The sequence below is a fragment of the Ochotona curzoniae genome, unplaced genomic scaffold, assembly GCF_017591425.1.
Source record: "Ochotona curzoniae isolate NIBS_2020 unplaced genomic scaffold, NIBS_Ocur_1.0 contig_1274, whole genome shotgun sequence".
NCBI lineage: Eukaryota > Metazoa > Chordata > Mammalia > Lagomorpha > Ochotonidae > Ochotona > Ochotona curzoniae.
In genome coordinates, this window is record NW_024465023.1 from 10,230,674 (window position 1) to 10,302,762 (window position 72,089).

Here is a 72,089-nt window from a genome sequence, read left to right on the forward strand (position 1 = left end):
ACCTCCAAACCACCTGGTCTCAGCCCCCTCATTTACCTCTAAGTGCGGCAGCCATGTTGGTGGAAGTCCTCCAGAAGTCACTCCTCACCTGTCACGTTCTCCCTCAGCGGTGCTCCCTCCCACACATCGGCAGACCCCCTTCCCTGAGCAATCCACAGCCCCCCATGCCCACGAGCATACAGATCCACAAGCGCAGTCCTCCAGCAGTGTGTCATGCTGACCTGGGGTCCTGCCTGCCGACCCAGTGTGTGGGCCTTCAGACCCTGTCACATGGCACGACAGAGTCTGCCCACCCCCCATCTTTAAAAAAAATAAAATAGGCAACTATGCTGGCACACTGGTAGAGTTAACATAAATTTGGCATTAATCAGGCCCAGGATGCCCACCTGCTTAGCTGCTCTTCTCCCAACAGTGTAACATTTGCTTAGGTGCAATGCAACCTAGACAGTTACCTACAGCTGGGGCTTTCCTTGAATTCTTTATGACCCCTTGTATTCATGTCTTCATGAATTAGAAAACTCGCTGAAACAAAAATATCAATTTTTCATAACCTAATTATGCCAAGTTCAACATCAGTGCTAAGATGTATTTTACAACTTGATAACCTTTGCCCAGAAGTTTATTTGGAAGAACAAAAGGCCAAAAAAAAAAAAAAAGAAAAGAAAATTTGGTAGTAGTTATTATAAAACTACTACCATAATATTGGCAGATAAGTAGAGCAATGGAGTGAAATTTAAAGGTCAGTAACCAAACTATACTATATTGTGAAATACAAAATCTTTAAGAAGTAAGTGAGTGGGGAAAGAATCAGTGGATGCTGTGAGTAGCATCCTTGGCCCTTTGATCTTCTACTTACATATATATTTTTGGAGTTATCATTCAGCTCTTTGAATTCAAATAGTAATTCCTTTCCTTCGGCTCTAGGCCATCTTATTCAATTGCTTATTAAAAACATTTTCCAGGACTTCAAACACATCAACTAAATAGATTATCTTGTCCCATATATCTGTTCTCATTCACATATTTCTTAACTCAGTTATGAAAATCACTTTTCACTTTTATTAAATATGCCAGAACTGCCTGGAAGTTGCCCTAGACCAATATTTCCCAAGGTAAATTCTTGGTAAACCCAACTGAACAGGATATTGATAATGTGTTTTACAAAAATAAAAGTTCTTCAATAAAATAAAGAGTGGTGAGATTGACAGCATTTCAGAACTATGGAAACCACCTGGAGCATACTCTACATCGGGGACCCTGGGATGACATCAGGTAGCTGTTCCCCATCCCTGGGTACTGAGGTTGTTTTGAGGCTGGGTGCAGCTTCTCCCCTTATCTTCCCACCCCTCCTCCCCCCACGTACAGGAGGAAGTAAAAGAAAATGTGGAAACAATGGTCTCTCACTCAATTTCCCCTAATCCTTGACCCTTCCCACCCTAATCAACTATGTAAACATCATCAAAAATAAAATTAAACAAAAAAGAGAAATAAAACAAAATATTAGAAAAGAGGAAGAAGAGGGAGATGATTATGGAACTATTCATGTGACTGTGGAGACTGAGATGTTCCATAAGATGCTGCCTGAAAGCTATAGAACCAAGGAAGCCAGTGGCACAAAATTAAATGTGAATGAGAAGGCCTGACAATCAAAGGAGTCAATGGTGTGACTCTTAGTCCAGACATGAAAGCTTGGGAAACTGAGTGCTCTTTGAACTTCTGGAGTCTAGATTTATTTAATTTTTATTGGAAAGAGATTTGTAGATAGGAGAGACACAGCGAAGGATCATCTATCCTCTGGTTCACTACTCAAGTGGTTGCTACGGCTGAAGCAGAACTGACCTGAAGCTAAGAGCCGGGAGACTCCTCAGGGTCTCCCACACGGGTGCAGGATCCCAAGACTTTGAGCCATCCTCTACTGCTTTCTCAGGACACAGGCAGGGAGCTGGATGGGAAGTAGAGCAGCCAGGACACAAACCAGTGCCCATATGAGGTGTTGGAGTTTGCAGAGCGAGGATTAGCAAGTTGGCCTGTTGTGCTGGTCCTAACTTCTGGAGTCTAAAGATCTGACAAACAGGAGTTCTGATATCTGAGGTGAGAAGAAGATGGATGCCCCAGTTTTAGAAGAGAAAGGGTACCTTATTCTAACTGTATGCTCCCTCTGGGCTCCCAACAGCTCCTCGGTAACATCTGTTCACATTGGTAAAGGCTGATTCTGTTTGCTCTGTCCACTGATTCAAATGATAACCTCTTTCAGAAACATTCTTGTAGAAACATTAAGGAAAAGTGTTTTAGCAATTATCTTGGTAGCTTTTATTAACTGAGTCAAACTGACACCTAAAATGAACTATCACACCTCCTCATTTCCAGAGAAAGAATGCATCCCTATTTCTGAAGACACAAGAGGACACAGCAAAGAAGCTAAAGCAACAGGTGTTACTCCATTTCTCTGAGTTTGTTACCGTTAGATCAGATTCTTTGGCCCTTTAATCATATTTCTCCTTGACTATCTACCCATTTATTTGTTAAACCTAGCATCAAAATGCACAAGTGTAACTGTTTCTTCATGTCTTCATTTCTTTTCTTTCCCTAATATTTGTTTCTTTTAATTGGAAAGTCAAATACACAGAAAGGAGGACAGAGAGGAAGATCTTCTGTCCACCGAGTCACTACCTAAGTGGCCGCAACCTAAGTGGTCAGAGCTGAGCCAATCCAAAGCCAGGAGCAAGGGGTTTCTTCCGGGTCTCCCACAAAGGTGTAAGGTCCCAAAATTTTGGGCTGTCCTCTACTGCTTTCTTAGCCCACAAACAGGGAACTGGATGGGAAGCAGGGCCAGAGGGGCACATACAGGATCCTGGAGAGTGCAAATGCAACAACTTTAGTCACTAGGCTATTGCTCCTGGCCCCATGTCTTCATGTGTTACTGAAATCTCCTGTGCCACATAAGTTGATATTAAATGTGTGCTTTTATCTGTCAATATGCCTTTTGTTATAGAAGCCTTGGCCATGAACCTAGGAGAGGCAGATAATGGAATATTTTCCTCCCGTCTGTAACTCACCAAGCACAATCCAACACTCCTTTTCTCCGCACCGTTCCTGGCCAATACTATTGTCTGTTCAAGAATGGTGGATTCAACTTGCAGTCCTGATTTTTAAATTGAACTTAAAAATCTGTAATAGTAATTTTGAAATAATTATGAAATAATGTAACATTGTTAACTTGATGGGTGGGTTTATTTCCAGGTCTTGGTGACTTGTTAACTCAGCTCTTCGCATCTGTGCGATAAAATCTGATAAGAGCTTTTCATAAGAAATTTGTGTTCTTTTCTGATTTAAAAAATGTGAACATTGTGTGGGCTTGTTTTTTTCTATGACTGGCTAGAAATCTGACTCATCCAGTCTTTGGCAAAATATCTATTTGTCTTATCTTTATGGGCTTTCCTTATTATAGTAGAGTCAAACTGACATCAAAAGTCCTGATAACTGTGATTACATTAAAATCAAAAATTTTGTACCTTGAAAGAAACCATTAACTGGGTATTAAGGCATGGCGCAGAGTGGTAAGAAACATTGGCAAAATACAGAAAGATGCAGAAAATAATGCATGCAAAAACTCAAAACTGAAAGGAAATATGGCAAATATTCACCAACAATAGAATATATAAAGAAATTGTGGAATATACTATTCATAATATGAAGTACTACATAGGAAATAAAATGAATATACAATGAGTCAGATTGATCTCACAAACATAATGCTGAGGAAAAAGGCAACATGCTAAAGAACGTAGCGAATTAAACTTACATATATTTTAAAGAATGACCAAAATAATGTTTAACATTTGGGGGAGTATGTGTGTTAAACTGTACATTATTGTTTATATACTGTTAAAATTTTTATTTTATTTCATGATAAAGAAGTTTCGAAATACTTAAACCTGGGCTGCTTATGTCTGCAGAAGAATTTCTGTGTTGGAGGTTGGGGTACATCTGTCTTTTTTAAAAAGATATATTTATTTGAAAGGCAAAGTCACAGAGACACAGAGAAAGAGAGATCTGACATCTTCTGGTTCACTCCACAAATGGCCCCAACAACTATGATTGGGGCAGGCCAAAACCAGGAGCCAGGAACTCCATTGTGATCTCCCATATGGGTGGCAGGGTCCCAACCACTTGGGTCATCATTTGCTGCCTTGTTAGGTGTGTTAGCAAGGAGATGGATTCTACCCTGAACTGCAATATGGGATGCTTGCATCATGAGTGGTTTAACTTTTTGTGCCACAGTGCTGGCCCTGACAGTCTTTTTAAAAAACCTCCCAAGTGACTCCAATAAATAGTCAAGATTGAAAACTGCTGCTTTGGGATGATTAAACTTTCTCAAATATTAGCTCTTCATGTTTTGACATCATCTCAACAGAAGACTCGGTTCTCTTGTGAGTATTCCATAGCTTTAGTGAAAATTCCTGTTATGCTTGCTTGTGGGTACTTTCCCATGTTTGTATTTAAATTCTTGATGCACACACCTTGACAGCAGAAAAACACACTACAATGCCCAACAAGGTGCTTTTTAGTGAACTTACATGATATTTGCCTAGTATGTCTTTGAAAGCTATATATCAAACCTATGCATTGATTTAAAGGCTGATCCCCATGGGGAATGTTAATGAAGTGACGAGAAAAAAGAGTGAGGTAGGAGAACCAACATTTCAGAAATTCCTTTCTTCTTTTTCTGAAGAGCCATTTGGCAAAGAGACTCTACCTCTGGGTGCATAGCCTCTGCCAGCTACTTGTGCTAGACGGGGCTTCATGCTCCTAGCTTTCTCCTTACCACTTCTGAGAGCCAATTTAAACAAAGACATGCCAGAGAAACAGGGAAACTCAAAAGGATTCATAGAGGCATAATTTCAGTAGAAAGACCCAGTCAAGTAGAATCCTATCCAAAACTTGTCATTGGAACCTTTGGGTGCAAAGCTGCCTGCCATCCAAGGGTCTGTGCATCGTGGATGCTTTGAGGGCCCCTTACCCCACATGCAGAAATACCCTGTGACAAAACAAAAAAAATTGGTCAGAATCCAAAGGGACATCTTCACTGGATGCTTCCTTTTGATGGAATTCCTACTGCTCTGAGGAAACTGACCACCTAACACGAACTGCTGTGTTAATGATCAATCAGCTCTATCATAGATTTTTCCAAGACAGATGCCATTGACTTTTGAACAGCTGCTTCCAATACTGTACATCCTGAGTGACAATTTGAGGTGGGAAGTCCATACACTAGTGTAGTTTGGTAAATGCATGAAATATTTTAGTGGGAAGGGGTTAGGACCCCTCAAATCGCAATAGGCAACTTTGAGTTCCTACAGACTAACTGTGATTTAAAAAGCAACATGGCAAATATCCAACTCTTTCTTTGGGAACCTGTGCATATGTTCTTTCTCTTGAAGTCTGTTGCAGTGTCAGTCAAAGCCTTTACTTCCTACGGTCATGGACCTTCACCAGCCTGGCTCATCATTTCTCTCTCACCCCTTGTTTTTGTCCCTGCCTAGAGCTGCTCAGCCCTCCTCTGTACCACGACCTTATCTAAATCTTTGTGTCAAGCCTAACTCCTACCCTCAGCTTTCAGAACATCTTACAGATGTTTATCACTTACTTTCTCTAAATTCCACATCTTCTGTTGTCTGACAATCTATTCTGTCCCCTAATTTTAAACATGTCTTACAAGGATTTATTTATTTGAAAGGCAGAGTTATAGAGAAAGAGTCAGAGACATAGAGATCTTCTACTTGCTAGTTCATGCCCCAAATGGCTGCAATGATCGATGCTGCACCAGGTCAAAGCTTGGAGCTCGGAGCTTCTTTCGAATCTCCCACACTGGTGGGGACCAAGCATTTGGGTCATTGTCTGTTGCTTTCTCAAGTGCATTAGTAGAGAGCAGGATTGGAAGTGGAGAGCCCTCTAGAGATTGTAGGGAAATAATTGTGCCTCAGTGGGAAAACATAGTAGAGAAAGGGATCAGCAAACTTTTCCTGTAGAAGGACAAGATAGTTTATATTTTAGGCTTTGAATACCAGAGTGTGTCCATTGCAGCTACTCAACATTGGCATTGTATTGTGAAAGCAGTCATATATAATATGTAAATGAATAGGCATGGTTGTGTTCAAATAAAACTTTGTTTATAAAAACAAGCACTGGTCTCCATTTGCCCTAAGAGCCTCCATTGCTGACTCTTTGGTCTCACAGGGAATCCTCCAGGTTATCTGATTACAGTTCTTTGGGGGCTATTTTACAACACTCTAAATTGTAGGTATCTGATAACAATGTAAAAAAAAAATACACATGCAAAACATCTCTCCTATATGGTAGGGGTAAAACTGACTTTACTATCCCACTATGGAACAAGCCAATTTAGTCACAATATGCACATTCATTTCAATATTTCTGAATATATATGTAATTACATGTCTGATCTTCATATTCTCCTTTGAATTGGTACCTGCCTCATCCGCTCATTATGAGTTAAATAAAACATTTTTGCATGGGTCAAATATACTGTATGGGTCAAATTTTTACCAGTTTTTTTTTTGGGGGGGGGGAATTTCAATTGGCCAGTTACATCAATGGACCATGGCAATAGAGGTGGGACTTGAGTGAGATAAGCTTAGTTTCTCTATTGCTGATTCTCTTTGAGCTCCAACAGAACACTTACTTCCTTAAGGGCTGAAACACTGTTTGCTTCAGTGAATGTTTGCTGGTTATCGTGTATTGGGTTCATTTCCTTCTACGGATTTTTTCCCCCTTTTTTCTCTAAACTAAATAGTTGCTATAATGCTAAGAAAAGGAGAAAGGGATTTCATTTTAGAATGCAGTTTACCAAAGCTAACCTGCATTTGGGAACTCAGTAAAATGGTTCCTCCACTCAAGGGCTTAGCATTAACTGGAACCGTGAACATTTTTGGCCTTGGAGGAAAGGAATATCACATTCTTGCCAGCTCAAATGTACAAAATTAAACCTTGTGGTTATATCAATTTTTTTAGGTCTTTCAGCAAGAACAAAAGGCCAAATAAACCTTCTTTTTATCTTTGCCAACAAAAAACTTTAAACTTATATGGTGTATTACTATTTCATTTGAGGTGTTTTAAACGGCTGGAAAATGTTTGACCTCATAACCATCTTGGGATATAAATGGGTATCACTTATCCCCATTTTGAAGACAAGGAAACTGAGGTGTGTAGATCACAAGATTTTCCCAGAGCAGCAAAGAAGACAAAGAAATGGCAGACAAATATCTTGAATTCCAGAGCAGTCCTCTAAACTTAAGCCAGGACATACTTTAGCATTCAACTTTCTTTACAGCCATTGGATTAAGCTAAGCTGTTGGTGCTGGACATAGAAAAGGCAGAACCTTAAATTTCTCATGAACTCCCAAATTTTCATAAAATCCTTGGGAATTTATATGCATTTTTATGGCAACTGGTGTTGTGATTATTAGCACTTCAGTGTAATTGCCATTTACTCTGAAAAATGTCACAGTCTCCCCCCCCCCAATCCATTAATAATGTAGTATTCAGGTTGAATATGTGGGTCTAAAGTGCTTTCTGTTAACTATAAATCATAATGTCTTTTACTGAGTTGTATATGTAAATTCTCATGCCAGCATGATTCATAACAGTTAAAATTTAGAAACAATCCAAATGTCCAGAAACTGATGAATAGACACACAAACTGGAGAATATGGATCCAATGCACACATGCAGTTGGATACTATATGGCCACAAAAAGGAATGAAGTACTGATATATGTAACAACGTGGATGAACACTGGAAGACACGCTAAGCCAAAGAAGATACAAGTGACTACATTTAAAAAAATAATTCCAAATGTTCAGAAACGGCAAATCTGTAAGAGAGAAAGTAGACTGTTGGTTACCTAGAGCTTGGTATGGGAGTAGGAAGTAATGGTTATTAACTGATGGAAATGTTCTAAAATTGGATTGTGCTGTGGTTGCGCAACTCTGTAAATATTGTAACAATCATTGAATTGTTCACTTAAAATGGATGGATTTTATGGTATGTGAACTATACCTCAATAAAGGGTTCAATAAATGAATAAATTGCTCCATAATTACGGCCCCACATAGACCTCTACCCTTGACTGACCCATAACACCACCAAAGAAACAAATCACCCCTGCAAAGACACCAGGAATCATTTCGTACTATTTTAAGTTTGACTTTGGGGACAATAATATAGGTGTCATGGAATTCAAAGCTTCAGTGCCGTGATCCAAGTGTAATTTCACCACAGGTGCGCAGCATAATAGGGTGTTAATTGGGAAGCCCGTGAACACCTCCTCCACAGGCAGCCCAGAAAGCTGTGCCAACATTCACCAGTGAATGGAATAATTCAAGCACCAAACCCATGATCAAAGCTGAGGAGAAATTTACCGTGTTTTTATTCTGCAGCCGTTACCACTCAAAATGACTTAAAGCCCATTTTAATTGGGACTGAAGGCTTCTTGACTTCACCACTAATCAGAAACATATCAGGTTTTGGAAATGTTTCTGTGCTATGAGAGGAAAACAAAAAGCCAAATGAAGGGCTGAGGTTTTATAACAGAAGTAACTTCTCCACATTTAGCAGGTTGTTCCATTCAGTAAGAATAAGAAAAGATCTTGCTAATTCCTTAGGAAATCAGATGGCCATAGTTGCTCCAGATAAAGCAGAGTCAGGCGGATGATGTTCACTCACTTCCCTGGTAATGTCTGTTCATGACTTCGGCCAAATACACAGGTGTAGTCATTGGGGTGGGAGCTCATGGCCTACTGTTTGGGAAGGTAGCTTAAAACTCTGTGGAATGGAGAAAACCCTTTTCAAGAAGTTAGCCTTTCTCTGTTGGGAACCATCGAGTTTCAAAGTTTTGCTTCTTTAAGTTGACCTCTGACTCTCCACCCCCTTCCAGGAAGACTGCAACAATCAAGCAATCCATTACTCTTGAGAGACAAAAGCCACTGGCCCAACAATGATTTTGAAAAAGCCCTGATTACTCTACCTAGGCAGAAGACTCTTCCACTTTTATAGAAAAATGATTTGAAATAAAAAGCTTCTGAGTGATTTCTTTTTATTAGCTAAAGATGGCTTTCTGAGAGCCCTGGTCTCATCCAAGAAGTAATGGATAGCAATCTTGTGTTTTTTTAAAACCCCTTTAATACATAAGTATATCATATGCCTAAGAAAAATAGAAAATTTCTTTCTTTTATCCAACAATATGAACAGGAAAAATAAAGTCTAAAACAAAACACAAATTTAAGAAAGCATGACTAAATTTCAAAACGTACCAGACATTCTCTATGGGAAAGGCAGTGTTTCCTACAAATATTTCCATTTGTGGATCCCAGCACAACATGGAACAAAATCACTGAATCTCAAATCCCTACAACCAATCAACCAGTCTCTGAAAGCACAGAAAAATTGCCCTGTACTTGGCCTAATGCCAGGTCCAACTTGACATATTGAAATGTACGAAAAAGTCTCAGGATTTGCTCTTACTTGAACCACATCATGTAATGAGCCACTCTCTCTCTCTCTCTCTGCTCTGTGCATATGACCTCCTGTTTAGAGATTGTCAGGATGTTCTAAATGTTCTTAAGAAACATTTCTGAAAGCATGAGAACCAAGAGCACAAAAAATGAAGCAAATTCAGTAGATATCACTCATTTTCATTTATTTCTGCAAATACAGCTTTGTCAACATAGTTTTATATCTCTGTCTAAATAATAGCTAGGGATGTTACATTACTATAATTTGAAAGATCTATAATTACTTTGAAATTTACTCTGTATGGGTGAAATGATCATTTTCCATTTGATCATAGCGCTTTCCCATATTTTCACTAAATTTTCTCTTTGCTTTTTATTTGTTGAACTCTTTATTTAGTACAATATTAAGCCCTCAACTTCAATGTGAATTTAAGATATGTTGTCTCAAAAGTGAACGAGAGAATTGAGGAAAAAGAAAGAAGAAGAGTGAGAGGGAGAGAAGAGGAAGGAGAAAGGGAATATTATCATATTCTTAGAACTCTATGAAGTATTTGGAACCTTGCTAAAAACTAAAAACTTAAGAATGAAATTTAGAAAGCATTTTTATTATGCCAATCCTTTATTGGCAGGATGCTTTGAGGGAACCATTATTATGACATTATTTTTACAAAGGTGATTTTTAAAATTTTTACTCCATTTAATAGTAAGGACTGGATTTCTGTGGGTTAGTTAGTTCAGTTTTTTAGACTGTTTTCTTTCAAACAGTAAGCCATTGATCCCTTAATTAATTTAGATTTTTAAAAAGAAAATTCAGGTATCACATCCTGTACTTTACATTAGCTTATATATTGAATGCCCTGTAGCACAGCAGGCATTTGATAGAACAGAGCTTTTTACAGATGGAAGAGTGGGAGAAGCCCCTATATATTGTATTCTTTGTTTTTTTTTTTTTAAAAAAAACAAGCCTTAAACATGGGTGGGATTTTAGAAGTATTTGTGGGGTTTTTTTGGATGCTGACTAACTTACTGTAGGTTGTCAACAAATGTTTTTGAAAGGGTTTGTTATTGCGTTACATAAGGGGTCACATGTTGTGTTACATAAAGGGTCGCAATTTCGAGCTAATTAAAAAGCCTAAGCATACATGCTGACAATGTACTGTGATGAGATAATCAGCTTTTTGTTAGCCCTGTTAGTTTAGAAAATTGGGTTTTTTAGAAATGCAGTTCCTAAATTAACAGTTTGTGCAGATGAGAGAACCAGAGAAATGAAAATCAGAAAGGTGAGTCAATCAGAGAGATGGTGTGAGCTATTCTAGAATCATAGCAGAAAAAAGGGCCAAGGAAAATGGACCCTAATGTAACGATCATTTTATATTCTCAGCTTCTGGGAGGCAGAGGATCATGTCCTGCTCATCTTGTACCCTTCAGAATACCTAGCACACAGCCAAACACCGATTGTCCTGTGATGGGTCTTTTTAAAATGCCAACTTTTTATAAATTAAGCAACCATTGGGAGCCACCAACTTTTGGCATGAGACAAGTTCTTGTAATAGAGTGGAAAGAGCTTATGTTTTGAAATGGGAAAGGCACATTTTCAGATCTCAACTGCACTGCTTAGTACTTGTGAACTTAGGTAAATCGTGCATTTTGGACACTAGTCTTTTTGTCTGGAAAATGAGGACACTGTTATTGTTGGAATTAGGTCAGATAACATCTGTAAGTAACTTTACATATCTCCTGGTTCAACAAATGTCAGCTGTTTCTTATTTTTATGCATAGGCAGGACAGCCATGTGACAGATGGGAGATAAGAAAAAGAAAATGGTTAATGTTTAGTGAGCATTTCTTAGCATTGTGCTAAGTGGTTCATGAGCCTCATTTCATCTATTTACTTTAAAAAAATAAATAAATAACAGCCCAGCACATTGGCCAACCTATCAGGTATTTACTCAGAATTCACTGATCAGGAAAATGAGGCTAATAGAAAGTGAGTAATTTACCCAAATTCACACGGTTGGTGAGTGGTAGCTATCCACATGGTTGCAACAAAAGATATTGAGCCCTAGTATATACATACAATGGAATATTATTCAGTTATAGAAAAAGAAGAAAATACTGCCACTTGTGGCAACATTGACTAACCTAGAGGACACTATGCTAAGTGAAATAAGTCAGTCATAAAAGGAGGAATATAGGATATTTCCATGTATGCAAGATGTAGTAGAGTCATAAAAGCAGATGATACACTAGTGGTGCTGGGACCTGAGGTCAGGGGCAAACGGGGAATCAGCCTTGTTGAATAAGACCTGAGATCTGCTGTACAACACAAGATCTGTAGTCAACAACACAACATTATGCACTTCCCAATATGTGCAGAATAGATCTCACATTGTGACAACTCTAACTAGGAAAACAGATGAACAAACAAAAAAGTAACAGATTAAAACCCTAAATCGTATGTAAGGAATCTTTGGGAGATCTTCAATACACTTATTTTGACTGTAGTGATGGTATCACAGGTGCTTGTACATGCCAAAATTTACCAGGTCGTGCAGATTAAATACATTCATTTCTTTGTATTATACTCACCCCCCCCCAAAAAAAACTATTTTAAGCAATGGGACAATGTGGAATGGGACACAGATTAGAATTTATGAGGACACAAAAAGGGGAAAAGGTAATGACAGAGTATGAATTTGACCTAGAGCTTACACTTCAGGTAGACAGCAAGACTGAAGGTCCTTGTGAAGGCATAAGTTTACTTTTCTTCATCCACTCATGCATGGGTTTGCTCATTGACTCATCCATCCACTCTGCTGTTATGTGTTAACCACTTACAATTTGTTCTCCTCTTCAAGATCTCAGGGATATAATGGTGAGCACAATACAGATAAAAGGCTCTTTCCTTAACTTCATACAGGTGAAGACACTTGGGGGCCCCTGGACCTCAGAGCCAGAAATACCAGAGCCCTGCTACCTTTATCTGCCTTCTTTGCCTTACTAGCTGCATCTTAAGCAATACTCTGCAACCACTTGTCAATGCCCTGTTCATTGAATGATGCTAGGGGCTCTCAGAGGCCTAGGAGAGCCAGATCCAATTTAGAAAAGGAAAAACTGATGATGAAGTAAAGAAGGAAGAGCTTTACAAAGCTGATATACATCAGCTAAGGATGTATATCCAACAGCATTCATCGCTCTGTTGTATTTGATGAGTTGTCTACATTGTAAAATTATGTTAACAATTAATGGCTTAATGAAACAAAATCAAATCACTTTGCTGGTTGTTGGCACTAGTTTTACAGTTCTCTAAGCATATTGATTCCATCTCAAACAGTTGCAGTCATCTTACCACTGAAAACTGCAATTTTCTGGCTACCACCAGAGATTTCATGACAATCCCTTAAGTTAATTTGCATTTACTATATAAGAAGTAGTCTCACACATAATATCTTTTCATTGCCAAGGCTTATTTCCTAATAGTAGCCTGTAAGATTTCTTTGGATGTTTCCTTTTAGAAATAGTAACTCAAGCCACACATTTGCCATGGCAGCTAGGATAATGTTTGGAAGGCTTGCATGCCATATAAGAATGCCTAGGTTTGAGCCCAGGCTCTGCTCCTGATTCCAGATTCCTGTGAATGCACATTCTGTGACAGCAGGTAATGACTTAAGTGATCCGGTCCCTGCCATCTAAATGGAAAATCTAGACTGAGTATCTCTCTCCTGGCTTAAGCCTGGCCTACTCCCAATGGTTGCAGGCATCTACAGAATGAACCAGTGTGTGGAAGATTTCTCTGTCTCTGCCTTTAAAATAAATAAGATACACCTTTCAATAGCAAATTTATAGTCTGTCATTAATATCATGAGAAAGGATTAAATATCTGCTTTTAAAACTTAACAGTAACTGCAGTTTTGTTGAGACCTTCAATATATATTCAGTATGGTAGTCATTAATTACATGTGGGTACTGAGCACTTGGTACCTGCCTAGTTCAAATTGACATGTGTAATAAGTATAAGATTCACAGCATATTTCAAAGGCTTAATAGAAAAAAGGAATATGGAAATCTTGTTAATATTTTATACTATGATAAAATGATAGTAATTGAAATCTATCAGGTTAAATAAGTCAATTATTGAAATGACATTTATTTATTTTTACTTTTAAATTTTTACTTATATGTTTTGGTGCAGCAAGTTAAACCACCACTTGCAATGCTGACATCCCATTCAGAGTACTGTTTGAGTCTTGGTTGGTCTACTTCTGATGCAGCTTTCTGTTAATGTGCCTGATAAAGCAGCAAAAGATGACCTAAGTGCTTGGGCTCCTGACAAAGATGGAAGACCAGATACAGTTGATGCCTTCTGGATTCATCTGGGCCCAGCTCTGACTTTCACAGTCTTTTGAAGAATGAACAAATTATAAACAATTTCTTTCTCTACCTCTCTGTCAACTCACATTGTCTCTCAAACAAATAAAAAAAATAAACTAAATCATTTTAAAAATAGTTAGCTATTAGAAAATTTTAATTAGCACTTACTTTACAAAAGAAGAAATCTTCTAGCCAACATAGCTGTAACAGTGAATTCTTAGACACCTTAGAAATGATGTTTCCCAGAATCTCTTCCCCCAAAATGAAAATGTGTTTAACACATTCTATGAGATCAGCATTAACCCAGTATCAAAAGCAGATACAAACATTACAAAAGAAGGAAAATTACAAACCAATACCTTTCATGAAGGCAAAGAGAACTATCCTCAACAACATACTAACAAATGAAATCTAATAATGTATGTAAAAAAATTACATACCATAATAAAGTTGAATTTATAACAGATACGCGAGATTGATTAAAAAAGCAAGTAGTGTATCTTATCAACAATGTAGAAAAGAAAATCATTTGCTCATACTAATTGAGGTAGAAAAAGCATTTGACAAAATCTAATACTAATCCAGTTATTAACACCAAAACCTGTCAGCAAATTTGAAATAGATGGAAATTGCTTCAATTAGATAAAGAGCATCTAAAAAATTCCTATTCCTGAGTCCATATTTATGGTGAGAAGCTGAGTGCTTTTGAAAACTGGGAATAAGGCAAATGCATCGTCTTTCATTACTCCTATCCAACACAGTTTTAACTAACGCATTTAGATGCGAAAATGAACCAACAGATATAATAAACTAGAATGAAAGAAATAAAACTCTCTGTTCATAGATGATATGATTATCTACAATTAAAAATTCAAAGAATCAACAAAAGTTCTGGAACTAGTGAATATAGAAAAGTTACAATAGGAAAAAGTTCATTACTCTCCTAAATTTGGAGGACTCATACCCTCCTTAAACTCCACTGCAAGTCTACAATAATCAAGATATTACCATATCAACAAAAGAAGAGGTACACAGATAAAAAAGAACAGAACAGAGTCCAGAAATAGACTCCCATAAATACAGTCAACTCATCTTTGACACAAGAACAAAGATAATTTGATGGAGAAAGTTAGATTTTTTTCCAACAAAAAGTGCTGAAAAATGGATATGCAAATGCAAAAACTGAGCCTTGGAACAAGCTCTACATGAAGTAGCTCAAAATGAATCACAAGCTTAATTGTTAAATACAAAGTCATACCTTCTTAAAGCAAAAAATAAGAGAAAGTCCATATTATTATGAACTTGTTGATGAGTTTTACATATGAGATAAAGAAATTTGAAATTAGATTTTAATTAAAATTCTATACTTCATATAGATTCAATTAAAATTTTATACTCCATAAATGACAAATAAAATAATGAAAAGACAGGCTAGAAGCTTTTACATATCTTAAAAAGTTCTGTGCACCACCCCTCCTAAAACTGTTCTGCGCCTCAACTGTTGACATATGCCTTGTTAGAGCTATAAGCCTGTTTGGACTATTCCAAAATCTGCCAAATTCAGAAAAAGTTATGCTTCAATACAATAAACTGCTAAATACAAAAATGAAAATAGACACGAGACAGCTGAATAGTATCCTATAGCCATTTTAAGGTGGATAGAAGCCGGTTGTACATAAACTAAAATTGAAATGTCAATGAAGCAGTCACAGATTATGGTTAAGAACTTGCATTTTCTGACATATTGGTCACTCAATACCATGTCAATTAACTCCATCATGTTGTAAATTGTTGTTGATTTTACGTTGTGGCTTTTAATTGGTCTGGACGATATTCTGGCAGCTCTGCTTTCAGAGCAGAGATGGTCTCCCCAAGAAACTGTTGAATTCATCTGGACAATAAGATGCTGGACTCTATGCATGGTACATGCTTGAAATGAAAGAATCTTGACTGGGTTTGAACTGTAATACTGCAATAAGGCGGAGGAATCCACCATGGGCGGAGGGTATGTGGAGGGGTTGGGGGAATCCCAGAGCCTATGAAACGATATCATAAAATGAAATGAAATTTAAAAAATAAAATAAAATAAATTTATTACTTAAAAAAAGCTCTGTGCATAAAATACATGAAGAACTTTCCAAAATCAATCATAAAAAACAACCCACTTAAAAATAGATAAACCATTTGAACAAAGAGTTCATCAGAGATCCTATAACTCTAGCAAAGAAGCATGTGAAAACAGATTCAACATTCTTCATCATTAGAAAATTGCAAAATAAAACAAGATACAGCTGCAAACCTGGTAGAAAGCCTTAAAATCCGAAAATCTAACAAGCCCTAGTGAAGTCCTGGATATAGAACAAGAAATCTCACTTACTGCTGGGAGAAATGCAAACTGATACAGCCTCTCTGGAAGACAGTTGGGCAATTTCTCACAAGAAAAAAAGCTTGATAACCTTATGTGCTCAGCAATCGCACTGCTAGGTATGTACTCAATTGATCTGAAATCACAAGTGATACAAATATGTGCACATGAACGCTTTAGAGCACATATATTTGTAACTGTCCCACAACTTGAAACAATCCAAATGTCTTTCTCTAGTTGAGTGGATTAAGTCTGTAATGAAATGTTCAGAGAGAAAACGAACAGTCAAGCCATCAAAAGATGTGGATACATTTGAAATACAAATTGCTAAGTGAAAGAAGCCACGGTAAAAGGGTTGCATACAGTGCGATTAGCATTCTGTGACATCCTAGAAAAGACAAAATTATATAAAAGATCATAAGCAGTGGGTAACCGACACTTGATGTACAGGTTAGGGTTGTATAGGGGAAACCCAGAGGGTTCTTTAATTCAGTGAAGCTACTCTTTGTCATAATGTAATGATGACTACAAGACATTAAAGTAGTTTTCAAACTCTACAGAATATAATAGTAAGGGTGAATTCTTCTCCAGTAAAAGGACCAAGTGTTCTTTGGAGAAATAGCGGATCTCAGGATTGGGGAGCAGAAACTGAGCAAGATGAGGCTGGAGCATCTTGTAGTTCCGGAAAACAAGAAAGTACTACTAAAATAAAAGCCACAATGATGAGTGTATGTAAAAGGGGTATGGGAACTACCTGAAAAATAAGTGTTAATGGCCAACGAAAAGGTAAGTTGAACAACAAAATAAGTTAAGCAGTATTGGATTGTAACACAAAATTAAGAATAAATAACCATAAACCCATTCTGATATAAATGATAGTGTAAGTAAATGGGGAGAATAGGCAAATGTTCCATATTGAAAAATTCCAAATTGAAGTGTACATGTTTCCCTGAAATAGATGAAAGTTTTTGAAACTCCTTTGAATACAGATTTATTTACTTCCCATAAGTACAGCATGGTGCCGCAAGAATAGACATGTAGCTCTACAGTGGAGAAACCTGACCAACATCACGTCAGCCACGTGTTGAAGATTAACACTGGGAAAGTCACATCAAATCTACAGCTTATTGACATGCGATAAGGATGCTTTATCTCTCTCTGGCTTTCATCTCCAAATCCTAAAAACCCAACTATAACCAAGAGAAAAAACACCCCAAAAAATCCCAAATGGTGGATTTCCTACAAAGAACCCGATCAGTAAGCCTCAGCATTGTCAAGGTCATCCAGATCAAGGCAAAGGCTTAGAAAAACAAAGCCATGGGGTGTCTAAGAGACCTAACGACTAAATATAGTGGTGGTGTCCTGGATGGACACTGGGCTAGGTAAAGGACATTAGGGAAAGGATAGAATGATCTGAATAAGGTGTGACAGTGGATTGTGGATTAAATTGACATTGTTTCTTTTTCTAGCAGCATGGTGTTCCTGATAAAGTTTACAGAATTTGTGCTGTTCTCATAGGAAGTAAAAGGAACACAGGGACAATGAAGTAGCTGGATCTTTTAGACATAAGTGTCCTGTGGAGGTAATGTGAGGAGGATGGTAGGGATTTGGAAAAAGTTGATAATTTACAGTTCAATGAGATGAAAAAAATCATTCATTTTTGGAAGTTCAGCGACTCCAGAAGAAAGAGGAATATTGACTGACTGATCTATGAAGGTCACCTGTCCCCTTTGTAAATATTTTGGAATTAGCCTATGAAGATATTTTGACACCTTGGACAGTGCTGTCTTGAGTGAGGGTGTAAAATATGATGAAAAAGAGGTTAAATTCATGTTTAGTTTGTTTGAAAAGTTATAAATGATGAGTAATGAGGCCCAGCACGGTGGCCTGGCAGCTGAGGTCCTTGCCTTGGACACTCCCGGATCCCATATGGGCACTGGTTCTGGTCCCAACGTCCCCGCTTCCCATCCAGCTCCCTGCTTGTGACCTGGGAGGGCAGTGGAGGATGGCCCCATGTCTTGGTACCCTGCACCCATGTGGGAGACCCAGAAGAGCTCCTGGCTCCTGGCTTCGGATCGGCTCAGCTCCAGCTGTTGCAGCTGCTTGGGGAGCGAACCATCAGATGGAAGATCTTCCGCTCTACATCTCCTCCTTTCTGTATATCTGACTTTGTAATAACAATAAGTAAATCTTTTAAAATAAATGGTTAAATAAGTAAATCTTAAAAATAAATGATGAGTAATGAAATCACAGGGAAATCTGAGTGAAAAAGTAAATATCTCAATAGATATAAATCAAAATAGGAAACTAGATCTTCAAATTCAGTCTGACTCCCTATCTTCTTTCACTTTCCATCTGTCTTTTCCCTTCTTAATATCCACCACCAAGACATTTAGCCTTATAACTAAGATGCACACATCCCATAGTGGATTGTTGGAGTTCACTACCTGCTTCTTTTTCCTGACTCCGGATTCCCACCAAAAGAGATACTGGGAGACAGAGGTGATGTCTCTATGCCCCGTTGCCCATTTGGGAGTGAAGCAGCGGATGAGAGTTTTCTCTTAGTGTCCTACCTCTCTACCCCTTAAATAGATAAATGAATTTAAAGAAGGGTAAAAATAAGGTGGGTTATGGTGCAGTGGACTAAACTGCCACTTGTGATGTCCATATCCCATGTCAGAGTGTCTGAGATGGAGCTCTGATTCCAGTTCCCATCCAGCTTCCTGCTAATGCGCCTGGAGGCAACAAATGATGGTTTGTGTATTTTAGTGTCTGCCGCCCATGTGGGAGGCATGCATGAGGTTCTGGGCTCCTGGTCTCTGATTAGCCCAGCCCTTAATATTGTAGGGACATATGAGGAATGAACCAGAAGATGGAAGATCTCTTTTTGTCTCTCCCCTTCTCTGTTGCTTTGCCTTTCAAATAAAATGAATTTTAAAATAATCCCTTTTTTAAGGAACTGTCACTGTCAGAGCATCTGTAAAGTTGGGTATCACTGAATCACAGTCAAGCTTCTGCAATCTTCAAAAAAATTTCCATCCAGAGAAAGCTAAAGGTTTTCAAGATATAAAAATTTGTGACTTAGTAACAATTACAGAGAATTTGTCATGGAGGAGAGGGTCCCCTTAACAATAACAATGATAGCATCAAAAATTAGATTTGCCAATAAGTATAAAATTTAAGCAAAGAATAACTTAAGACACTTTGCAGTACACCAATGATGCAATTAGAAATGCCTCTCCTATTGTTGAGTTAGAAGACTCAGTTTATGGCAGATGTAAATTCTCTCTTGGTTTGCATAAATTCAATGTGGTAGCAACACACATTGCCACAGACTCAATTGACTGAGCTTTTTCTCAGTTACGTAAATAAGATAAAACAAGATCATTCTAAAACCACATGCAAAAGCACAGGGAAACATAAACATTCATCAAAAAAAAAATTGAAAGAGTAACTTATTTTGAAATCTATGAATAATCTACCAATATCTGTTGTCCATGAACTTTTTGAGGTTCATTCATCCACCAACTAGAGTAATGGGGAAAAAAATTAATAAAGGAAATAAAGAAGGGAAGTTGTCTCTACCAATCATAAAACTACTTCATAGGATCTCAGTGATTAAATAATACAGTGTTACAACAAAAATATTGAGACAGATGAATGAGACAGAAAATAAACAAACATACCAAACTACATACAGAAATTTGGCATATGATGCGGGTAATCTCTCAGGTCAATGGTGAAAAATATGTATTCGCCAAACTGTCTTAAAAACACTTTATTTACTGTGTGGAAAATGATAGCCTTTGATCTACATCATACTCTCCACCAGCATCATAGATTTCAAATAGATCAAAGGTGGGAATGAAACTCTGTACATGCTGTAACAAAACAGAGAGAAGCTATTTCACAGCCCTGGAGTGGGTAGGCGTTTTAGATTTCAAAATCCAGAACGTACAGTATTAAATATTGATATGTTTGACTGCTGAAGAGGTAAATGTTTCCACCTGAAAAAAAATTAACTCCAAAGATACAGAAGAAACAAACAAAACATGCAGTTTCTATCAGCAACAATGGAGATTCTTCATTTGCACTATTCGCACAAATTTCTGATGCTGTGCTACTCCAGTATGATCACATATGTAAAGCCAATGTTGAAGCAGCATAACTAAGCTTTCTGGCCATTTTAGAAGGCAAAATAACATATGATTAGGCAATGATTTGGCAGACAAACCCAATCTTTCATCCAAATAAAGAAAGCATATTAACCAAACGAACAACTTTGAAGACCACTTAACAGAGACACAAAATAACCTCACTCTTTGTACAAACATTAAATATTTCAAGACTAAATAACTGTGTTCCTACTGTGGTTGCAGCTTTCCTTTATCTTGGCTCACTCAGCTAAAATTGTGGTGAACACGAAAGGCCTTATGGACGCGGTCAGCACTTGGCTAAAATTCTGGGCTGCAAATTACTCTTGTGGCCAAAGCTTGAAACTGACCTTACACCCCGAGTCCAAAGACTTAAGGCCCTTTTCGTACCTTGAGTTGTACTGGAAGTACAGGAGTAACCTATGTGGGCCCAGAGCTGGGTTTGGATTTATGTGCAAGGAGTAGTAGCTTTGGCCTCCCCAGGGGACATTTGGTCTTCACACTGCTGCATCCTTAAATTTCTTCAAATCATTTGGAAAATGGTCACTAGGCAAGAATGTTTAACTGGTCCCAAGTGGTAAAGAACCCCAGGTCTCTGGCTGTGCTCTGAAAAACCTAACCACAACAAGGATTACAAGTCTATCCAGCTGCCAATGGAGGAAAATTCCATTCAATTGTGTTGACCAGAATATATATGTATTATTTGAAACATGTAATCAGGCACTTTACCTTTCAGTACATTTAAATCCATTTACCAGAGGATGTATAGCTCTTGTCAAAATACATTTTGATTAAATTTATAGTTACATTGAAATTGAGTCAATGAATATTTAAAAAAATGTATTTTTGTGGTGTTTTCTGTATATGAAAGTAGCCTTTATTTGACAAGCAGAAGGAAAGAAAAGAAGGCAAGCAGGCAGGGAGGCAGGCAGACAAAAAGAAATAGAAGAAATGCGTATAATCAGGTGATGCATTTGGCATAAAGAGAAGATTTTTCCAAACAACTACCGCAGTAAATTTGCTTCTCCCTCTGGCAAAATCTATTGATCAAACCTTTGGTTCACTGTTGGTTTAGAAATCAAATGCAACTATGCCACTTGTAGCCGAAGGTGAAATGGAAGCAAACTTGCACTTGATAATATAACGAGCGACTGTTTTGACACAGTACCAGGAGCACTGTCCTTTGGAGAATCTGCCAAACATATTTACTTTTCCATGCAAAGGCATCTGAGAATTCATCCATGTTTACATCAATGAAGATTTTTGATGAAAGTGATTTGGAGAATACAAATGATGGGGACAAAGCCGAGTAGCCAGTGAAGAAGGCCGTGGTCCTTTCCGTGTTCCAGAATTGCTCCCCAACCCCCTTGGGGCCCTTTCTTGATCGCTGAAAGTTTCAAGAATTCTCATTGCACTTTCTCACTTTGAGTGAAATGTGCAAACCTCACTTGAGTTCAGGATTGTTTTATCTTTCCTACTCTCAAATGCTATGATGCTGTGATTTTTTTCAAACATGATATAAAAACTGTTTTTCAAATAATAATATAAAAATCTCTTCACATATGATATATGTATCAAATATGATGTAAAAACCTATGAGCAAAAGCATACTTTCAATTCATCCATATTCCTGTTCTGTTATTTCTCATGCCATACAACCCATTCTTTTTCAATTTATTTCCTTTTCATTTGAGATTTATATGATTCGTTTGAAAGGCAGAGTTACAGAGAGAAAGATTTTCCATCTACTGATTCATTCTCCAAACAGCTATGGAAACTAACAATATACTCCTAAATAATCAATAGCTCAAAGAAGTCTCAAAGAAACCTTGAAAATATATTGAACTGAATCAAAATAAAAATACATGTCAAGATACGTGATAAAGAAGCACACAGAGGAAAATTTATAGCAGCAGATAAATTAGAAAGAAAAAAATTTCTCAAATGTATAATCTAGACTCTTATATCAAAAACCTATTTAAAAAAACAGAAAAATTGGGCTTGGTGCAGTAGCTTAGTGGCTAAAGTCCTTGCCTTGCATCTGCCAGGATCCCATATGGGTGCCGATTCTAATCCTGGCGGCCCTGCTTCCCATCTAGCTCCCTGCTTGTGGCCTGGGAAAGCGGTCGAGGACGGCCCAAAGCCTTGGGACCCTGCACCCATGTGGGAGACCTGGAAGAAGCTCCTGGCTCCTGGCTTCTGACAGAAGATCTTCCTCTCTGTCTCTCCTTCTCTCTGTATATCTGACTTTCCATAAATATAAAGAAATCTATTTAAAAAAAAAAAACAGAAAAATAGTCCCAAGACAAGTGGAAAAAGGGAAATAATTGAAAACAGAAATGAGTAAAGTTGAAAACAGATTAATAGAGAAAAATCAACAGGAGCTTACGCTTCTAAAAAGCCAGTAATATTGATAAACGTGTAGCAAGACCCACAAAGGAAAAAAGAGAGAGAGATGATACCAATGAGCAACATCAGGAGCAAAATAGAAAGTGAATTTTACAACTCAGATGATTCAGACAAATTTTTTTAAAAAAAATCCAAAATATTACAACTAATACAATTGTAAAATGCATGGTGCAAATAGTCTTCTAACTGCTTAGGGACTTGGATCTGAACTTTAGAAACTTCCCCAAAGAGAAATCTACACGTTTTGATTCTTCTACTGAAGAATTCTACTAAACATTTAAAGAAGAATGCCACACCTATACAATCTCTTGTAGAAAATTGAAAATGAGGGCGTCTTCCAAATTCATTTTATAAAACTGGCATTATCATAAGGCAAAATTCAGATAAAGAGTATAAAATAAGGTAAACTACTGCACAATATCATTCCTGAATATGGACACACACAAAAAAGCAGCAACATTTTAGCAGACAGAGTTCAGCTTTACTGTATGAGAAACTGCGGTTTATTTCAGTAAGGCTAATTCAGTATTCAAATACCAAACTAGCCAGTATACTCATTCATATTAGCAGGTCAAAAAAAGGGAAAAATTGCATGATCCTATTCATTGATGTAGAAAAAAAAATTCACTACGCATTCATGATAAAAGTTCTCAGAAAAGCAGGAACACAGGGAACTGTTCTCAACCTGTTTCAAAAACATCAACAAAAGCCCTTTAGCAAACATTGTATTTGATGTTGAAAGACTGAATGCATTTTCCCGTAAGATCAAAAACAAGGTAAGGATGTCCACTTACACCGCTCTCATGCAATATAGAGCTGGAAATTCTGGATAATTCAATAAGGCAAAAGCAGGAAACAAAAGTCATATGAATCAGAAAGGAAAAAAGGAAATGGTCACATCATTGTCTACATAGATAACCCCGAGAAATCTACAAAAATTCTAAAACAATTGAGTTCAGCAAGATTGAAGGACACTACGTAAACAGTAGAAGTCATTTCGGGGACTTAGGGGACAGTGTGGTGGCATCTAAGCTAATCTTCCGCTCTGTGGTGCCAGTATCCCATATGGGTGCTGGTTCATTTCTTGGTTACTCCACTTTTAATTAAGCTCTCTGCTATGGCCTGTGAAAGCAACGGAAGATGGCACCAGTGCTTGGGCCCCTGGGAGACCTGGAAGAGGCTCCTGTTTCAGACTGTCCCAGCTTTGGCCACTGTAGCCATTTGGGAAGTGAGCCAGCAGATCAAAGATCTTCTCTCTCTATCTCCTCTTCTTTCTCTGTAAAATTTGCCTTTCAAATAAAAATAAGTAAATCTTTTTTTTTAAAGTATTTATACTCTTTAGTAACAATGAGCATTGAAATGAAAAATATACCATTAATCATTACTCAAAAGAAAGTTAAACAGTCATGTGACTCTAAATACATGGATACGACTTACAGAATGAAAAATTCAAAATGCTGGTGAAAGAAATCGAAGTAGACCTAAATAAATGGAGAGAGCCATCATGTTCATGGACTGCAAAACCTCGTGGAGATGTCGGTTCTCTTCAAACTGACATACACATTTAATTTAATCCCTGTCAAAGTCCCAGTAGCAAGTTTCTCTTTTAGGTAATACAGAACCATTGTAAATTCCCAAAATGTATTTGAGAGACAGGGAGAGAGAGAAAGGGAGAGAGAGAGAGAGATTTCATCTGCTGGTTCATTCCTCAAATACCTCTAACAGCTGGGGTTTGGCTGGGGCTGGAGACGGGATCTGGGGTTCTGCATGGGTGACAGTGACTAGTTCTCTTGAGCCACCCCTGCTGCTCCCCAAGAACTGCACTAGCAGAAAACTGGTGTCAGGAGCAGGAACAAGGAGATGAACTAGGATATTCAGATGTGGGATACAGGCATCTTAACTACCAAGATGAACGTTCACTTCTAAAACTTACAAGGGACAATAAAGGAACCAGAGCAGCTGAAGCAATTTAGAAATAAAAAAATAAATGAGAGCAAATGGTTTGTCTTTTAAGACTTCTACAACAATCAAGAATGTGCGATATTGGCAGGGGATCGGCATAGAACAAAACAAGAGGATAAAGGATCCAGGAATAGAGCTACACAAACAAGCCTAACTGACTTTTAACAAAGGTATAAAAATAATTCAATGGAGAAATGATAGTCATTTCAACAAATGGTGCTGAAGCATAAGTTTAAAAAAAACACCTTTAGCTAAATCTGAAATTTTATGAAAAATTTAACTCAAAACGTGGATGACAAAATTAAATGTAAAATGTTATATGTTGGAAAAAATAAATGAGGGGGAGGGCAACACGATGCCTCAGTGGCTAAATCCTCATCTTGCGTGTGCCAGGATTCCATATGGGCACTGGTGCATGTCCCAGCTACTCCACTTTCCATCCAGCTCCCTGCTTGTGACCTGGGAAACCAATAGAGGACAACCCAAAGCCTTGGGACCCTGCATCCATGTGGGAGCCTTGGAAGAAGCTCCTGGCTCCTGGGTTTGAATCAGCTCAGCTCCAGCCACTGTATCCATTTTTGGAGTGAACCAAAGGATGGAAGTATTTTTCTCTCCTTCTCTCCATAAATCTGATCTGCTTCTCCGATAAAAATAAATGAATCTTTAATAATATAAATAAATAAAGAGGAGAAAATTGTTGGGAGTTAGTGCCAGGCAAGAAAGTTTCTTGTTGTGGGTTGTGGCACAACAAATCATGGTGTGATTGTGATGCTGGTATCCCAGATCAGAACACTGGTTTGAGTTCCAGCTGCTCAGCTTCCCATCCAGCTCCCTGCTGATTTTTCTGGGAAAAGCAGTAGATGATGCTCCAAGCATTTGAGACCCTGTCACCCACATAGAAGATCCACATGGCATTCCAAACCCTTGGCATCGGTCTGGCCTAAATCTACCTGTTTCAGGCATTAGGAGAATGAGCCACCAGATGAAAGATCTCTTACTCTCTCTCCCTCTCTCCTTCTCAGTTTTCAAATAAATGAATAAATAAACCTTTTTTTTTAAAGAATATTTAGATTTGATGCCAAAAGAATGTTTAGGCTTGATATCAAAAGAATGATCCACAAAAGAAACTATAATCCAAAGAAAAATATGTGCTAACTACATTTTTAGGTCTATTACTTGTATTTCAAATAGATGGCTACTAAAATCCAACAGTTAAAAAATCAATTAAAAAAAAACTTGACACAAGACAGACATTTTATCAAAGGGGAAAAGCAAATGGCCAATACAAAGATATTCAATATCATTAGCCATTAGAAAAAATGTAGATAATTAATGCCATAATAAGGGGCTGGCTCCATGGCATAGTAAGTTAAGCCTCAGCATGTGGCACTGGCATCCCATTTGGGTACTAGTTCGAGTCCTGGGTGCTCCACTGATGATTTTGAAAATTATTTCTACCGTCCTATAAGCCTGTGTTCTTAGTTCCACATTTTCTAATGACAATTTCTCTACTGGGTAGAAGGCACAATTCACGTTGTCTTGACATTAAGTGGGTTCGTTTCAAAACAAGGTTGCCCGTGGACCTCCATTTCAGAAAGTTATTCTGATTTGAAATGCAAAAGATGAAATACGTGTATTAAGGAGGGGAGAGTGGCAGACCAGAGTTTGGAAAGTATGATCAATATTCTAGATGAAAGATAATGAGAAGCTGCTGTGTGTCAGAAAGTGGCTGTAAGAGGTGGACAGGAGAGAAGAGCCACAAGCCAGAACAGGAATCTGAGACTATCAGGAGATTGAGTGCAGAGTTAATCATAGAGGTCATAGTGCTGCTGAGAGTCAAACAGAGCCCAGTGAAGAATCAGCAATGGTAAGAAGCTCCAACCCATTAGGAGCTGAGTGGCAGGAGATTCACCCACATGTCCAAAGCCAGGATTGCATAGGGCAAGCTAGAAATACAGTAGTCTGGCAAGAGCAAAGCCACAGATGTAGCCACAGCTGGAAAAATCTGCCCACATTAGCAACAAAGGGTGATCATGCCCTAGTTTCTTTCTCCTTCTAGCTATCCAACCACCTATGAGTGCCAAGTCCAGTTTCAGGCTCGGGGAATGAGCTCTTAAGACTCAGCACCTGAGATACATTGCAGAGCTGGACAACTAAATCTGACAGCAAACAGACCAGGACTAACATAGTCAAATATTTTTAGCTATTTAACATCAATTCTTACCTCATATCCATATTTCACAAATTCATGCTTCAGCTAGACACATGATAACTACCCATGATACAACACACCAGCTCTCTCCAATAAAGTAGGAAGGGAGTCTGATTCATCATTTTTCTATCTCACGTCCAAGATCTCCAGGCATTATGAAATCCTTCCCATAAATACCAGATATGGCTCCTTATAGTCTGGAGACCTATAAATTGAATTGCCAGTGCCTGTTTCCAATGCTCAGAAAAAGTAAGGATGAGATTGCAAATAGTAGGGATGGATAATAGAGTATTCCTGGTTACTACAATTTTTCTTCTGTACTTGATTGTGTGCCTTAGTATTATTCCCTACTTAGATCATGTATTTTCTCATTGTTTTTTCAGTCTAAATATTGACTGGTTGTAGTTCAATACCCAATGGGGTAGTCCAGTCCTTCATTCCTACCACGTCTGAATCTTTGATGGCCCTGGGCTTATTGGGTTGATGCAGACTTTAACTGATTTTTTAAACCAGGAAACACAGAAGTACAAAAAATGCCCCTGTGAATCTATTGGGTTTCAGATATAGCCACTCTGTTCTCGTTGTGTAGCAACAAACCAATTTCCCATGATTAATCATAATAAATCATCTCGGGACATATAAAAATACCTCCTTTTGTTGGTTCAATTCTAAGTGGAGCACCAAAGGCTGGGTGACAGTATCAGCTTCTAGCTTATAATGACACTGGTTGAAAGCAATTTTTCCTTGGGCATGAAGATCATCAGACCCCAGAGCAGAAGTTTGAGGACAGAAACAAAGATTCAGTGAGTGTACTATTAAATACAGTGGTGAGCAAAACCATTCCTGCTCCTGTTGCATGGTCCCTAAACCCACATATTCTCTTCAGAGAGACATATACCACAGTTTGGTTGCTAGTTCAAAGCATATGCCATACCAGAAGGAGATGAAATCTCAGTTGCTGTCATAACTGAATCTTAACTTATTACACCATTTTGTAAAGCTGTAGTACCTGAGTAACAGGGTAACATCTGAGCAGATAGGGTGTTTTTTTTTAAGATTTATTTATTTTTATTGCAAAGTCGGATATACTGAGAGGAGGAGAGACAGAGAGGAAGATCTTCCATCTGCTGATTCACTCCCCAAGTGACTGCAACAGCTGGAGCTGAGCTGATCTGAAGCCAGGAGACAGCAGCTTCCTCCAGGTCTCCCACGCGGGTGCAGGAGCCCAAGGCACTGGGTTGTCCTCAGCTGCTTTCCCAGGCCACAAGCAGGGAAATAGATGGAAAGCAGAGCTGCTGGGCTTAGAAACGGTGCCCATATGGGATCCTGGCGCTTTCAAGGCAAGGACTTTAGTTGCTAGGCCACCGCGCTGGGCCCTAATCAGATAGATTTAATGGCATGATTTATTACTTACTTTCCTTGAGGGATATATTTGCCTTGGACAGAGTGCCTATGAATTAGGCATTTCATAAGCCTGTAGAAGAGAAGGCAAATTCACATAAATAATAATAAGGGCGTAGTGTAGTTCCTCCGTGATAAGAAGGGCTGGCTGGTTGGTCATTCCAGAGAAGCATGGTGAATTACGACCTCACTACTGGCCTCTGATTTAGTGGGCTGGGTACAGCAATGACAAAGGAAGAGCATCCTTACTGAGGGAAAGTTTATATTCTCAAGCTTTATAGTCTTTTTAAGAAGATTTATTTTGAAAGTCAGAGAGAGAGAGAGAGAGAGAGAGAGAGAGATTTTCTACCCACCAGTTTGCTCCCCAGAGCAAAACCTGGCACAATGGCCAGGACTGGATCAGATAGAAGCCAGAAGCTAAGTGCTTCATCTGGGCCTCTCAAGCAGGTGCAAGAACTTGGGCCATCTTCTGCTGCTTTTCATAGGCCATTAGTAGGATGCTGGATCACAAGTGGACAAACTGGGACTCAAATCAGCATCCATATGGGATGCTGGCATCTCAGGCAGCTGCTTTACCCACTGTGCCAAAATGCTGGTTCTGATTTTGTTCATCTTGAGAAACAGCATTTTCCTTTGGATCAACCTGAGCAGAACATGGGAGCATAAAACCTGGGAGAATGGGGCTCCGGAAGATCAATTCTCTGATTAAAGCAAATGAGTGGCAGGGAACAGTGCTAGTGGGAGATGGGCCTGGCTTACTGAATTGGAAAATAAAGAAGAGCAAGTGGTTTCCCAGCTTTTCTAGTTCAGTGAGCTGAGTGTGTAGGAGTACAGGAATTCACTGAGGTTAAGGAACCTGAAGTCTGTGAAAGATAGGTAATGGGAGTCAACAGAACATGCTAGCTCAGGCATCGTACAGTGGGCGGATTCTCTCCAGGTTGGTGGTGAGAAAAGAGGAACAGATACAAAAGTTAGCCATCCCCCACATGCAAGCTTTTAGCTGTGAAAAAGAAGGTTGTAAGGAAGAAGTCAAAGCGGTGTCTCAGACAGCAAGGGAGAAAGGATTCTTTAAAAAAAAACGATTTATTTATTTTTATTCCAAATCAGATATATAGAGAGGAGGAGAGACAGAAAGGAAGATCTTCCGTCTGATGGTTCACTCCCCAAGTGCCCACAATGACTGGAGCTGAGCCAATCCAAAGCCAGGAGCCAGGAGCTTCTTCCGGGGAGCCCAAGGCTTTTGGGTCGTCCTTGACTGCTTTCCCAGGCCACAAGCCGGGAGCGGGATAGGAAGCAGGGCTGCCAGGATTAGAACCAGGGCCCATATGGGATCCTGGCGCATTCAAGGCAAGGATTTTAACCATAATGCTATCGCACTGGGTCTGGGAGAAAGGATTCTAAAGATGAAAGGAATGATTTGAGAGGTCTAGTTAGATAACCCTGAAAATATTAAAGGGAATTGAGTGAGAGCAGGTTACTGATGACCGAGTTTTCCCGAACACTAACTGTGTGAGTGATCCTAGATCAGCCCAGCGCCTACCAACCTGCCAACAGCAGAGCTGACGCAGGAGAGAACTGCCTCACTAACTTATAATTCAAAATTGAAGTAATCAATTGTTTTAAGGAACTAAATTTTAGGAGGTTTTTGTTTGTTGCTTGTTTGCTTACACTGCAAAAAGCAACTAATGCATACATTTCTTTGGTTTGTAAATCATACTTCATGTCATGTTTTCCCAAAGCAGGAATCAAAGAAATATACTTTTTCTTGCCTTAAGTTTTGTGGGGTTTTTTTTCTCTTCATTTGGATATCTGCGCTTCAAAAGGCAATTTATAGAATAATTATTTTGGACACGCAAGTCTGTGCAGCTCTTTGCAGGCCATCTGCTTTGAAAAGAACCCCTGGTAGCATCCTTTATTTTTACCAGCAATCTCCTCTTGTCCTACACGCCTCTGAAAGCATTCAACAAAGACCTGTACATGCAGATCAAGGTGGTACTAAAGTGGAGAGGCTGAAGGCAGCTCTGCTGTGTGCTAGGACACAGAAGCGACGTTTTTGTCTTAGTTTGACTGCATCTGGCTGTTTTTTCAATAAACACTACAGAAGCAACTCCCCATGCCAAACCAATGTATTGAGGAGAAGGAGGCAGAATGTATAGATCCCTGATCAACAGCATCACAGATGAATAGGATGGCAACACCCGCTCCTGTCAAAGGTTCTGGGAACTTATCAATCACAGTTATTCATCTCCACTGACTCTTTAGCTTGATACAAATGTATTCTTAAAAGAAATGAACTTATGGAAAATATATCCGTGTTTGGTGGATAGTTAATAAGGTCACATGGTCTTCCAACATGCGGTGATCCCATCTTGTGATTGAGTCTGATATTTAGTTAAATGATATTGTATCCAAAACTGACTCTGGGCTCAGCAACATGGCAAAACATTGAGTAGCCTGGGGCCCGGTGCAGTAGTCTAGTGGCTAAAGTCCTCACCTTGAATGTGCCAGGATCCCATATGGACACCAGTTCTAGTCCCGGCTGCTCCACTTTCCCATCTATTTCCCTGCTTGTAGCCTGGGAAAGCAGTTGAGGATGGCCCAAAGCCTTGGGCTCCTGCACCTGTGCGGGAAACCCAGAAAAAGATTCTGGCTCCTGGCTTTGGATTGGCAGAGCTCCAGCTGTTGTGTCATTGGACGAAAGATCTTCCTTTCTGCCTCTCCTCCTCTATATATATCTGACTTTGGAGTAAAAATAAATAAATCTTTTTTAAAAAAAAACATTGAGTAGCCTGATATTTGACTATTGCCTTACTTGTCTTTAATTTCCCTCAGAAAGGGGATGTAGGCAGGAAATAATTATCTTTTACAGATTTGATTTCTATATTTACATCCTGGTTAGTTGAGATTTTATCTTTATTATTTAAGTGCATCTGAAAAATAAGTCAAAAGGCTTAGAAACACAAAATGTTGCAGTTATAGCTTCCACCTTTTTCTTGATTTCTGGATCCATTCATGTATTTTTTTTTTCTCCATCAAAAACCCCTAAGAAGAAAAGAAAATTGTAGGCATGTGAGCTGGGCAGATATGGGAATTATATTGATACAATCATTTTGTTATATATGCATGCAAGCAACATGTGGTACACTGTAAGCATATATATTTAGTGTAACATGTACCTTAATAAATTATGATCCAATGTTAATAAAACTCAAGAGAAAACCAAAAAGAATGACTCGCAGTACCTACATATAGAAGAGTAACAGCATTTAATGACACAGAATCTAATTAATCACAACAAATTAAAGAGCAATTTGTCATATTCAAACTCTTAGTAGAAATTCAAAATACAAAATGGAAGCTTAATAATCAACAAGTATTCATCTTTTAGCAATTATCATTATTCATCAGAAGTTTATTGAAAACTAATCATGGACCAGACCAAGCATAATGCAACATTCCATAGTAGAAGCTGTCATTCTGGCTGGTGACATGGAGGAACAAGATGAAAGCTGTGATACAGGGCAATGATTCTTAGGGACATGAGATCAGGGGCTGAGTCAGGAGAGGACACACATACTCAGCGAAGGCAGACCCTAGGTCCTCACAACTTCACTGAAGTTAGGGGCCTGGCTGTACTGCCTTTTCATGTTGTCTGAAGAGTTTCTTCTGAACAGAAACCAGGCTAAAGCCAATTCATGGGCCATCAAGAGTGAACAGTAAGCCTTTGCCTGACTAGCACTGGACAACGTCCCAAGTTTGTGGCACACATTTCACTCCACCCAAGTAGGAATGAATGAATTTTTAAATTATTGGTCCTTATGTATGTGTCATTATCACATTAGCATCTGAATGTTTGAGAACAATTACACAGGAGTGATAAATCTAATAAGCACTAGGGTAAGTTGTTACAACATAGTATAAAGGAGAAGAGAAGGGGACAAAAGACAGATTCCAGAAAATATCTATGTAAGAGGGACTAAGAAGAATTGAAGGAGACTGAGACATGAGAACCTAAATTGTAGGAGGAGGTGAGGGAGATAGTGTTCTTGTGGGCTCAATGGGGAGCAAATTTTGAAGCAGCTTTGCTGATCACAGAGAGGGACCAACAACACTAAATATTTTGCAACTCACAGAGTTGAGAGGGCTCAACAAAGCCAGTAGCAGCAATGGTGTGACTGTCTTTGAATTGAGACGTGCAAGGGAACAGTGTGTGCAATATTCTTTGCAGATTTTTGGCTGAAAATGGAGAAATGTAGGATGTTAGCTAAAAGGATAGACAAAGTCAAGTATATGTGAGTGTACGTGTGTGCAGTTCTGACAGGGAGTAAATTGATCATGTTAAAATCCTCACTGATCTGAAATCAGTAATAAAGGGAGTGTTCTAAATTGAGCAAAGAGCTGAAGTGGATAGAAGAGAGGAGATCCATATCATGCTGTAGAGAATAACTTCAGTTAGAAAGGAAACTTTTTTTTAGGGTAATGTGAAAGAAGAAAAAATAATTAGAAATGCAGTTTTTTAAAAAGTGTGATCCATTACTGACCAACACCATTGGAACTGGATAATAAATACATAAGGATTCACGGCATCATCCTCTCTAATTTTATTAATGTTTCAATTATTCTATAATGAAACAGTTGAAAAAATATTGACAGAAATGCTTGGGTAAGTAACCACTACATTATTCAGAAGATGACTGGGGAGTAGGAGGCAAAGTTGTGTGCTTAATGTGGACTGCAGTAAAGTGCAGTGCCAGTATACCATGTCTGTCCAGACTGGGTGCCACTTTCTATCCAGCTCTCTGCTAATGTTCCTGGCAAAGCAGCAAAAATGATTCAAGTGCTTGGTCTGACACTCATGGAGGAGACCCAGATGGAGTTTCAGGCTTATGGCTTTGGCCTGGCCCAATCACAGGTCATAGCCATTTCAGCCATTTATGGGCATGAACTACTAGATGGAAGATCTCTCTCTTTCATTGACTCTTCCTTTCCAATAAATCTCTTAAAAATGTTGTGAATTGAAGGCTTAGCAGGAGTGAAGCTTGAAATTGCTGCTGAATAAATGGAAGAGAGAGTTGAGGTCATAGGTTTAGCATTTCCAATGGTGAAATTTTTGTCTTGCAAGACTTTCATTAGGAGCTCTCAAAGGTGTAAGTGTAGTAGCTGTTGGGAAAATCTGTAACTGATTTTTTTAACAAACTGTCCAAATAAATATTAAGGAAAGTTTCAATGAGAACGATTCAGTATAGAGAATTGCTTCCCCTCAGTGAAAATACTATCATAATTTCTTTAAAACTTGAAAAATACTACAGTGGTTTTAGAATTTTACTCTAGATTCTGAAGAAAAAGGATTATTTTTGGAGTAAGATAATTTTTCCTTTTTTTTTAAAGTCCTCTTGGTGTATTGATATAACACGGATCATAAATATTTATAAGGAAATTGAATGATAGCATATAATAAAATAATCCAAATATATTTTTAGAAATATATTCGCATTTGAACTTACTTATTTTCTCTGTATTTAATAAGAGAGACTACATAAGAGAGATGTTGAATTAAATTTTTTAGAAGTTTCACAGGGCTGGCTAGATATGGACTGGAGGCTTGGTGCTAACAAAGATGAGCTAAGGGAGAGTAGAGGCTAGAGATTTTCCCCTAGAGAAGGGACTTCGAAAACTAAGCCTGTACTTTAGTATAATAGTATACTTGCAGATGTCCATAATTGTGACTGTTGCTCAACTTTTTTTTAGAAGTATTGTTAGTACAAGTTTATTTTGGTGCAAGAGTTTCTTGAAGTACATTCATAGTTTTTTTTTTTTTTCACAGAATGCATTTTTTTCCTGAGTTTTTTGAGGGCCTCCCCTTTTTAAAATTTTTTAAAGATTTATTTATTTATTTTAAGTTCTTTTTAAGTTATTATCATCATTCTATGATACAGTTCCATAGGCCCTGGGATTTCCCCTGCCTCTTGCTCAACTTTATCATCTCAATCACTGGACTTGGACTGAAGTGATTTCTCATTGCTAGCATCAATGTGCACTTGGTGGAATTAGATATAAATCCTCTTTGGAAGAAGATAGCATGAATTTGGATTTCAAATGACTTCTTGCAGCAACTTTGCAAAGACAATGTTGAGCGCACTGGAAGAAGCTGGCATGAAAATGGAATAACAGACCTGACATGACAAGCTGGCTCCATCTTAGGTGAGGCACAACCCCTCCCTCAACCCATGAAAACTACAACCTGACCAAGAAAACTGTATCATATTTGCAAGAATGCTTGACCCCCTGGCTGGGCTGTACAAGCATGAAGTAGGAAGAAAAATGAGTTTCACCTGGTTCAGCTACAAAAACCTGGGAACACCTCAGACAAAGTTTCTTTGGGGATCCTCCCAATCGAGCTTCCAGACTCAGAACACTAACCATCAAACTACAGAGGACAGAACGAGTCAACCAACAACCTCAGCTATATGTTGGCAATGAAAATACTGGGCAAACCGAGACGCTATGATGGACTATGTCAATCAGTGGAATCTCCAAAAAATGCATTGTGCTTTGAGTGGTGAGAGTGGCAGCAATTCAGAACTGTTGAACTATCAAAACCACTTGGGCAAGACTCTGGGAGCATGCCCCACATCAGGGACCTGGGGTGGGTGGGAGACTGGGTGGGGCTTCTCCCTTAAAATCTCCTTTTACTTCAGATATCCAAAGGAGACAATACGTAACTAATTGTCTTACCTGTCTTTCTGTAGTGCTTGAGCCTTTTTACCCTAATTATGTCAAGATTGTCAAAAATAATTAAAAAAAAAAGAGAGAGAGAGAGAGAAAGGCAATGCCTCCTAGGACTGAGAAAATGGCAGTTGACCAGGACTGGTCCAGTGTTTATCCAGTTGCAGCACCATTTAAACCCTCCGTGGTCCCTCTTCCTACTTGGATGGGTTACCCCACAAAGAAGGGCGTGCCCATGGCAAAGGAGGGAAATCTGGAACTGCTCAAGATCTCCAATCGTCTGCATTTGACTCCTGCAGCAATTAAAAAGCATTGTGAAGTTCTTAAAGAGTTCTGCACCGAGTGGCCAGCTGCACTTGACACTGATGAGACATGTGAGAGGCCTTTTTCAATCGAAGTTGACACAGCTACCCACGCCTCATGAGGACCATCCACGCACAGTAACCTTGAGGGTTAAACTTTCCAGTTTGAATTTAGACGACCATGCAAAGAAGAAATTGATCAAACTTATGGGAGAACGATACTGCCCGACCACCGACGTGCTCACCATCAGCACAGACAGGTATCCTTTAAAGAGACAGAATTTTGACTATGCGATGTATCTACTGACAGTTTTGTACCATGAGTATTGGAAAACTGAAGAATGGGAAAAACGGAAAACTCTTCCATGAGAGAGACATGGAAGAGTTATATATGGAAAATAGCTCCTCAGAAAAAAAAATATCCTGACGACGCTTCTTCAGATGAGAGCCGCCGAGGGCAGCGCGGGCGTCGGGGAGGAGGAGCTGCTGGCTGTTGAGGACATGCAGGCGCACGTGCGCTCCGTGGTCAGCCTGAAGAACGAGGGGGGCCAGCGAGCAGGCCCTTTCCCAGTACACAGAGTCCGTGAAGAGACTCTTACACGTGACGTGAATTTTGAAATGGAAGAATCTGCTTGACGTGTTCATTTTACAGCACATGTAATCAATCTATGTGATGTAACATTGAAAATATTAGAAGACTTGTTTAAGAAGATTAAACCAATGAACAACCCATTCCTAAAATGACAGGACCAAAGTATCACCCATACATATTAAACTCTGAATGTAAATGGCTTAAGCTCAATCAAACATCATAGATTAGTAGACTGGATTACAAAAACAAAACCCATCTGTTTATTGTCTGGAGGAGACACACTCCAACAAAGATCAGCAGAAACTATATCACATGGGTTTTGTAGTTTTCTGTTAGTTCTCATCTCTTCAAAACACTTTCTTCTGATTAAATCATTCAATGACTCTTAGATCATGCAGTGGCATCATTTTCTTCAAGAAGGTTCTTGATTTTCATTTCTTCAGCTACACGTTAGGCATTTAGTAGCATGTTATTTTACTTCATGGTGTTGTTAATTTCTTTTTTCTCCCTGATGTTGATTTTGTTTTGTGACTTTTCATTTAAGGGGATGTATAGTAGCTGTGTAATGGAGACTGTCATATCTAGTAACATGTCATTTAACTTCATGGCATTGTAAATTTCTATTTTTCTTTTTTTGTTGATTTTGTATCATGACTTTTCATTTGAGGGGATGTACAGTAGCTGTGAAATGGAGACTAACATCCAGATGTGAGGATGCAGTGTAGTATGCATTTCTGCTTCCAGACAAAGATGGACTTACAATGAAACTCTTTACTATATCTTGACAGTAGGATTCTGGATTCTCTGCCATTGTCCATGCCTGCAATGATGGACGTATGACTGAGTATGAAGAACTATATGTTAGTAATGATATAGAGGAACTAGGTGGGGGGAGGGAATTGGGGAGGGGATAAGGGAATATGGAACTGTATCATAAAATGCTAATAATAATAAAATGTAAAAAAAAAAAAAGAAGAAGATTGTTGTTTTTAAAAAAAGAGTTTTGGTTCAAGTCACTGCTATTCCACTTCTGAATTGGCTTGCTGCTAATGCTCCTGGGAAAGATGGGACAAGTGTTTGGATCCCTGCCACTCTCAGTGGAGGCCTGGATGGAGTTTCTGCCTCCCGGTTTCGGCCTAGCCAAGTTCAGGCCATTGTTACCATCTGGGGAGTGAACTAGCAGATGGATGACCCCTTCTCCCTCCACCTGCTCTCTATATCCCTGCCTTTGGAATAAAAAAAAAAAAAAAAAAAAAAAAAAAAAAAAAAAAAAAACAAAAAACAAAAAAACGGACGTTCTAAGACTGGCAAAACAAAACAAAATTAAGAAATTGATGAACAAGTTTAACTGCATATTGGAAAAGATGAAGGTGATTTAACGTACTTGAGTCACAACATACCCAGACTGAAACACTGAATTCTGGGAAAAAATGATAGAAATTATCCAAGGGAGACCACCATGGCTCAGGATTACATAAGGTCGCGTTCCCGGCTGTGATATACAACCCCTGCACAGGATGCCAAGCGACAGTGTGACAGCTGTCCTAGCAAACGGCGGAGTGGTGACCCACAATCCACTGGTGCGAGAAGTGGGGATTCACTTCAGCTTTGCAGCGGAGGGATCAGGCCTGGCTGACGCACGCTACGTCTCCAGCGTCCCCACGCACGACAGGGGGCGTCGCAGCCTCAGTGGTGCAGCCGCTTTACCTTACCGTCATTGTCGCGGCCGCCATTTTGCCCACTTCAAACCGCCACAGCCGCTTGAGAGCCAGGGTCCTTGCCGCTGCCGCTATGTCATCTCAGTTAGACCTGCGTGTAGCTGTGGTATGTTCAAACAACCAGAACCGGAGTATGGAGGCACACAGCATCCTCAGCAAACGGGGCTTCAGGGTCCAATCGTTTGGAACAGGGTCCCACGTGAAGCTTCCAGGACCCACATTCGACAAGCCAAACATCTACGATTTCAAAACCACTTATGAGGAGATGTACAACGATCTGGTGAAGAAAGACAAGACGCTCTACACCCAGAATGGAATTTTACATATGCTGGACCGAAACAGGCGGCTCAAGCCAAAGCCAGAGAAGTTCCAGCACTGTGAGGAGACATTCGATGTGATCCTCACTTGTGAGGAGAAAGTCTACGACCAAGTGGTGGAATACCTCAGCGTCAGAGAGCAGCAGACGTACCAGCCGGTGCATGTCATCAACGTGGACATCCAAGACAACTACGAAGAGGCCATCATCGGGGCGTTCCTCATCTGTGATCTCTGCCAGCGCCTTTCCCGCGCCAAAGACATGGAGAACGAGATGGAAGAACTGCTACAGGGATTGGAGGAAAAGAGCGGCCGGGACTTCCTGCACACCGTCTGCTTCTACTGAACTGAACTGTTTGTCCGGGTTGCGTCTCAAAAGACATTTTCTTAAGTTTCTTGTTACGAATATTTTTTCTTTCTTAATAATAGTTTTTACCTTTAGGTGTTCTACGTATGGACTATTGACGTTGGTTTTACCTACAGGAACTAACTGTGTATGAAATGAGAAGATAAGCATAACGCTACGTTAAAAACAAGGCTTGTTTTTTTTAAGCCTACTTCACTCAGGAGCATGACGTTGTGAAGTTTTTCTTTAACCAAACAATTAAATTAAGAAGCATTTATAGCACATTTTCTCCTAACATATGTGTGTCTTTATTTGTGCGTGCCTTTCCCTTTTCTTCTGTCCTGGCTGTCAGGTAAGTTACAGATACTTGTATGTAGCAGTAGTTTGCATGTTTAGAAAAGAATGTGAATTTTTTTTTATTAAAAAATTTCCGGGGCCCGGCGCGGTGGCGCAAGTGATTAAAGGTCCTCGCCTTGCACGCCCGGGATCCCATATGGGCACCGGTTCTATCCCAGCAGCCCCGCTTCCCTTCCAGCTCCCTGCCTGTGGCCCGGGAAAGCAGTCGAGGACCGCCCAAAGCTTTGGGAACCTGCACCCGCGTGGGAGACCTGGAAGAGGCTCCTGGCTTCGGACCGGCATAGTATCGGCCCGTTGCGCTCACTTGGGGAGTGAATCATCGGATGGAAGATCTTCCTCTCTGTCTCTCCTCTCTGTATATCTGCCTTTCCAATGAAAAAATAATAAAAATAAATCTTTAAAAAAAATTTAAAAATTCTGTTAGTTGTTAAAAATATTGTTTACTTTTTAGATTTTATTTTTGATATTGTTTACATATCTGAGAGAGATGCATGCCCATGAGAGCCTCCGATTAGAGTAGGGAGGGTCAGGTATGGAGGAAGGTGGGTGGCTCAAACGTTTCAGTTCCTCTTTTCTTTCTTTTTTCTCCTGTTTCCATAGTAGGGGAAGCGGAGGGGGCTGCTTCTTGCTGTCAAACTACATCAATAGCCAACTATGGGGATGGCGATTGTATGGCACCATAGAGACCCCATGGAGGAGGATGTTCCAAGGGTGTTACTTCAGTGGTTTTGATAGTTTTGGGACATTGCTTCATCGCACCAGGGTTGAGAAAACCTTTCCAAGGTCTTTTGGCTGACCAGGTCCACTTTAGTGCATCCACAGGCCCAGACACCTGCTGCAGTTTGGCCAGGAGAGTGGTCCAGCTTGGTCTGCTTTCCATCCTCTAATGACAAACTCAACATCTTCTGCGGCTTAGATGATCTGCTGTCATATCTCTTCCCCATGCCCCATGCATCTGGGCATGATGTCCACTGCACAGGCAACAGAGTAGGTCCAGTTCAGATACATGCACTCCAAGGTCATACCAAAAAACCTGTAATTTTCCCTGTGACTAGGGTCTGAACTCAGCAGTCTAGTTGGGGAGTTCTCCTGAGAAACTTACCAGGAATGACCCCAGACCTGACTCTTGCGTGGGCAAGCCTGTGCAGGGTCAGTTTTGGTCCATCACCTGCACTAGTCACTGCACTTACTAGTGCAAGCAGCTGCCTGGTTGGTTCCCTCCCCCAACCCCATCTCTCACGTGAACTGATGGGTGCTGTGACCTAGCCCAGCCCTGTCCAAGCAGGCCTGGTCTTCATGCACACCAACGGGTACTGTGGCCTAGTAGGAACAAACCCCAGTAACCTCACCAGGCATGACCCAGTCCCAGTTTTTGTGCAGGCCAGCTTGTACTGCAGCTTAGCCCAGCTTGGCTCACATCCCATCTAGCTCTTGTGCATGTTCATGGGTGCTTCAGCTTAGCTCAGCCTAACCCACCCCCAGATCTCACCCACACATATGCTGGAGTGTGCTGTTGCCTGGTCCAGCCTGGCCTGCCCCAGACCTGGCTCTCATGTTCACCAGCAGGGAGTAACAGCTTTGAACAGAAGCTGCTTAGTTCCTCAGCTCTAGCCAGTTGTCTTGCAAAAGAGGTTAAGAATAGACTGCAACTTCCTCTATGGTCTCTGTTTTCTCTCCTGTTGCTTTAATTTAGACAAAAAGAAGTCAATTTGGGCCCAGTATGATGGCTAAATTCTCACCTTGCATGAACCAGGATCCCATATGGAAGCTGGTTCGTGTGTGGCCTAGGTAAGCAATAGAGGATGGTCCAGCGCCTTGAGACCCTGTACCCACATGGGAGCCTCAGGAGAAGCTCCTGGCTCCTGGCTTCAGATCAGCTCAGCTCCAGCCATTGTGGCCATTTTGGGAGTAAACCAACAGATGGAAGATTTTTCCCTCTGTCTCTCCTTCACCTTGTAAATCTAATCTGCCTTTCTAATAAAAATAAATAACACTTTAAAAAAAAAACAAAGTCAGTTTATCTTAGGATTTCCTGAGGCTCTAATTCCCTGAAGGAGATGTGAACACTTCAATGGGTGGGAACCACGAGTGGGCAGTTTGCCATGGTTGTTGTGGTTCCTCCAACTACATCACTGAGAGAACCAGGTGGAGAGCATGAAGTGGTGACTAATGAGCAGCCGAGTGGGAAGAACACAGAAAGAAAATGTTCTCATTGTTCTAGATAGTCTCAAGAAAATCTTGCTTTCCCTGAGTGGACTGCCCCCCCCCAAAGTGTCACAGCCAAGATGATTCCTGATACCCTTATTTGCCTTACTTTTCATATTCACTGTTACCCTCAACATTGAACTTTGGATTTTCACCAAGCCAAGCCTCTCCATTTGCCATCATAATCAAATGTGACCCTCTCCTGTGCTTTGGACCCCCTGCTTCCTTAGTCAGCTTTGTCCCACAGAACCTGAGCTGATGTGCATGTTTGCTCTAGCAGTGTCCCAGAGAGAAGCAAACACATTGGCAGGTTCAAGAAGCTAAGAACCTCACAAGTGTCACTTTCCAGCAGTGAAGCCTGGACTCCTCTAGAAAAGGTGGCACCTTGAAAGAGCTGCAAGGATTTGAGCAAACACAGTACTTTGTCCCACTTGTTTACCTCGACGACAGTCTCACTCAGGGCTAATTCAGGCTGTTTGGAATTTTGCTTCCATGTATGGGCAGACTTGTGGGCTTATTTAGGAGAGGAACCATGCTCATCTGGCTCCTCATCATGCCCACCCACATATAACACCCCCCTCCCAACACCTGTGTCTGGCACAAAAAGTTCTGCAAGTGTTCCCCAGACTTAATGAGAGTAAGTGCACAATTGTGGATTTTTCTCACATTAAATCTGCAGATAGCAAGAAGTACTTTTCTGTTTAATAGCAGCCCTTTAAAAAAACAGTTTTAATATTTGTTGAGTGCTGTGTAATCATTCAATAACTAATTCTCATAGTATCTGGTAGAATTAGTTATTGTCAGGAAAGATCTGTGGATAAAGCAATTATATTGAAACTCTGATTCAAGAACATTGGAGATAACAAAATTTAGATTTGACCTTTAGATGGAAATTTCTGAAAGCTAGATGTAAGCCAGGTTATGCTTAAAGATGTTAATCAACAACAGTGATAGCAAAGCTTTTGGGGTGGCTATATTCTAATTGGAAGTCCTCAGCTATGCACTTACCACATTTGCCATTCCTAACAAGGCATATTTTGATAAAAGGAGAAAAAAGCTGTCTTTTTAAATTCCCTATTGAATTCTGCTCTCAAGTGTTCTTCCTCATTCCCTGTCCCAATTAAGGGCCCTAATCTTCCAAGTGCATCAAGGTTATAACTACCCTTTCTTGTTCATGCACACTGTCTCCATCAACAAGTGCAATCCAGCTTCTTATTTCTGTTGCAGTCTTTCACCGGTACCACTCCAGCACCAGCCCTTGCCCAGAAGAGGGAAACCAGACCCTTACATTTTCTCTCCATAGCTGTTCCTATTTCCTTACAATCTGTACTCCTTAGCTCGGTATCTTTAACGCTCTAGTTGTTTATAAACGCAAACTAGCTCATGTCATATAGCTGTCTATCAATGCATTTTAAATAAAATGGAAACTCTTTTCAAGGCTTCTGGGTTCCTCATGATTTACTTCCTCTTTGGCCTTGAATTCCTTCGCTTTTTCCTTTTTCCTTTTACTTGTTTTCTGTAACCTTGGCATTACAATCCAACCTTTGCAGCCAACTTAATATTCCTTAAATATGCATGCTAGACATATTTATGTCTGAATCTTCATATTTGCTGTGTGTGTTGATCCTTGTTCCATTGGTGCTAGCATCATTATTCAGACAACAGGTGCTTAATGAAATGACTAAAATCTATAGAGTACTAAAAGTTACTACTGCTCCTTTGTCAATCCATTTCTTCCACAGCCTTGAATGAAATCTTGGGCAGATCCCATAGCTTATTTGATTGTTTTCAAATAGGAAAAGCTCCAGTAAAATTGGAACTCGTGATTCTCAATAAGTGAGGCACCACTTAGCGGAGAGCATTGGAAATGTGTACAATACATTTGTGGTGATGGCAGGGTGTGATATTCAGTGGCATTGGCTAAAGGGCCACCCAAACCCCCAAACCAGGCTTTCTTCCAGGAAGTGATCACTTGTTCTATGCACTGTATGGTTTCCAGATTTCCTACTGAGCAATCACACACATGTAAAACATAAACACAAACTATCTTTTGCCTTCATTTACTGCATATTAGATTTTCCCAAATTATAAGCACTGCATAAGTCAAAGGACAATGCATTGTGCTGTTCAGAACACCCAGAGTTGGTCTTCTTTCAGAAAACTATTTTAGCAACAGAAGTAGTATCTCTGATACATGAAAAACCATTCTGACACTTTTATATCAGACATATTTAGCAGCAGTTTAGTATATATATTAGAATACACTTAGTCCTTATTTTAAGTGGTTAAATATAAAGATATTAACTAAAGGTAACTGAATATTGTTGCTTTCATTTGGACTGCTTGATTCTGTGTAGTTGCAAGCACTGATTTCATCATGTTATCTTGTGTAATCATGCCAAAGCATTTCTGTATTGAGATGTGTGTTCTTTTGGAGTTTTTCCCTTTTGTTTGTTTGTTTTGATTTGATTTGATTTCTCTCCCTTTTATTACAGTTAGACCACTGCATTTCTTTATTTTTGAAGTTTTGTGTCTAGGAAAGTTGTATGATCCAACAGTTACACTTTAGGATATTAAAGAGAAATGTTATAAAATGTGTATGATGAGGAGAAGGTGTTGAGTCTGATATAATTGAGAACTATATCCGATTCCAAGGAAATCTTATGGCCTAAGAGAGAGAGAGAAAGAGAGAGAATCTAAATCTGCTGACTCACTCCCCAAATGCCCCAATGACCAGAGCTGAGCTGATCTGAAGTCGGGAACCAAGAGCTTCCTCTGGGTCTCCCACATGGGTACAGGGGCTCAAGGAATTGGGCCATTCTCTACTGCTTTCACAGGCCATAAACAGGGAACTGAACCGGGACTCAAACCAGTGCCTATATGGGATGTCAGTGTTATAGGAAGATTAGCCTGCTGCACCCAGGTGTCAGCCCCAACACTCTCCCTTTCAAGTAGAGAGTATATGAAAATACATAAGTAAACTTTTAAAATTTTACACTCCTTTTCTGTATCTCACTAACTCAAAATTGGCCTGCAATCCTGGAGAAGAGTTTTCCTGGTAGAGTATGAGCATTTTCTGTTGGCTTTTTATTACACATTGAGACAAATTAAATTCTACAGGAAGCAATCCATCTACTTATCAGAGAACAGAGACCTTCGAGTACTTTCAGGAAGCCTGTGTTTCTCCCTGTTTTCTATTTAGTCCTGCCTCTAAGCCTTTAGTCACGTTGTTTCCCTCATCATAGAGACTTCAACATCAGTCTCAACGCCAAGAATTCTAGAAGGTCTGCTGTAGGCAAAATGGCAAGGGAGCAACATATCAGTGTGTATTAGCTGATGAAGTCGACCCTTCTTCAATTAAAATTTCACCTGCATAAACACCTGTGTCTTGTGGACAATTTCTACAAACAGTCTTCACTAGGAGGCAAATGCCTAGTTAGCTCTGTTGTTTCCATATCCAGTGATTTCACTAGGAACTATTCCTGGAAGGAACCCAATTAATGTTTGAATCTCTAATAAAGGAATGATTCAGTATGGTCATAATTGAGTTTAAGCATGCCTTGAACTATTATAGAATAAGAACATATTAGAATTTAGATACTGAGTTAGAAGAGCATGTATTCGTTCACATTATCACATCTTCCTCCTAATTACCTCCTGTACCCCACAGTACGCATACAGCACTGTGCAATGGGCTTGTTTTGCACAGAACTCCTTTATGCGTTACCATGGCAATACTGTCTACTTCATACTTGAAGTGTCTGGAGGGCTGTGACTGTGAATGTTAACTCACTGCAGGATAACTTGGTGACTTGCCTTGCATGCAGGGCAACCCTAAACATTTGGAATGTCTAATCATCATAGTCAGAACACCTCCTTTGTTTTGGCCAAGAAGTTAAGCAGCCTTTTACATTAAAAAAAAAATTATAGCAAAAATTCTAGATTGTCAAAGCTGAAGGCAATCTACCTCTGAAATCTGAAGCTAAGGGATCCAGGGGTGGTCCTCAGAGATTCAATTGACATCAAAACCTTGATATAGGCAATAGGAATTCTACTGTCATTTAACACAGAAAAAAAAATCATATAGAGGTGCTGAAAGTACAGAGCATGCAAATGCAGCGCCTCCCGCACCTTTTTTCTCTCACAGGTTCCAGCTCCTTCATGCAAGAAAGTGCATTTTCCTCCAGGGTTTGCATTTATTTTTCATGTGAAGATTTGGATGCTGCCGCAGTCTCGCCCACATGCCACTAATCTGATCAATTTTAGGCAAACTCTTCCTTTGCTGTTAATTGGAAATACACAGCACGCTCAAATACCAAGTAAGGCAAGCTGTTTCTTCATGCATGCGTGATCACACACACACACACACACACACACACACACACACACACACTTTCATATTCCTAAAAAATTATAAAAGATTTTGAAATGAAATTGCATTCTACTTCAGATCAGTTCAAGATTATGTTGCTGTGCAAACAATGTCAGAAATTTGTAGATATCTTATGTTGAAAGCTTAAATTTCAATTGCATTTCAACTAATTTCTTGAAAAAGATGTATTTATTTATTTATTTATTTAAACATAATAGGGAGAGAAGGAGAGAACTCTTCCATACACTGGCACATTTCCTAAATGGCAGCAACTTCTGGGGCTGGGGCAGGCCAAGGTCAGAAAACCAGGACACCATCCAGGACTCTCATACAGTTGCAGAATCCAAGATACTTGGGCCATGTATTTGCTACTTTCTCGGGCACATTGTCAGGGAGATGGCTTGAAAACAGAGCAACTGGGAATTAAACCCATGCTTGAATATAGCATGCCATTGTGGCAAGTAACAGCTTAACGGCTAGACCAAAATGCCAGCCCAATATGTTCCATAGTTTTCTTTAGGGGAAATGTACAAAATTTGAAAGTAACTTAAAACTCAGACCAAAAAATGTTTTATTCTAGCATGTTTCAGATGAACTTTTTAAAAATACATTTGAGAGGCAGAGCTACATAGAAAGAAATGGGCAGGCAGACAGACAAAACTTATAACTGTTGGTTCACTCCCAAAATGCCTTCCAGGGTTGGCCAAATTAAAGCCAGGAGCCAAAACCTCAGCCCAATCTTAGTTGCTATGTCAACTGCCTACCCTCAGATTACCTTTTAAAAATAATAAAGAAGTCCAAGGTTAAGGCAAGTTGACACAGCTATACATACAGGAGCTTCAAAGAAAGGTGAAATAGAATTTGATTCATTGCTGTATCAGTCTTAACTTTTTACTTGGTGTGACTTCTGTGTTGCAAGTTCAGCATTAGATAGGACCCAAATTCCCCTACGCAAACACATTTCACTTTTTTGCGTGTACTTGAAAATATGACATCTTTAAAATATCATGTATATTTATAAATTTTTTGTATCTCTGATTCTGGAAATGTTGAAACAGATCTTAAAACTTGATTTTTAAATTTTGTTGCTTTTTCAATGAGTTTCTAAAAGAATAAGACAAATTTGACTTTACAAATAAAGATTTTCATTGACTATACATTTTAGCCTGCAGCTGGGTGACCAAAACAAAAAGTGCAAACAGATCAGTTTTTTATTGCTAAAAAAGGATGAATTTTTTTTATTGCAAGATGAATTGGCCAAAAAAATTATGAAAAGGTGACTCAGTGAAAACCTTCGGCATTTTAATTGAAATTTTACTGCAGCTTTGCTCTTCCATAAAAGCAAAGAAAACATTGACCAAAAAAAAAAAAATCCTGTTTATTGTTTTCAGTATGCTGGAAACTAGACTTACAGCAGCATAAGAACATTTGGTCAAAATGAAAAAAAAAAAAAAAAAGTAGTGGGGGACCAGTGTTGTGGTGCTTTAGATAACAGTCCATACTGGAGTGTGGTTCAAGTTCAGGCTCCTCTGCTTCCAAGCCAGCCTCCTTTCTAATGCATTCTGGGAGGCAGCAGGTTTCAGCTCAAGCATTTTTTCCCCTTCATTTACTTTTAAGAAAGGAAGGATTAGAGAGAGAGATCTTCTATCCATTGGCTCATTCTCCCAAATGGTTGCAATGGCTGTAATCAGCAACTGGTACTGGGCCAGTCTGAAACCAAGAGCTTTTTCCAGGTGTCTCGCATGGGAGCAGGGGCCCAAGCAGTTGGGACATCTACTTTCTCAAACACATACTGGCATTGCAGGCCACAATTTAAACCCCTATTCCACAACGCCAGCCCTAATGGCTCAAGTACTTGGGTCCCCACCACACACATGGGAGACCTGGGTGATGCCTCTGGCCACTGGCTTCAATTTAGTCCAGCTCTGGCTATTGAGGGCATTTGGGGTGTGATGCAATGGGTGGAAGGTATGTGTATCTCTCTCACTGTGCCTGTTACTTAGATAGGTAGGTAGATAGATAGATAGGTAGATAGAAGATAAATCTTTTTCAAAAAGCCTGTCTCAGTGATAAGAGCAAGCTATGTGGCATTTGAACTGGTCCTAGCCTGTGCATCCTAGTTCTGCAAGCCTTGAAAAGCTGGTACTGGAGAAAGAAGAATAGGACTGAAAATCTTTCCAAACTTTATTCCTGGATAGGAGTCAGTGAATAGAAACTGGCACTGAAGAAATCGAGATAATGAACTTACTAGGAAGATTTCAAATCAGCTGTTTTGGGTGGTGTGGAAGAAACCATACCTAAAGGTCTAAAGGAAAATGTGAGACTGCTGTTTCACTAGAGAGCAGGAGTAAAGATATGGGAAAACATATCTAGAAAGAATCAAATAGAAATTCTGAAAGTTAGGGACTTATATCATGGCTTAGTAGGTTAAGCCTCTGCCTGCGTTACATCCCACACGGGTGCCCGTTCAAGTCCCAGTTGCTTCACTTTCAATCCTGATCCTTGCTAATGTGCCGGGGAAAGCAGCAGCAGAAGATCTAAGACCTTGGGCCCCTGTACCATGTGGGAGATCCAGAAAGAAGCGTCAGGCTCCTTACTTCGGAGTGGCCCAGCTATCACTATCGTGGCCATTGGGGAGTGAATTAGCAGGTGAAAGACTCTCTTTCCATCTGTTTCTCCTTCTCTCTCTATAAATCAGCCTTACTGATAACCTCCAGCATAATCACCAGCAATTACTCAAAAATATATAGTTTAAAAAAAACTTTAAAATGGATCAATATAGTACCTCTAGTTACCAAAAAAGAAAGCATTATTGGACAAACTGTGGAACACATACACAAAATATACGTATAGAGAAACAGAAACACATACACAAAAAAAGACATATATAAAAACAAATCAGGGCCCAGTGCAGTAGCCTAGTAGCTAAAGTCCTCACCTTGCATCTGCCAGGATCCCATATGGGCACATGTTCATGTGCCCGCTGCTCCACTTCCCATCCAGCTCCCTGCTTGTAGCCTGGGAAAGCAGTAGAGAACGGCCCAAAGCCTTGGGACCCTGCACCCGTGTGGGAGACCCGGAAGAAGCTTCTGGCTCCTGGCTCCTGGCTTCAGCCTGGCTCAGTCCCAGGCAGCTCCAGCCATTTGGGGAGTGAACCAGCAGATACCAGACCTTTCTGTCTGTCTCTCCTCTCTGTAAATCTGCCTTTCCAACAAAAATAAATACATCTTAAATAAATAAGAAATAAACCTTTAAAAAAGGAAAACAGATCAGAAACAGATAGCAAAATACATACGTAGTCCTATTTTATCAGTGATTAAATTAGAAGTAAATTAAATTCTTAAAATAAAAGGCAAATATCAACAATATTAATTTTATAAAAATGCTGCATTACAACACACAATTAGATTTAAAAATAGGCTGAAAGTAAAAGGACAGAGCAAGATATTCTACATAATCATTAGCAAAAGAGAATTGGAGTGGCTATACTCACGTAAAACAGACAAAAAATTATTACTAGAGAAAAGATGTCAACCCACCAGAAAGATGCAATTATAAATCCGTATTCACCAAACAAGAGATCCCTCAAACTATATGGAGTGAAAACAGACAAATTTGAGAGAGAAACACCACAGCAAAATGTAGTCCTCAGGTTGGAAGAATCAACCCCACGTCAAAATGTATTACACGTGCAAATTAGGGAGTCCCTTCCTAAACCTGCTGAATCAGAACCTGTGAGAGGGGAATTGACGAGAGCAGCCACCTATGTTTTAACAAGACCACCAGATGATTCTGACGAATGCTAAAGGGCAAGAATGAGTGGTATAAGTGGAGTGAGATGACTAGCTCGGGGAAATTCTACTCTCTTTTACTTGACCTGTACCTCCCAGTACCTGTTTCCAAAGATCACTGTAACAGCCGGGGCTTCTCAATGCTGGTTACCAGCAGAATCATGTGGACAGCTCTCCAAGGATTCTGATTTAATTGTTCCAGAGACTAGCCCTTCTTCACTGGCATTTTAACAAGGATTTTCTTTTTATGGATGAATCTATCTCTGTGATGTCAGGTGATTCTATCCTGATTGGCTGGAAGCCCATAAAATTCATTGAGTGGAAGAGGGAAATGATAGTGATTGTTCCTGGGTGGTCAAAGGTTGGATGAGAATTCATGAAAAAAAGAGAACAGACTCAGAAAAATGGCTCCCTTAACTCAAAGAGAAATCAATCGAGGGAAATACTACTATCATGTCCCTATTTTCAAATACTGCCAAGAAAAAGTCTACATCTGCTTCCTCTTCTCAGTTTTAAAATTTGATTCTGAAATTCAGATGCTCAGTGTAATAGCCAAGATATGAGTCTCCAATGCTTGTAGCTCAGGATTTACGATGACCAAACACTACCTTAGAAATTGAAAATGAACGGTGGTTTATTTTTATGGATACCATTTTATTTTGACTCAACTTCTTTTCATTTTAGACTTAAAACATAAAACTGAAGTGAGTAAAATAAACAGCATGCATTTGTTGGTGAGAAATTGAGAAAGAGTTATACCCAATTTCAAACATCTGGTAGTAACTTAAAACATGTAAAATATACTAGGCTTCATTGGTGATGCAGTATTGTAATTACCCATGAAAAGGTATGCTAGTGTTTTACTGTGTGAATTAATTACCAATCCCATCAGACAACACCTGCAAGTCCTTATTTTATGCTTTTATACTCCCATTAACATATTGGTGCAGATACAGCTTTTGAGGAATAAGTTTTTTTTTTTTTTTATTATTGTTCCAGTGATCATGATTTTCTGCTTTTTTTTCTTCAAGGAGAGACATCGACATACTACATCTATTGATTGCCCTGTGGTATTGCAGCTGCCAAATCAATAGTGAAAAGCAAGACTTTGAATTAGATGATCCTCCAAGATATCTACAATTTAATGGCATTCTTGCCATTGGTCTAGTCTGGTAAGAAACAAAGGGAAGGCATTGTGCTGTGTATGGTGATATATAGATGTGCAGGCACTAAAATAATGCGGGGAAGAAAACTGTATTTTAGTCTCTTCAAGTTCCCTTAGGAGGATGCCTTTTTTAAACATGAACTAGTAGTACCAGCTCTACTGAATACTTGGTCCAATCCAAAGGCCTCTGATTGATGCCAGCAGATGAAAGAATGCTTGGCTACCCATCACACCCGTCCAAATGAAAAGCATTTCCCCACTACCTTTTTCTCTTCTTTGTGAAAAAAATATGAGAAATTTCCAAAAAGTTCATGCAAATTTCATCTTATGAAAAACTACCATGCACTTTAAAATGTATCTCTGAATTACATTTTTCCACTGATTTTTAAAACTATTCTTACAGCTATGTGGACAAACTTGATGGTAATATATGACCAAGAATTTGCTGATGGAATTCTCTAGAATTGGAAACCTGGCAATGTATTTCTAACTGAGCAATTTACTAATATTTCCCCCCAAGCTGCCACCATTTTGGGCAGAAACAAGAATCATGTTCTATGCAAAAGGCTGCTGAGGTCCTATACAACTCTGCCTTTGCCAACCAGGACAGACAGATCCGGTCACTCTTCTGCTATAGCCCTAGTGCTTCACACATTAAATGACTTTGGATCTGTTTTCTACCATTGAAAAGCATCCATACTTTTAGCAGGAATGCAAAGACCATACTAGACATCAATCAATTTTAATATAAAGGAAGTTTAGAGTCCAGTGCATACTTATGTGAGTTTGAGGTTAATTCTGTTAGGCAAAAATAGCTGTACCTAGAGCCAATCATTACCAAACATTTGTCAATAGCTCACTTGGTGTCAGGGGCAACCCCAAAGGATACAACAGACAGTAAATCAGACCAAGTTCTTCTCCTCTAGACTTGATATCCTAATTAGAGATGAAAGGCAAAAATGAAAGAATAAGAACATAGATTTTGACATATGGACATACAACCAGGTAGCAGTGAGTAGTACAGTACAAAGCAGAAAGAGTAAAGGGCCTGGCAAAATAGCCTAGTGGCTAAATCCTCATCTTGCAACTGCCTGGATCCCATATGGGCACTGGTTGACATCCTGGCTGCTCTGCTTCCCATCCAGCTCCCTGCTTGTGCCAGTAGAAGACAACCCAAAGCCTTGGGACCCTGCACCCATGTGGGAGACCTGAAAGAAGCTCCTGACTTCAGATTGGGTCAGCTCCAGCCATTGCAGCCACTTGGGGTGTGAACCAGCAGATAAGCTCTTTCTCTTTATATCTTCTTCTCTCTGTAGATCTGACTTTCCAGTAAAAATAAGATACACTTAAAAAAAAAAAACAGTAAAGCATGAGAAGGAGATAGAGGATGAAGAAAGTGCAGAGCTGGAAGTTTTGCTTTTAAAAAGCATGATTCCCTTTGTTGTCAGAAAGAAGGGGCTTCTTTAATAATGTAGGCTTTGAAGGGCTGGCATTGTAGCACAGTTGGTAAAGCTGTCACTACAATGCCAACATCTCATATAGGTGCCAGTTCGAGTTCCAGCTGCTCCACCTCTAATCCAACTCTCTGCTTACTGGAGAGCAGCAAATGATGGCCCAAGTGTTTGAGCCCTATGCCCACCTGGGAGTCCCAGCAGAAGCTTCTGGCTCCTAGCTTTGGCTTGGCCCAGCCTTGGTCATTGTACTAATCTGGGGAGTAAAACAGAATGTGGAAGATCTCTCTCATTCTCCTTTCTCTATTTATGTGACTCTTTGTAATAAATAAATAAATCTTAAAAAAAAAAAAACTCAAGTAGACTTGGAGCAAGCATCTAAATGAAATGACCGATGATACTCATAAGCATCTGAAAGAAGAGTTGTCCTGACAAAGGAAATGCACGTGCAAAGGCACCGAGGAAGGGGTGTGTGCTGAGCTCAAGGAAAGGCTATAAGGCCAATGAGCCTGGAATGAAGAATTTGAGACAGTGGTAGGCCATGTGGTCAGAATTATCGAGGGATTAGACCATACACAACCTTGAGGATCATAACAAAAACTTTGGGCTTTTCTTCATGTTTTGTTTATTTGTTTGTTTTTCTGAGTGAGAAGGGAAACAACCAGAGGGCTTGGAGCAGAAGAATAACATTGTCAAGTCATGTGGCTTTTGTGTGAAGAGAGTGGGAGGAAAAAATAGAACCAGGAGACTTACTTAAGTGACTATGGAAACTCAGGTGAAGGGGGTGCTGGGAGAACTCAAGTGATGAGAAAGATGAAATGTCACTGGGTTCTGAATTGAATGTTAGGGGAAAGCAGTTATTGAAAAGAAAGTTAAGAATGGTCCATCGTTTGTGCCTACTCTATGGTCATCCAATCCCTGATAGATATTTTCAAATTTGCCTAAATTGCAAGGCACATGAGATGATTACACACATTGAAGTAAGTGAGCAGCTATGCCTGGCAGTGCCTTTCAAGGCAAGCAGAGTACTAGCCTCTTGCCTGCAAGAGTAATGTCCCACATTTGATAACATGATATTGGAAAGCCAAAGTCTCAGAAAATTGCCTTCGATCAATAATGTCAAAGGATCTCCTGCTGGCTTAATCTTGAAACAAATTCTGTTGTGCAGTTGAAGAAAGAAAAAGGTGAAGGGGCAGCCAGCACTGCTCTGTAAAAGAAATGTGACATTTTGAGATTTTTCTTTTTCATATTTTTTTAAATACCATAACTCAGTCAGAATAGAGTAACAAACTCACATTTCTTACCAGATTAGAAGGACAACTCTAAGAGGGACACCTTCACCAAGAGGCTCCAATTAGCACACATTTCCAATCTACCCAGTGCACACCAGGTACCAATGAGCATAAAATAAGAAGCAATGGTAGGTCACAGAGTTTCCTAAAACTTCTTTCCATGCGGGCCTGTTTTGGGGTCAAGAAGGTAACTTACATATCCTTCATACTCAATATTATTTAAATAAGTTAAAAGATCTCTTTAAGGCCCAAGAACAAAAATGCAAACTATCCGACTTTAAGAACAAAGACATGCAGAAAAAGAAAGCTATGTCACAAACGACTAGTGTCTGAATATTGGAGAAATAAATCAGCTTGTGTGGATAGCATAAGTATCAAACCTAGTTTTACAATCAGGAGCAATAATTTGATGAAGTAGCTCAGCTATCACTTAGAACGTCCACACCCTTCTCAGAGTGCCTAGGTTTCAGTGCTGGCATGACTCCCAATTCCAGGTTCCTGCTGATGTGCACCCTGGGAGGTAGCAGCTGATAACTCAAGTAGCTAGATCTTTGCCAATCACATGGGATACTTCATTTGAGTTCCTGACTCCCAGCTTCAGCCTGGCCCAAACCTAAATATTGCATGCATTTGATGCAATTGGGGAGTAAACTAGCAAAAGGCAATGTTCTCTCTCTCTCTCTCTCTCTCTCTCTCTCTCTCAAATAATAAAAAAATAGATTTTCTTCAATATTTTAAAGAGGAGTAAGAACATAACGAGTAAAGCAGAATCAGAGTTCAAAGTTCAAAGTCATTGAATGTATTTGGAATAGTCCAAGGTAACTTTTGAAATGAGGCAGTATTTGAGACAGATCTGAAGCGTGAAGAACACTTGACCATGTAGAAGAGGGAAAGACAGAATGGCATGAGATGAAACACAGAACCAGAAAGACAGAATGTGACTTTCACCTCCTGAAAAGTTCTGAATCCAAGCCAGGCCAATGGAGATCACATTGTGTTCTCTGGAAACCTGAGAACCATGGAAGACTTTAAAAGAAACTATGAATGTGCTTTTTAGAGATATTAGACAAAAGACATCAGTCAAAATTCACCTCATTTGCACACATCAATGAAACTGAAACCAGTGAAGCACAAATTAATGAAAGACGAAATTTGAACAGAGAGAACCAAAATGATACAGGTGGTCTCAAAAACAAGATGGATATCTCCCTGAACCAGAAAGGAAACAAAAATGCAAAAATAGTGCGGGAAGAAAGCTAGAGCACCTGGGCACTAGGCAGTGGGACCTCGAGGCAGAGTACTAAATGTTCCCCTAAGGGTATGGGTGACTGGAACTTGACTTCATTGAGCAATGTCAAGGACCTGATTGGGATGATCTGTTCTTGGAAAACAGTATGGGGCGGGGGTGGAGGGAAGGAGGCCAAAACTTCGGGAAACTGTGGTAGAGAAGGATAGTAACGGAGAAGGCCCTTCTTCCTCAAGTCTCTGCTACACTGGTAGCTGTATATACATCATCTCCAACATTTCCTGGGTCAGCAGTCCTAGAGAGCAATTAAAAGACCTGGTCTGGACTGTCACCAGAATTAGTTGGAAACAAAAGATCAAAAAGTGGAGTTACACTGCAGGAAAGCAAAGATGAACCAATTAAGAGCCAGTTAGAAGGCACTAGAGATGAGTAGAGAGACAGTATCCTTCAACTCGGAGGATACACTACCAAGACAGACAATAGAATCATCCATTGGGACAGGAGTTCACTGCAGATGAACTCAAATTTTCAAAATAATAGAATTTTGAGTTTTGATTTTTCAAAATAATAACATCACAACAAAATGAATAGATTTTGATTGCCCAAAGAAACAAAAATCTGAATAATCTATCACAAAGATAGGAACTAGAAAGAAACTACCACATTAGAAAGGTGATCGTCGAAATAAGAAAATTCAATAGGATAACTTCAGAACTTAAAATGTCGCACTGAAGAATTTGTTAAAAATCAGCAAAAATAGGGCTATGCTTCGAAAATGAAAATGTGATTAAACACTAAAAATAGACTGAAAGGCTCCAAGACAGAGAACAGATATAATTACAAAGGAAGCGATATTGATTATCTAAAATTAAGAATTTTTCAGAAACAAGCAAAGATAGGAGCCCCCAGCTGGAAAGTAAACAAATTTTCTTTTAAAAAAATTGTGTTTATTTTTATTATAATGTCAGATATACAGAGTGGAGGAAAGATAGAGAGGAAGAGCTTCTGTCCATTGATTCACTCCCCAAGTGGCTGCAATGGCTAGAGCTGAGCCGATCCGATGCCAGGAGCCAAGAACCTCTTCTGGGTCTCCCACGTGGGTGCTTTGGGCCATCCTCGACTGCTGTCCCAGGCCACAGGCAGAGAGCTGGATGGGAAGCAGGTTTGCCAGAATTAGAATCAGTGCCCATATGGGATCCTGGCAAGGTGAGGACTTTAGCCACTAGGCTACTGCACCGGACCTAAAGTAAACAAATTTTCACGAGAATAAATCTTTACACATTTTTACCAAGATAAATTGTAGTGACTGAAGAAATCTTCAGGTATGAAGAGTCTTAAAAGTTATCTAAGAAATGAGACAGTTTACCTAACAAAGAAGCAATAGCTACCAGAAAAAGTAAAGCAATGATATCTCTCAAAGGACTGATTTAAAATATACCTACCAACCTTTATTTCATTTTCACAGTAATTATGACTCAAAAATTAACAAAAGTAAAGAATGTAAAGCAATGATAACCACTGAAATTAATATAACATGTAAATAACTGTAAAAATATTTCCTTTTTTCTTCAAGGAAAACTGAAACTGTAGCTAATGGATACAACGGGGGGGAGAGTGATCAGTAATTATAACCTTGGTTTGAATTTATAGCATTTATAAAATATGTGCTATATACATCATTTTCAAATACTTTGGTGCAATAATTCATCTTTGTGATAACAAGAAGCCCGTGAATTAACTATCAGAACATAACCATCATAATCACCATCACCCTCATCGCCATGGTATTTCTTTTTAATTGCAGCAATTCAAGTAAATCCCTTGCGTATCAGCATCTGGCACATAAATGACAGAGCTAAGATTTGAACAACACTTTGCTATAACTAGTAACTAAGATATGCTAAATTTCATGCTTTCCTTTTTTTTTCAAGAGAAAGAGTTATTAATTGAATAGCTTTAGACTTCATTGAGGAAAAATTATATATGCTTTTTCTTAAAAAAAAAACTACCTGTCGAAAGAATTTCAATACAACATATAGCTTCAACAAAGTTAAGGAAAAATAGAAATACAGTAAATTTAATCTAATAGTAATCAGTAAAAGCAAATAAAGAGGCGAAGACATGGTTTTAAAAACACAAATATCTTATTGCCAGAGCTGAACAAAGGAACACATCTTGATTGGAAGGTGTCCAGCTTCCACGACCTTCATAAAAGCAAACAGCGGAAGCACTCACAAAGGAAATGAACCACGGTCACTGGGAAGCAGCTGGAAGACTTGAACATCTTGTTCAGTGAAAACCTATGCCCTAACCCCACCTTCAGAACAAAATTAACTTCAAAAACAAACATAAATCCAGTAGTCCTGCAAGTTGGAAACAGTGTCCCATCTTGCCAAGCTACCTCTTGTCTCCAAGCGCAGACACCTTAGGATACTTGCAGAGATTTTGTTTAACAAACACAGAGAAAAATCTCCAGAAAGCAAAATGTACTCAGAATAAAAGAATAATACCTCAAAGCTCAACAGCTGTAATCCTTGGTGGTGCCATGAAGACCATTCTTTCTTTTTCTTTTCTTTCTTTTTTTTAAATTATTGTTTCATTTTATGACACAGTCTCACAGTCTCATAGGCTCTGGGATTCCCTCAAGCCCTCCCCCTCATATTGAATTCCTCCATATTGTTACAGTATTACAGTTCATATCCAGTCATGATTCCTTCATTGCGGGCATGGACCATGCAGAGAGTCCAGCATCTCATTGTCCAGATACGTTCAACAGTTTCATTGGGAGACCATCCCTGGTCTGAAAGTAGAGCTGGCAGAATATCATCCCGTCCAATGAAAAGCCACTACACAACTTCAACAACAGGAAGAAACATGGAAATTTACAACATCATGAAGTTAATTGACATGGTATTGAGTGACCAATATGTTAGAAAATGTAAGTTCTTAACCACATTCTGTAGCTACTTCAATGACATCTCAATTTTAGATTATACACAACTGAATGCTATAAATCTTAACATGGCTATAGGGTACTAATCAGTTGTCTCATGTGTATTTTCATTTTTATGTTTAGCAGCTTATAGTATTCAAACGTGATTTTTACTGAGCTCCATGAATTTTAGGATAGTCCAAACAGGCTGATAACTCTAATAAGCCATATGTTAACTATAGACAGAGACCAACAAGAAAAGCTTAGAACAGACAGGAAAAAGTCAGCTTGAACTCCCATATACCTAACTAGATGGGACACAAAGACCAGTTACTTCTCACTAAGGTATTGAAGATTTCTCTGCACACCCCTCCTAAAACTGTTCTGCTCCTCTAGACCACTCCTTCTCAGAGAGCAGAAGTACTCCAAGGTGCCTTCCCGGAGGCTCAGTTAACACAAATCATGTGGTATCTGCATTCCAACTCAACATATACTTCAGGCATTAGGGCCCCAGATATCACCCTAGAGACCTCAAAACAATCCACTCGGGCTGCTACCAAGATCCTGCCATATACAACATCTGTCCTATTTTGGAACCTGAGGGTTGTTTAACCTTTGATTCCACTTCTTCTGGCTTTCATTTTACACAGCAGAGAGACGTTAAACCCAAAAAGTCACACGTTTTAATACAATTTTATAATGATTTTCGTACAGAATTTTCAGGAATAAAGAGCAAACTAAAGATATATGCAACAATATGGATGGATTTCAAAGAACATAGTGATAGGGAAAACTTAGGGTGATGGTTAAGAGGCTCGTGTCCCTCATTCAGAGTATCCAAATTCAGTTACCTGCTTCTGGCGCCTGACTCCAGCTTTCTGTTCATACGCAGTCTGGAGGGACACTAGTGTCTGTTCAAACAGGTGAATTCCACATGGAAGACTTGGATTTAGTTCCTGGCTTCTGGTTTTGCCCTAGCCCAGCTCTGATCACTGCAAGAATCAGGAAGTGACCAAGTGAATATGAGTTCTCTGTCTCTCTATTTTCAAATGAATAAAAATTGGAAAAAAAAAGTTTAAAGAGACACAAATAAATTGCTGGAATGAGGAAAATACATTAACCATAATAATGTAAACAGATTAAACCCAATTACCAAAGCAAAAAAAAAAAATCAAAATCCATATTCAAATACAGCTTACCAAATTCACACTGAAAATAAACACACACTGAACAAATTTAAATATAGATAGAAAAATGTTTAACTTTTAAGTACTGACTAAAGAATGGGTGAAATAACAACACCAAAGCCATACAAAATTTAAGCAAAAAACTTTAGTAAAAATGAAGAAGAATGCTAATAAAAAATGTCGTGAGTGGATATTGAGTCTAATGATTAAGGTGCCATTTGAGGTGCCCATGTCCCACATCAGAGTGCCAGGGTCTGAGTCCTGTCTGCTTCTGATTCTTGCTTCCTAGTGAAGCGTACCCTGGGAGATAACAGGCGATGGCTCAAGCATTTGGGTTCTTGCCCTCTATGTGGGATACTCAGACTTAGTTCCTGAATCTTGTTGTCAGCTTGGCCCAGCCCCAGCCATTTTGGTGAGAACCACTAGATGGAATGACAAGACGTCTCCCTCTCTCATTCTCTGTCTCTCTCCCAAGTAAAAATAAATGAATAAATAAATAAGTAAATATTTATTGAATAAAGTATTTCATCAAGTTAGGACAATCATGAGCTTCTAAGCACCTTGAACATCCTTGCAATCTTGATATACGTAATACAATAGCTGCAGAAACACAAGCCTGTTTTCAAATACAGTGATTGATTTTCAAGTACAGTGGAGAGAGAAACAGACAAAGAGAGGTTGATCTTCCTTCTGCTGGTTTATTCTTCAGATGGTCACAAAAGCCAGGGCCGAGCCAGGTGAAAGCTGAGAGCCAGGAGCTCCATCTGAGTCTCCCACAGGAGTCACAGGGGCCCACACAGGAGAGCTATCTCACAGTGCTTTCTTAAGCCATTAGCAGGGAACTGTATTGGAAATGGAGAAATCAGAACACAAACTGGCACCTATGTAGGATGCCGGCATCACCAGGCGGCAGGTTTACCAGCTTGGCCACAATGCTGGCACCCAGTGACAGAATTTAACACAGCTTTATAAGAACTCAGAAAAAAAAAAAACAGTAAAAATTAAGAGAGAACAGCAAAATTCACAAGTTTTATTTAGTAACCATCTAATCCTACACACACTATATATATATATGTAAAAATTAAAAACATAAAATGCCTGCAAATCATACAAGATTGAATTAGAAATACTGAAACTGTGATACAAAGAGAAAAACCCTCACATTAAAAAACCTGAAGGGTACGTAAAATAACAACCTTGAAGAAGTTCTGTGGAAGGAGGGCATTGGTGCAGCAGTCAGCATGCTGCTTGGGACATCAACATCCCCTACCAGAATTTAAGTCCCTCCTGCCATTTCTGATCCAGTTTCCTGTTAATCTGAACCCTGAGGGCCAGTGATAGGGGCTGTAAAAGCTAGATCTCTGCCATCCACGTTGCAAACTCAGGTTGGGTTCCTGGCTTCCGACCTCATCCTGAACCAGCGCGGGGTGTTGCAGGTATTTGGGGGGTGATCCAACAGATCTCTCTCACTCACTAAAATCAACTAATGAAATGTTTTGAAAGAATATGGATGTTTGCTCATGTCTAGGCTGCTCCCCTTCCCATACAGCTCTGTACTTATGGTCTGGGAAAGCACTGGAAGATGGCCCGAAGCCTTAGGTCCCTGCACCCATGTGGTACACATGGAAACAGCTCTTGACTCCTGGCTCCTGGCTTCAGGTCAGCTCAGCTCCAGCCTTTGTGGCTATTTGTGGAGTGAACCAGTAGCTAAAGGATCTTTCTACCTCTCTCTTTTGTTCTCTGTAAATCTGCTAAAAAATATATATATATATAATATAAACTATGTATTATTATATATAATATATATAACTATATAATATATTTTAAAATATATATTTATTAAATATATAATATATATATTTTATATATTATATATAAAATATATATTTAAAATATATTCTATAAACTATATTATTATATAATATATAATTATATATAACACATATTATATATAAATATATATATATTTAGCAGATATATATAGTTTATATATATATATAAAGTTACAGCAGTTAAGAAGCAGTACAGAAAAAAAAGTACTAATTCAAAACATTTTTTGAAAGAGAAAATAAATGGACCAAGGAGTTATCCTAAGAAGCAAAAATAGTCTGAAGTTAAAATAAAAATGTAAGGATTGAAGTAACAATAGATGAACAGATGTTTAGCAAAGCAATTAACATGCCTGGGACCTATATTGGAGTAGATAGGTTCAATTCTCAGCTTCTGTTCCTGACTCCAGCCTTCTGCCAGTGTAGGAGGATGCAGGGATAGTTCAAGTAACTGAGTTCCCTTTGGCCTATGCGAGAGGCTTGACTACAGCTCCTGGGTCTGAGCTTTAGCCCAGGCCTAGTTGTCAAAACTGCTGGCATTTGGGCTATGAGTCAGTGGATGAGCTCCATCTGTCTAATGTAAGAGATACTGAGCTCAGGTCTCCTGACTTTGGCCTGGCCCAGTCCTGGCTGTTGTAGGCATTTGAGGAGTGAACCAGAGGACGTGAGATCTCTCTGTCTGTCTGTTGGGGTCCGTGCAGTAGATGTGGGAGACATAAAGGGGTGAAGAGTGTTCCATTGCAGGCAGGGCCGCAAGGAATTTCCCGCTGTTCCGCAGGGCCCACCCGGCGGATGTCTCTACAACCACCTGAATGCAGCTGCACCTTCTTTTGCATGGACACTGGACCACCCTGCAGAAGAATTTTAATCCATCCTGGCATTTGCTACTGCGAGGTTAACCTTTTGCTCAGCCTGAGCTTGGAGGTCAATATCTTGCAAAAAAGGGCCCTTTATCATTCCTACTGTCTTGGCTGTCCCCATTGAACCTATGCTAATCAAGGGACCTGTATTTAGGCTTTCATTCTTTCCTTGATCTTTAAGTTCTCCTTTTCTTTATGATACAAGATTGAGTTGTAGGATAAGAATCCTAGCAGGAACTTCTAGGTAATGTTAGCAGGAACTTCTATTGTTTCTAGGTAAAACTAATGCAGAATTATCCTTAGAAACACCCACTTGTTCATGACGTAAAAAGTCTGAGCCAGAAATTGACTAATTTTGTATAAATAAAGCGGACAGCTTTTATGCATTGTCCATTATGATCATGAAGTCCTAGTGGTCCGTCTCTTTCTTTCCTCTTTACGCCTCATCCACGCACCCTTCTCGAGTTCCAAACTCAGCTGGAGCTGGACTCCGGCATCTGTCTCTCTCTTGGATCTTCAAATTAAATAAATAAGTAAAAAAAATTTTTTTGAAAAAGAAATAATAGACGTAATAGTATAAGCCAACAAAATTTAAATATAAAATGAGTGAAATTATGAAAACTAACAGCAATCTCAAGAAAAAAGAATATAATGATGAGATCTAGTAACTCTGGTTCCTACATAAAAACAGAAAAGGCAAATATTAATAATAGTAGGGACAAAGATGCTTGGTTACATATAAACATAGCTTTAAAGGCATAAATGAATATAGTACACAGGTTTATTTTGAAAACTAATAAAATTTAAGGTTTTCTAAAATTATTTAAATATCCAAATTGGCTCAACATGAAATAGAAACTGAAATAAATCATCAATCATTCAAAAATTAATCACTGAACAAATGGTCCTCAAAGAATAAAATGTCCAAATTATGATCAAGTTAACACCATTTGTAAGCATTTTAAAAAGGTGAAAATTGAAGCTATCCAATCTTTTTAAAAAACATTTATTTATGATTGGGGAGAATCAAGATGGCGGAGTAGGTTAAGGATATGTTTGAACAGATGGAGAAACATTGGCCAGGGTGAAGCAGAGAGGGCACATTCCAGGAAACAGGAGAGGACACGCCAATGGCACAGGGGCACCTGAACATTGATGAGCAAAGGAAAGCAATAGAGACACCGGTGTGGTGTTGCATTGACCATATACCCCAGCAGCATTCGGTGAGCCAACCTGAACTCCACCGGTGACCTTCCCAGGTGGCAAGGGGAGTTCACTGGGATCTCAGGAGGTGAACCCAAAGAACTGCCCTTCCTGCTGGTTTGTTTGATTTAATCAGATCACTAACAGAGACAGAGCAGCAGATGCCAAAGAGGCAGTATGGGAACAGGGGGAATTTCACAGCCCAAAACTCCATCATATCCAAATTGCCACGATTTTGTGTAGAGAGGCAAAGGCTATGGGACGGGATTGCACATGCACTGAGCTGGGAGCTAACTCATTTCTGACTCAGTGAACTGCAACAGTGAGGCATCCTACAGGTTCCACCCCAGATAGGTACAGGTAGCCCTCAGACCTAATGGCCAGCATGATCAAGAACTTTAGTATTGATACATCAGGTGCCATTTTGAAATTGTGACAAAGGCTTTAATACCACAGGAACAAAAGTGAGCTGCTTGTGTGCTGAGCTGGTGAGAACTCACTGAGCTCAGTGCATTGCACTGATCCTACAGGGAAAATAATGCCAACATTAGCACCATACAGATCAAAATAGGTCCATGTGGCTCTCAGACCTAACGGCCAGCAGGTTCCAGCAAGACCAGCGCCACCAACAACCTAGTTATGTAGGACACCTGGTGTCTCCCTAATCCTGGGACTTGTTCAAACTGGAAGTGGGAGAAAGGTTCTACAGACACCAATGCAGCCTCAGCATGGTATCACAGGAGGTAGAGAGTGGTAAACCAAAAGCTGGGGCTACTGAGACCATGCTGGAAGTCTAACATAAGAACCCAGATTTGGAGGTCACTGGAGGGAGTGGCACAAGTGGCTGCAAACAAAGAGCTGTGTACCAACTGCAATAAATAAAATCGAACTGTAGACCTGAGGATGACAGAGCTTAGAAACCTGCCCCAAGGAGAAGAATCTGTTAACCAGAAGTACAATGACCAGAACAAAAGAAGAGACACAGGTGCAATGAATATTACTGAAAACTCCACTGCAAAGGAGCAAAAGCATTTGCCAACCTCAGAGTTAACTGAAGAATACATCGAGAAAATGGAGGATACAGAATTCAAAACACTTGTTATAAGGCTTCTTATCAACAATGAGAAGCAGGCACTCAAGGAAATTAAGGAATATGTCACACAGGAAACAAATAAAATGAAAGTTGATACATCAGAAATGAAGAATACAGTGGAGCAAATTAAAAGTACAGTGGAGAGCCTTCAAAATAGAATGAAGGAGGCAGGAGAATCTTTGAATTGGAATGTATTTCTTGTCACTAGAGGGAAGCAAACAAAAAGCTGGAAGCAGAGCTAGATCAAGTTAAAATTATTCAAGAACTGAAAGACATTATTAATAGGTCAAATATAAGAGTTAAGGGAATCCCCCGAAGGTGCAGAAAGAGAAGCTGGGTTTAAAAATGTATTTGGTGAAATAATAAAAGAAAATTTCCCTAATCTAGAGAAAGAATTGGAAAACAACATCCAGGAGGGGCACAGAACTCCTAACAGGATTGATCAAAACGTATCCTCAGCATGACATATGATAATCAAGCTCTCTTCAATAGAACATAAGGAAAAGATCCTTAAACATGCACATGAAAAAAAAATCAATTGACATAAAAAGAATGTCACTTAAATTTACAGGAGCCCTCTCACAGGAAACTCTACAGGCCAGAAGAGAATGGAGTGACAAATTCCTGATTCTAAAAGCAAAAAATGGTCGGCCCAAAATAATGTACCTTGCAAAGCTTTCCTTTGTCTTTGAAAATGAAATAAAATTCTTCCACAGTAAAGAAAAGGTAAAAGAAAATGCCTCTTTCAGACCTGCCCTACAAATGATACTTCAAGATGTTCTCTTGATAGAGAAAAGGTATAGCACCCACCAAAACTAAAACAAAAATGAAGAACATCCCAGTAAAATAACAACAAAAGACTAAACCAAATAATGAACAACCCATTGCTAAAATGACAGGACCAAATTACCACCTATCCATATTAACCCTGAATGTAAAAGGCTTAAGCCCATCGACCAAATGTGATAGTAGACTGGATTAAAAAAACAAAACCTGGGCCCGGCGGCATGGCCTAGTGGATAAAGTCCTCACCTTGGACGCGCCTGGATCCCATATGAGCACCGGTTCTAATCCCGGCAGCTCCACTTCCCATCCAGCTCCCTGCTTGTGGCCTGGGAAAGCAGTCAAGGACGACCCAAAGCCTTGGGACCCTGCACCCGCGTGGGAGACTTGGAAGAAGTTCCTGGATCCTGGCTTCAGATCGGCATAGCATCGGCCATTGGGCTCACTTGGGGAGTGAATCATCGGATGGAAGATCTTCCTCTCTGTCTCTCCTCCTCTCTGTATATATCTGCCTTTCCAATAAATAAATAAACCTTTGAAAAAACAAAACCTATCTATTTGTTGCCTACAGAATACACATCTTACCAACAAAGATCAGTGAAAATTATATCTCATGGAGTTTGATGTTTCTGTTTTTAGTTTCACTTCTTCAAAACAGCTTTTTTTCTCATATTAAGTTCTTCACTGACTCGTAGGTCACACAGTACCATCATTTTCTTCAAGAAGGCTCTTGAATTTTTTTTTTTTCGTTTCTTCAGTGTCACACTAGTCATTCAATAGCATGTTATTAACTTTCATGGTGTTTTAAATTTCTGTTTTTCTTCCTGTTATTGATTTTGTTTTGTGGCTTTTCATTTAAGGGGATGTATAGTATCAGTGTAATGGAGACTATCATATCCAGAGTGTGGATACAATGCAGTATGCATCTCTATTTCCGGATCAAAGATGGTGTGTATTACTAATGAAACTGTTAAATGTATCTTTTTTGAAAAGGTTTATTTGTTTTTATTGCCAAGTCAGATATTCAGAGAAGAGGAGAAACAGGAGCTTCTTCCGTGTCTCCTACACAGGTGCAGGGTCCCAAGGCTTTGGGCTGTCCTTGACTGCTTTCCCGGGCCACAAGCAGGGAGCTAGATGGGAAGCCGGGCTACTGGGATTAGAACCGGCACCCATATGGGATCCTGGCTTGTGCAAGGTGATGACTTTAGCGGCTAATCCACCGTGCAGGGCCCAGAAACTGTTATATGTATCTTGACAACGGGATGCTGGACTCTGCCATTGTCCATGCCAGCAATGATGAACTGTGTCTGTTAATGAAGAACTATAGTATTGTAATAATATAGGGGAGGTCAGTGGTGGGGGAGGGTTTTGGAGAGAGGGTAATCAAAATACAAGGGTCTATGGAACTGTATCATAAAATGATAATAATAATGATAATAATATGAAAAAAGGAATTTATTTATTTGAACATCAGAATAACACACACACACAATTTAAACAGGTTCCATCTTTTATTCACTTGTCCATTCTCCCAATGGACGCGATAGCCAAGACCTGGCCATGCTGAGGCCAGGAGATAAGAACTCTATCCTGAGAGTGTGCCCATGGAATCGGACGTATCCGGGCACAGAAGGAATGCAAGATTGAAAATGATGATCTCATGGAATGTATGCTTCAGCAGAAAATGATAAAACGGGTGCATGCCATCAGGCAGCAGCAGGATAAAGAAAGGGAAGTACGCCCCTTTGCCCCGGCACCTGGGCGCCAGGAGCCCCGGCCCTGAGCTTCCGAGACACATCACCACTGCAAATGTCTTTGTCACAGTATGTAACAATAAAGTTTTACCCCATCCTGGTAAAATAAAAAAGAAGAACTCTATCCTGGTCTCATATATAGTAGCAGAATCCAAATATTTGGGATGCCTTTATCTCTTTCCTAGGTGCATTGGATTGGAAACAAAACAGCTGGAATTGAGTACTGGAACATGAAATACTGACTGGTATCTTAAGTGGCACTTTACCCTACTATGCCACAATGATGGCCCCTGTTCATCTAATTTTTAAAACTTCATGTCATTTTATTGCCAACACCAAGAAATGACAGTTGAGAAGAACATTTTCATCACAGCCATTATGAATAAACCTGGTTTCTCAGATCTTGAACTAAGTAGGATTTTCCACCAAAACAAGAATCACTCAGTTTTCACGGTGTAGGTATAATATACCAAAGTGTTATAGCTCAGGGGTCAGCACCGTGGATCAGATGATTCAGTTGTTCCCAGTGACACTGACATCCTAATACAAATCTTGGTTGCTCCATTTCTGATTCAGCTTCCAGTTAATGTACCTGTGAAAACAGCAGAAGATGACTCAAGTGCTTGGAGAGCCTGCTACTTGTGTGGGAGACCATCATGGAGTTCTGGGCTCTTGGCTTTTGCCTCAGTCCTACGGCCATTTGTGGAGTGATGCAGTGGATGTAAGATCTTGCTCCATGTCTGTCTCTCTCTGTAACTGCTTCTCAAATAAATGAACCTTAAAAAAAAAAAAAAACTCTTGTACTTCATTAACTGATAAAGGAAGAAAACATATGCTCATATAAAAGTGATCGAAAATATTAAAATAGAAATTAACACTGTATTATAATTTTAAAATGTGGAATAGTAGGAACAAAAGAGAAGTCATGCTCTGAAATATTTTTTTAAATATTTTTTAAAATACCCAAGAAAGAAGGATTTTTAGGGATATTCTGCATAAAATTAGGCCCAGGAAAAGTGTTAATATCAGCATTCATATTGCATATCATGCTGAATGTCCCAATTAAAATTTTTAAAAGAAATACAAGAATTGATTTCAAAACAGATCAACCTATTTTCATTTGCAGATAATACTGAAGTGCTGGTTCAAGAGTGTTTTGCTTCTCATCAAGCTTCTGCCAATGTACCTGGTAAGCAGAAGAAGACGGCTCAAGTGCTTGGGTCCTTGCCAACCAGCTGGGAAACCTCAATGGAGTTCCTGACTCCTGGCTTCCACTCAGTCCCTACTTGGCTCTTGTAGGCGTTTAAAGAGTATACCAGAAAATGGGAAATGTCTGTGTCTCTATCGCTCTAACTTTCAAATCAATTACTTCTTTAAAATCACATTAGGTAGGAAAAGCAGGTTGTAGGAGACTACCCAGATGATAACTCCATAAAATCTGAAAGCAGGTATGTTGGTTGATACACAATTGGTGCTTGATTGGTTATAATTTTTTAAAACTTTGTTTTGGTGCTACAGCAATGCACACGCATTGCGAAAACTGCACTCCAAATGTTGGAGGGGTAGAGAAGCCTACAGCCAGATCAAGAGTTGTGTCCACAACCTGAGCCGGTGAGTTTGCCCCTCTCGCCCTCTTCCTCCCAACAAGGGCAGGCAGATGTTTAATCAAGGGTTTAGACACAGGTAGTTTGTTTGGGAGGTGATCCCAGGAACCACGATGAGAGAGTAAGGAAGTAAAACAGGGAAAGGAGGAAATCAACAAAGGATTTGCTAATAAGCTGCTTAAAGCCCTGTGAGACCCAGCTTCAGCCCTTCCGGGGATTTTCTGAGAGACTGTTTGAAAAAATGCTGTCCAATAGAAAAAAAAAAAAAATGTAAGCCACATTTGGACTTTACATTTTCGAGTTTAAAAAGTTACCTTTTTTAAAAAAAAAGCAGAAGTAATTGATAATAATACAATTCATTTATCACAACATATCTAAAATATTGTCACTTCTACAGGTAATTGATATTAAAAAAATAACAATATGTTTTACCTTCCTTATCTTCTGTTTTTCACATTAAGCCTTTGAAATCTAATATGTCCAAGGTACTTAAAAAGGTTCATGGAAATGGAATTAAAAATAGGTTTACATGTGAGCATTTGGCACAGCAATTAAGATATCAATTTCCCATTTCCCCTGTCAGAGTGCCTGGAATCGAGTTCTAGCTCTGTTCCTGAGTCCAGTTTCCCTCTTCTTTTTTAAAAAATTATTTAATTGTTTTTATCGGAAGATCAGATATACATAGAGGAGGAGAGACAGAAAGGAAAATTTTTTGTCCACTGATTCACTCCCCAAGCGGTTGCAATGGCCAGATCCAAAGCCAGGAGCCTCTTCTGGCTCTCCCAGACAGGTGCAGGGTCCCAAGGCTTTGGACCATCCTCTACTGCTTTCCCAGGCCACAAACAGGGAGCTGGATGGGAAGCGGGGCTACCGGGATTAGAACCAGCACCCATATGGGATACCAGCGTGTGCAAGGAAAGGACTTTAATTGCTAGGCTATCACTCCAGGCTCCCAGTTTCCTTCTAATGCTCATCCAGGGTAATACTCCAAGGACTTGGGTCTTTGACACCCACAATGGGAGACCCAGATTGAGTTTCCTGAACTGGCTTCAACCCAGTTTTCTCTCTCCCATGACAGGCATTTTGAGGAGTGAACCAGCAGATAGGAGATTCTCTCTCCTGTCTTCCCCTCCATCTCAAATTTTAAAAAGGATGTCTATTTTAATGCAAAATGTTTTTGAAATCCATGTATGAAAATGGCTGCAAAAAGGTTATGGAAGGGTCTGTGTTGTTGGGCAACAAGCTGTTGCCTGCATCCCACATGAGTCCAAGCTGCTCCAAGATGGCTAAGCACATGGGCTCAGGCCCCCCTTGTGGGAGACATGGATGCAGTTCCTGGCTCCTAGCTCTGGCCTATCCTAGTCCTGGCTGTTGCAGCCATTTGAGGAGTATACCAGCAGATGGAAGATCTCTTTCTCTTCCTTATCATCTCCCTCTCTCTCTCGCCCTCTCTATAACTTTGATTTTGAAATAAAACCAATCTTAAGGTCATGGGAGTGCACACAATGAAGAAACCATGCATATTGATAGACCCACAGGATCATTTCAGGGACGTCTTCTAATCATTCATAGCTGTGCTTCCAAAGCGATCTTTGTCTATCACCTTCATTCTATGCTCCCAGACCCTTGTTCCCTTTCTCTTTGCCAGGTAAGGGTAGAGAGGCACATTGAAACAATCTCTCCTCAAATATTTCATATTGGGGATACTTGACTTGATAAAGATGTATAAGTTAACATAAACACACTCACATAATACCATGTTTTATGCCCTACATGTCACAAAGTGAGAGCCACTTCAGTTGCTACTGACTCTAACAGACAATTAAGTAGAACCCAGAGAAAAATGAAGAAGGAAGGCAGAGTGGGTTTCATACCACATTCAGCTCTCCTCTTCATGCCAGACACACTAACTTGCCTAGCTGCTAGAAGTGCAGCCTACTGCCTCCTTATAGCTGAGTCCCTCCCCAGCTCTTTCCTTCAGCTGATGGTTTCTGCTCCCCCCACCAATCCCATCCACTCCCTGGGTGTAATCCACATCTTATTATTGGTTGACAGTGGAGGGAGTGGAAAGGATCTATGTAAAGATCCAGTCCATGGCAATTGTAAAAGGCCTTGCCAGCTCCAAAGCTCCCCGTGAGATTGGCTGAGACCCCATGTTGTGGCTAAAATCACAGTTCAATTTCTCCCTCCATCCAATCTTGCTTCCCCTTCCCCCTCACAGGAAGCAGCCTTAGAGCAGTCCTCAAGAACCCATCTGCACACAGATCACAGACTCACACAATCTGTTTCCTGGGGAGCCCAACCTATGACAGGAAGCAGCTTCCCCAACTTCCCCATGGTTTAGTGCTCCAGTTTAGCCACAGTTGAGCAAAGTTTGAGTACAGGCTGCAAGTCTTCAAAACCCTGTTCAGTTTGGTACTCTGCTAGGACTCACAGAACTCAATAAAAGCAGTTATGAGAATCACAGTGACATTAGACAGATTACAATCAGCCTAAAGAAGAGCCCCACAGGGCAGGTCTGGAAAATTCCATATGCAGAGAGCTTCCAATTGTCCCAGTCCCCCTCCCACCAGAGGAGTGAGAGGCAACAGCAACTTTCCTGATAATACAAGCGGTGGGGTGCCGACCTGGAGCACTTGGCTGAGCCTTGGTACCCAAGGGATCTCATTGAGGTTCAGTCACATGAACTTGGTTGTCCACCCCAATGGTGCATCCCAGTGTCTAGCTCCTCTAAAGGTCAAGCTGATACTGCATGACTCAAATCCCCCATCATTCATCAGAGTATTAGACTGTGCTATGATCACATACCTCCTGGCTAAGACACTTTTATTAGGCAAAATATCCCAGGAGATTAGAGAGTCCTAGGAGTCAAGAGCAAAGGTCAGACCTCTCTCCAGGTAGACTGAATGTTTTAGTGCACAAGTTGTCAGGTAACATTTGAAGGAAAAATGTGGAGATTTAGGGGCCTGGCAAGATAGCCTTGTGGTTAAATACTCACCTTGCATTCACCAGGATCCCATAGGGGTGCCAGTTCATATTTTGGCTGCTCCACTTCCCATCCAGCTCCCTGCTTCTGGCCTGGAGAAGCAATAAAGGATGGCCAAAAGCCTTGGGACCCTGCACCTGCATTGGAGACCCAAAAGAGCTCCTGGGCTCCTGGCTTCAGATTGGCTCAGATCTGGCCACTGTGGCTACTTGGGGAGTGAACCAGTAGATGGAAGATCTTTCTCTATATCTCCATCTCTCTGGATATCTGTCTTTCCAATGAAAAGAAAAGAAAGAAAGAGAAGGGAATGCTAAAAAAAATAGTAGAGACTTAAATTCAACAAGAGCGTATTATCTGAAAGTTCACATTACAATGCAAACGAAGTTACTATGGCAGTTGTCTAACATGCTAACATGCCCTTAGTTTCTTAATATTAATCTTTGATAAATATGCCTATCACAGTAACAAAGGGAAACAAATCTGAATCTGACTTTGAAGGAAGCAACAGTTTTCACTTCCTCCTCCTAAACATTAAAATAGTTTTGCTTAGAGAGGGAAGGAGTTGGTCGAGAAACTACATCAACAGCATTTATTCCCTTGTGAGGAATTGAGTCACTCCGTCAGCTCTGCTGCTGGATGCTTACCATGTATCCTTCTGTGCTTTGCTTCTCTGGGCGTTTTGGTTGGTTAGCCACTGACAGTAAAATTTCTACCAAATGATGAAGTTAGCCAGGTAGAAAGACACGAAGATCTACGTGAACACCATGGGACAGCCAGTCCATGAAGCTGGCCCCACTCTCCCTCCTTTTGCCCTATGACCTTTCCCATCATCAGTAAGAGTTGCACAGGAACAAGCAGAAGCAACACTCATATTTATGATGTCTAAAAACAACAATACAAATGCTGAAGTCACCATGGAAACGGCCTCCCACTAGCAGTTGGCTTTCAGAGGTTTTTAGAAGCATTTATCCACAACAAATCAGCAGAGGAAAAAAATAAAAAGGAGAGGAAGAGAGATGAGACAGGTTGACCCTTATCATAAATACCTATTCTACTTCAGGAAGGCTTGGCATAAAATAAAACAGAAAAGGTCTCCAATCCCAACTTCACCACACCTTCATTTTCAGAAGCCTAACTTACCTGTCTTCTGGAAACTTCCTCCAAAGGAGCATTTAAAAGGCAGCTTTGTAAGTGTTTGGTTTTTGCATATTTCACATATATCTGTATTTTAAATAAGCACATGCTTGTGTTTTTTTTTGAGAATTTTTATTGATAAATTTGATGTTTTTAGGAAGCAAAAATGGGTTGTCAAGAATAGAGAGCCAAATCATGACACAGAACTGCTGGGAGAAATGAGTTCTATGAAACACACTTTGGCATTAATCAGGACCCAAGCAGTCTGGTGTATTGAGTGTTGGCCTACTGGAGGGTACTAGGCTGTGGAAGGCAGGCAAAAGGGAAGCTAAAAAAAAGTACATGCTTGCTGAAATTGTTACACCACCGCTGAGGATCAGCTTTGTTTGCAAAGTTCCTAAAGTGGGATACATCCAGTTAGGGCAGAATGAAGATTTAGA

At 39.7% G+C, this 72,089-nt stretch overlaps 1 protein-coding gene and 1 pseudogene across 1 annotated transcript; both read left to right on the plus strand.

Moving 5' to 3' along the window:
• Nucleotides 1-17,039: 17,039 nt before the first annotated feature.
• LOC121171252 lies at nt 17,040-36,044 on the plus strand (annotated as a pseudogene).
• A 1,773-nt stretch (nt 36,045-37,817) lies between these two features.
• LOC121171261 (RNA polymerase II subunit A C-terminal domain phosphatase SSU72-like) lies at nt 37,818-38,405 on the plus strand. Its single transcript, XM_041002895.1, has one exon. It carries the CDS (start codon nt 37,818-37,820, stop codon nt 38,403-38,405), a length of 588 nt encoding a protein of 195 aa, XP_040858829.1.
• The last annotated feature ends 33,684 nt before the right edge of the window (nt 38,406-72,089 follow it).

Excerpts from the sequence above, each read along its gene's own strand:
- LOC121171261 (XM_041002895.1), top strand. The coding sequence starts at position 37,818 with ATGTCATCTCAGTTAGACCTGCGTGTAGCTGTGGTATGTTCAAACAAC.